The sequence below is a fragment of the Mustela nigripes genome, chromosome 4 (genome assembly GCF_022355385.1).
Source record: "Mustela nigripes isolate SB6536 chromosome 4, MUSNIG.SB6536, whole genome shotgun sequence".
Lineage (NCBI taxonomy): Eukaryota > Metazoa > Chordata > Mammalia > Carnivora > Mustelidae > Mustela > Mustela nigripes.
The window spans coordinates 153,541,068-153,605,193 of NC_081560.1; the positions used below are offsets into that span (position 1 = coordinate 153,541,068).

The window sequence follows — 64,126 nt, forward strand, 5'->3', positions numbered from 1 at the left end:
TAAAACAATTTTTTAAAATAACATCACGGAAAATACTTACCAAGGTCTAGAAACAGGAAGAAAAGAAAAGTAGGTCATTTTTAAAGTCCTTCCTTAAGACCAATAGCTACTGTTATAAGCAAAGAAAAGACAACACTAGAGAAGATTTTAGAATTCTGTTCAAGAAACTTTTAAACAATATTCTGGTGTGGACTCCCAGCTAATGTAAAAAGATCCCTGTCCTCTCTGTGTAAATGTGCTAAAACCTGAAATAAGGAACTTGGTCAGAAAATTGTATGAGAAATTATAAATCTGGGGAATCTCCAATATCTGGCTGAACATTTTCAGATGGACCTAGAAAAATTGATAAGTTTAGGGCCAATAACACACTTATGCCACTGAGATAAAAGCACTGGTTCCTGAAACAGAAACTGAATTGAAAGACCCTTTATCACCTAAGAATTAGAGCACTATTAAGGAGGACATGTGCTGCTATATAGCAAAAAAGTAATGGGAAGAGTCAATATCCCTCATTACCTAAAGGTAAAACTAATCATCCCTTTCACTGGCCATTGTAATACTTCTGTTTTATCTACAAGGACCAAATAGACAAAATTGTGGCTCTGTTCAATATTTTGTGCAGTTAATGCAATAGTATACTTTGTTTTTTGATATAGCCTAAACAGCGTAGTTTCTTTCTTTAGTTCTACCTGACAATAAATTTTCTGTAACAGACTTGAGATCAGCATCCTTTACTATCCCAGTAGATAAAGATAGTCAATATTCATTTGATTCACTGGAGGGAAAATCACCAAACACTTGGACAATGATGACTCCAGGATACGCTACTGAGGCACCATCTTATATCTCCTGATGTTTAGATCAGGTATCTAAAGAAGTGTCCATATTGATCTACCTGATACAACATGTCAAGAATCTCCTTCTGTGTTTCACTGACTGATTCTTCTAAAACTCATTCTAAGTATCTATTGACTAAATTGGTTTAAAAAGGATGTAAAGTTTTTAAGGAAAATCTTATATGCCCGCCAAAGGTAAAAGTTATTTGGGGGAAAGATTGTTGACTATTCAAAATTACCCAAAACCATTTTCTAAAAGACAATTGGGAGGACTTCTTGGATTTACTGTTTATTGCAGATTATGGGGTTCTAGTTTTTCTGAACTATTAAGGTCTTTACATAAGTTTCACTCCTGTGGAACTCAGAAGTTAAAGATGTTTTTCACAGGGGCACCTGGCTGGCTCAGTCGTTAAGCATCTGCCTTCAGCTCAGGTCATGATCCTGGGGTCCTGGGACTGAGCTCTGCATCGGGCTCCCTGCTCAGCGGGAGCCTGCTTCTCCCTCTCCCACTCCCCCTATTTGTGTTCCCTCTCTCGCTCTCTCTCTCTCTGTCAAAAAAATAAATAAAATCTTTTTTTTTTTTTTTTAAAGATGCTTTTATTATATCAGAACGTGCCTCCAACAGCCACCTTTCCTGGGTCTTCCAGATGATGATAAACTTTTCTTCTTATATATCCAGGTAAGTTCAGGCCGTGGTCTAGAGGCACAAATGTAAATATACCCATTAAGGACACACTGTATAGAGCCTGTCCCTTGACCCAGTAGCTAAGGTTTATTTTTCCTGCCACTAAACAATTGTAGCTGTAGGTAAATTTTTATGCTAGTGAAACTGGTCATTCTTTTCCCCTTACCCAATGATTGGGCATGTTGTGTTTTTAATGGGATTATCTATGCCCAAAGCTGGTCATCTGGATACCCTCTCCAAAATCTTGGTGTGATATTATTCGTTGATGGGTTCTATCTTAAAAGTGAAGAAGGTCAATACCACATGTGGTTTCTCCTTTGCCCATGCAAGAATTTTGAAGTAAAGTTGTTTAGATATGAGACAACTGTGATTTCCTTTAATAAACAGCTGCATAATATCCCATCATAAGACTGTGTCATACAGTTAATTATTAACTGAAGCCATAAAGTCAATTATTAGAAAAGAATGAAATTAAAAGCTTCATATTCAACTACATAAAAAATTATTAAGATTCTATATAGCAAAATATATTTCATATTATATATAAATATACATAAATCAGGTCAAAATGATAGATTGAAAGAAAATATTTATATCATAAAGTCAGGTACAAAATGATAGATTGAAAGAAAATATTTACATCATACCTGACAGATAAAGGTTAGTATGCTTTTTTTTTTTTTTAAAGGAGAGAGAGGGTGTGTGAGTGGAAGAGAGGGGCAGTGGGAAAAGGAGAGGGAGAGAGAATCCCAAGCAGGTTCCATGCCTGCTGTGGAGCCTGATGCTGGACTCAATCCCACGACCCTGAGAGTATGACCTGAGCCAAAATCAAGAGTCAGATGCTTAACTGACTGAGCCACTCAGGTGCCCCAGGTTAGTATTCTTATTATATTAATCACTCATAAGAGAAAGACAACTCAATAGACAAATTAACAAACATTCTAAAGGACAATTCTCAGAAGAGGAAATGTACGTCAAATATGCTAATAATCAAGAAAATGAAAAGTAAAATAAGAGTTAATAGTGAAATAACATTTTTTCTATCATACTCGCCAACACTTAAAAGAATTACAACAGTGAGTGCAAGCTAAGGGCACTGGGAAAAGGCCCCATTCCTCTGCTGTGGTTGTGCAAATTGTTACAACCTTCATGGAATAGAACTTGGCAGGACCTAGTGACATTTAGAACATGCATACCCTTTGATCCAGCAATCACACTTGGGAGATCCATCCTATAGAACTTCAAGTCCCAATACATAAGAATTTATGTGCAAAGAGCTGTGTCCCAGACTCAGCATCCATGCTAGGAAGTTGTTGATGATGTGTTCTTTTTGAGGCGATTGTGGGGATTAAAGATAATTTTTAAGAAGTGTATCTTACAAATTAGTTATTAGTATTAAAATATGTGACAATGTGGAAATAGCGTGGGACTTCACAAAGAGGACACCACCTGTCCATTCTAACTCCTCATACATCATCCTCTGTACTTGGTGTTTCCGATAGCACAGCACCCAACAAGAGCAGCAAGGAAAGAACAGAAGGACATAACAGCAAGGAATAGCAGAAATAAATTCAACAGTCAAGGACAGAAGCCTGTGCTCCCTCAGCCCAGGATGGTGACACCCTGGAGAGCTATCTCCTGGAACTCTGGCTCACTAGTCTTTTGATATTTCTCTTGAGTGTTAATTACTCCCAGAACGTTTGGGATAAGTGTGAAAAGAAGCCTCTGGATCTTGTAGGCAGAGGATGAACCCTGGTCATGTCTGCAGGGATCCTGGGGTCTGGCATTATCCGCTTGTCTCTGATGGCTTTGTTATCTCATGGAGGTAGGTATCCCAGTGGGTACTTCCAGGGAAATTGGAGACTCTGGGGTGAGTTCTCAGGGACCACTTTTAGCCATTGGAGACTCTGGGAGCCTTTGTTGAATCTCCCGTAGTAGAGACATCGCACTGGGGATTAGGCTTCAGCATATGAATTTTGGGGAGATACATTCAGTCATTCTATAGCAACTGTCCCAAGGGCCTGCCTTCCACTTTCTGAGATTTCCTCCAGTAAATACCCTTTAAACATGTTCTTGCTTAAGCTCTGTTTTTGGTGGTATCTGAAGCCAGAGTAAGTTTATTTTTCCTTTCTAATTCCAGAAGAGTATTTCCTTTCCATTATTCTGTATTACATGCCAACAACCTAAATGGCTTGGAAGCAGATTATTGTCCAGAGCCTCCAGGTAGTAACACAGACTGGATGACACTTTGATTTTGGTTTTGTGAGACCCTAAACAAAAAACTCAGTCAAGCCTAATAAGGCTGCTGACCAACAGAACTGTGTTGTTTTAAGCTACTAAATTTGTGGCACCTCATTTTTCTCACTGATCTTGAGTCAAGGAGCAGGTTGAGAGATAGAACCTGTGCTTTTTTAGTGTCTTTCCAAAACTCATGTTCTTCTTGAAACCTGAGAATGTGACCTTATTTGGAAATAGGGTTACTGTGGGTATATAATTAGTTACAATGGGGTCATGCTGAAGCAAAGTGGCCCCTTCACCCATTATGACTGGTATCCTTACAGAAAGAGAAGAGACACAGATGCAAATAGAAAAGGGAGAGGGCTATGTGAAGGTAGAGATAGAGTTTCGGGTGATAGTAAGGAGCACCAAAGATGGCTAGCAACACTGGAAGCTAAGAGGAAGGCATGGAGCAGATTGTCCCCTAGAGCCCTCTGAGCAAGAGCATGGCCCTGTCTACCTCTTAATTTCAGATGGCTAGCCTCCAGAAATGTGAATCTTTTTCCATGGTTGAAAGTCACCTAGTCTATGGTACTTTGTTATAGCAGCCCCGGGAAACTCATACAGGATCAGTGTCTTCCTGCCCTTTTAGGTAGTTTCTGTTCCATCAATCAAAGCCTGAACTTTCTATGAAAGGAAGCCTGTGCTGCAGTTTCCTTAATCTAGCCTTATTTGCTAGCCAAGAGCTTGTCTGTCATTGTCAGGTTCCAGTGAGACTGTGGGTTTTTATTCTTAGTGGTGTGTACATGAAAATGTCAGTGGGATGTTGCTGGAAGATACTAGAGCGTGCCATGTAGCACAACTGTCCCCTTGATGTTGTTGATGCTGCAGATTTTTGAAAACTACCATAAATCATTTCTGGAACCAGGTGAGATGTTAATTATCATGATAATATTGCTAGAAGGTAAGAAAGCACTTCAATACATAAACTTTGCTTTAGCTATGGGGCTTTGAGGGGTTAAAAGTCTAGCTCCAGAAAGGAAAGGCATAAACAGATCAATTTCCCTTCAATCTCAGAAAGGGAGTAAAAGAATTTAGGATTGTCAAGTGGTATCATTTGGAATAACACAGGTTCAGCATCAGAAAGTAGATAAGGAGAGGAAATTGAAAAGAACCTGAAACATACATCAGGCTACATCCTTGAGATATTCTTCTATGCGGCTGCCAGAAAAAGTCCATCAAAATGCAAAGTTAGTTCTGCCTTGCCCCTACTTACACCCCTCTGATGGTACTGCATTCTAGACATCAGGCCACACTTCTTAGCTAGGCATTCAAGCCTCTCCATGTGCCCTCCCTACCTCCCTATCCTCATCTCCTCTACTCCCCAGCATACACTCTCAGCAGCAGCCAAGCTGGGCTGTGCACAACCCCCTGAATATTCCGTGTTCCTTTACTCCTCTGCCTTCACAAATTCCATAGGGACATGCCTTCTCCTCCTCCATTCCTGGTAAATCCACTCTACTGGCAAGTCCTTCCTGGCTCCCCAAACCAGGCACCCCATCTCCCCCACAGTGCCTGCTGGAGCCAGCGCAGGTCTTTGCACACAACCCCATCCTATGCAGCACCTCATCTCATGGTTGCCTTTTCTACTGTGCAGAAAGCTTCTAAGCAGGTGCTATGGCCCAGTGAACTCTCCCCCTAGTGCCCATCAGTGCTGGCTGACTAACAGATAAAAAGCGGAGCACTGACTGCACTTTCAGAGTTACATTGGAGGCCAGTACCAGTTTGATGTCTATGTAGTGGAAAGACACAGAGGCAGATAAAACCTCCTAACATATGTTGAGCAGGCTGTGGCCACCTAATTTTTTTGGCCGAAGGGACACACAGTCTTAAAAGGTATGTCTTGGGTGCCTGGGCGGCTCAGTGGGTTAAGACTTGGCCTTCGGCTCAGGTCATGATCTCAGGGTCTTGGGATGGAGCCCCGCATCGGGTTCTCTGCTCGGCGGGGAGCCTGCTTCCTCCTCTCTCTGCCTGTCTCTCTGCCTATTTGTGATCTCTGCCAAATAAATAAATAAAATCTTAAAAAAAAAAAAAGGCATGTCTTCCATCTTTGTAATTCATGTGCACCACAGTAACCAGATTTTATCCCTGGTATTATTTCTCAGTAAGAGGAGCCAAGATCCTTCAGAGAAAACTGATTTCATGGTTCAGAAAAAAAAAAAAAAAAATCACAGTGGGTCTAGACTCACTGATAACATAAGGTCAGGACACTTCCACAATGTCAGGGGGAGGGGCTCCCAGCAGGGAGGATGAAAAAAATCAGAATAATAATTACAATGAATTAGAACAAGTTAAGCCAGTGAAAGGCTCTGAGTTAATAAAATATTTAAAACAGTTGATATGATGTGATAAAATAGTAATTGTTATGTCAAAACAGATGAGTGTAATAGGATGAAAACAAATGCTTTATTTCAGTAAGTATCAGAATATTAATATAAGGAATTTTTCCCCTAATTATATGTTAGTAAAAGGGTTTTGTGTGTATACACACACATACACACACACACATATAAGAATATACAAATATGTATTTTCTATCTAAGTAAACAGGAGAGAAATGAATTGCCTAAGCGCACTTGGATATTCCACAGCAGAGCTGGATCTGGAACTCACAACTAATCACTCTAACTCAGAGGTGTTTCTGTTATACACACTACCTCTCACATTCAACACCCTTCTTCCCCCCACCTCACCCTAGGGGCACCCAACCACGAACACAAAGATGTTCCCACATGGGCTCTATGATATCATCTGGACTTTGGGAAGTGGGAGAGAGAACAGCACCAGGAAAAGGATTAGAAGAGTCAGTACCAGATGAGATGATGAGTTTATGAGATACACTGCTACTTAGGACTTCTCGCCCACCAGGCGGAGGTGACAAAGCACCTAGGCATTGCTCTGGGACCTCCTCTCCTGTTTCCCCACTCTTCTAGTCGCTGTCCTGCTACAGGAATGTAATTGGCTTTACGTTTATATTTTAATTATAAGCATAATGCATGCACATGTGCAGAAGTTCAACCTCAGGAAAGCAAACTGCTCTCCCAGCTCTCAGGCTGTGGCGTCAGTCTCCACAACTGCATTCCATTCTCCCATGGGGTCTTGCCTTTGAACCTTCCTTTCAGTGGCCTGTGCTGCACAAGTTTTCATGGAGAATCCTTGAAAAGGGTGTTTCTGAGTAGAGGGGCAGATGAAAGCATGATGACTGAGGGGAGAATGGCAGGTAAGGAAAGGGTGAAAACAAGCACATGCAGATCTTTCCAGGAGAGCGGAGGCAGATGGGAGCAGAGAAAGCAGCTGTGATTTGCTCAGCCAACACTTCAGATGAACTCTTTTCCTCTTCTACCAGAATAAGAAAGGGATTTATTTACCCCTCTGTGCCTTAGAAGTTACTTAATATTTAAGTTACTATAGAAATGGAATGCCATTCAGGTAATTTGGAAGCAATGTACTTAATTTTTTAAATTATGCTTGCATTCCCAAAGACATTTTACTAAATCCCAGCTGGCTGTAGAGACTGGCCCCAAGTTTTCAACATTTTGAATATGGTATTTTAAAAGGAAAATACAAGTTGAATGTGGATCAACTACAGTCTGGTTTCCATTATATCTCCTTTGCTGCCATGCAGTGACAGTTCTATAAACTACAAGAATCCCAGTGTCCTAGAACAATGAAAACTTTGGTAACTGAGCACTTTCTATTTCCTTTCCCCATGTGGTGCCTTCATTGGGTGGAGATACTTCTGAACCTAGGGATTTAATCTGCTGATTTGCATCCGTGGTGACAATCTCCTCAAGAGCACTTACTAAACATGTTTCTGGGTCCTGTACAAAGCGAGACAAGCAGAACCCTGCAAATGACATCTGGTCCTTCTATAGCTCAAACAAAAAGCCATGAGGACATCATGAAAAATAAGCCCATCCCTGAACACTTGGGTTGTTTCCATATCTGAGAGCTTTTAAATAATACTTACCCTTGTCCCCTTTGTTCTGGAACACTTTACATGGCATACAGGCGTTAACCTGCATTATTAAACTATACAACTTTCAACATCAGAGAAAACAAGGGAGGAAAGAGGACTGGTATTTGTAATCCTACCCCTCTGCTGGCTGGTCTCCTGATCGTCTGTGAGGAGACCCAGCCAATAGAGGGCAGCAACAACATTTTGTTTTTGCTCATTTCCAGAGTGAATGCTTTGTCTACAGCCAAGAGATTGATTAGACCTTAGGTCCCACTGAAATACTTTGCTACAGATGATCTCACAATGCTCTAAGCAGATAAGAGGGCAGCCCTTTGCCTCTCCCCAGACCACCATTCATTTTTATCAAGTCTTCAGGAAAAACCATAGGTCAAGACTTGTAAAATTGTTCTTGGAACAGCAGTGTTGAACACTAAGGTCTACATGTAAAACAGAACCTAGGTTTAGATTCCTTTGGTTCTCAAGGGGCAAATAAATCCAAATTTATGGGTGTCTACACAACTAAGATAGACCCAGGCATAAAGCCAAAAGAGATAGAGGCTGCATGTAGTAGAATCAACACTCATTCTGTCATTCTATTCTGGCAAATTTCCTCTCTCTTTGAGGTCAAGGGGGTTAGGACTGTTACTTTTATTTTTGATAGCCATACAGATGCATTCATCTCACATGATCTAGGATGAGGTAACAAGATTTTTAAAAGAGACAACCAAAAGGCCATGGATCTTTTTGACCTGTTTGACCTTGAATAAGTTACTTGAACTCTCTCAGTCTGTTTCTTTATGGAGACAATGGGAATAATATCTGTTGTGAACTGAACTGTGTCCCCCCAAAATTCATTATGTTGAAGCCCTAACCCCCCAATGTGAATGTATTAGTAAACAGGGCTTTTTAGGAGGGAATTAAAGTTATGAAGTCATAAGGATGACACCCTAATACAATAAGACTACTATCTTTATAAGAGGAAGAGATATAGGGAGCATCCTTTTCTCTCTCTCTCTCTCTCTCTCTCTCTCTCTCTCTATGCATACATAAGGGAGAGGCCATGCAAAACACAGTGAGAAGACGGCTGCCTGGAAGCAAGGAAGAGAAAAACAGAAAACAACCCTGCCAGGATCTTGATCATGGAGTTCTAGCCTCCAAAATAGTGAGAAAATATCTACTGTTTAATATACCCAGTCTGGTATCTCATTATGGTAGCCCAAGTACGCTAATACAGTATCTGATGTTGGCACAGGATGGTGCAAATATTAATTTCCTTCTTAACTATCTTCCTGGCTTTGAAATAGATATTCAATTTCCTGTTATACTTGTTCACTCAGATACTACCACAAACATCCCAAGATCAGCATTTCTTAAAACAAATTCATCAACTTCTCCCTCAGGCCTCCTAGTTACCTAGGCTGGAAACCACTACTGTGTTTCTCTCTTGCTTGTACCTCAAATATGATGCATCTCCAGGCCTGTCCATTATGTCATCACAATATCTCTTACTTCTCTCCTCTTCAGCATTTGCCATTCCAGAACCCCACTTTAATTTCTTCCCACATGGACCATTCTGAGTCCTCTTAACTCTCAGTGACAGCAAGTGGTCTCTTTGCCCCACATCTCTGACTCAAATCATCTAAAAAACATTCTCTCCAAATTAGCAACTTAAAATCTCTTCCAAAACTTTCCAGACTTTCCAATTTTGGAGGGTGTGGTAATGCTGGGCCACAAAACCAATACTAAGAAAATGTGTGTGTGTGTGTGTGTGTGTGTGTGTGTGTTTTAAAGTCACAAAGTCCTTAAAATGCTCTAGATCTGGCTTTCAGGTGAAAAACACAATATTGGCTCATTTAGAAGTTGGAAATGACAGTTGTTTAAAATGATATAGACTCTGTGTATGTGTATTTTATAATTCAAAAAGCATAAGATAATTGGGTCATTAAAAAATAATCACCCAATTTAAGAGCAGGTGAGGCAAGTGGCCTTCCAGGTCCTGTCAGACCATGAGATTCTGATTCTTTAAAGGTCGATGCCATTTTACACATTTGTTCTTTCATTCATTCATTTATTCACTTGACAAGTCTACGTGTGTTCCCTGTGCATGGCTAAAGAATAAACTATGCAATGAGTAATGACCTCCAAGAGAACAGAAAGATTGAAGAAGAGGGATAAGATGTCAGATGGGGGAAGAAAAGTTCTAGGTGGGACTCTCCAGCTAGGTAGATACGGTTGTTGACAGCCAGGCTAGAAACTCCCCAGAGCTAACTCCTTACGTCTTTCGTTAACCTTCTTTCTGTACTTCCCTCTTGGCTATTCTTCATTAAAACTTTGACTTGAATGACTACTATAAGCCAGGAGCTCACAGTCTAGTAGGATAGAGGAAGAATAAGAGATTGAAACATGGATCATTACAATTCAGTTTAAAGGAAGAGCATCTAGGGAAGATTCAAGGCTGACTTCTTAGAGGCCTCTCAGAGTAGGTAATGGTCGAAACAGGATAAACAGTTACAAAGCACTTTGGAGATGCTGTCACTCCGTGTGGAGCACGGAACGCAAGATGAGACTTCAGGCCCAAGGCAGGAAGTGAAGCTCTGTAGGTCCAATAAGCCAAGTGGTCTCTTCTGGGGGAGTTTTTCTTCTAGCAACATGGTTGTTGTTTCATGGGATGATTGTCTTCCAACCCATGCCCTAAAAACCTTTATGCAACTTATCTTAATAAACTGTTTGACTCCTAAGCTAAGTCTCTCCCAGAGGCCCATTCCAGCCCACATCTCTTGGATGAAACGGGATTGTCAATAAAGCAGCCACTTGCTGTTCCCTGAGCATTCTTCTGTGCTTTGAAGCTTCCACTCCATCATGTAGCTCTGCCTCTCCCCTCCCTGCTCACTCACCCTGTCACACACAGAGGTTTTACATCCTTAAAACTCTAGTCCACATGTGACAAGCTGGAAAGGTTGTGACTTAAAATCTGGAATTTTAGTGTCTCTTGTAAAATTAGGAGCTGGTATGCCTGGGCCTGAATCTTTGCATGGCAACGAGTGGCTGAAATGGAGTCGGGCTGTCTTTCAAAGGAGCACATGCCCTGCAGTTCACAGCACGCATCTCTCTGGCTTAGCTGCCTGGCCTCCACAGACTTTGGGTTTCCATTCCTTAACCTAATAAATGTCATCCCTTTTGTGATCTAAGAATTAGAGAACTAATAAGGAGGACATGTGCAGCTATATAAGCAAAAAAGTAATGGGAAGAGTCAATGTCCCTCATTATTTAAAAGCAAAGCTAATCATCCCTTTCACTGGTCATTTGTAATACTTGAAATACATTGTAATACTTGTATCTACAAGGACCAAGATGGAAGTAATACTTTTGTCACTGACAATTTTTGATTCCATGTAATAGCTTCTCTGTCTCTGGCAACCTAATAAGCTAATCAGAATTCTAAACAATGCCCCAGGCTCCACACTAAGCTCTCTACCTGCATTAGTTCATTTAATTTCCTCTACAACTCAACTACCCGTATCTTCTCCAATTTACCCAAGAGCAATTATTCAAATTGCCCATTCGTGAGGTAATTAAGATGTAAACCTAAGTAGGCTGACCCCAGGGCTTCTTCCTCATTAAATCCTGCCCACCCTTACCAAGGAACAAGTACCCTATATCTGACGGAGACACAATTTTATGCAAGCACATTATACCCCCAGTGATGGGTTATAGCAGCAGTTCTCAAGTGGACCAGCCTATCAGCATCACCTAGGAATCTGTTAGAAAGGTAAATTATCTGGCTATAGACCAAACATGATGAATCAGCAATTCTGGGAACGGGCCCAGAAATGTGTTCAGAAGCCCTCAGGGTGATGCTGAGGCACCCTGAAATTGAGAACCAATGGGCAGAGGTCCAAAGTGCTTGCTCTCGTTTCTCTACTTGACTACTCATTTAACCAAGTTCCTTAAACTAAGGCTGCCTTGATGAGTTTTCTCTCTACATACTTATGAAATGGCTGAGTGAATGTGGCAGGCAAAGATATTTAACAAAGCCCCTCACTCATTAGTGTAGGATGAATGAGATTTCAGCAATACATTAAAACAAAAACAAAAACAAAAACAAACCAAACATACAAACCAGAAACCTTGGAGCTCTTTTTCCTTCCCAAGTAAATCATCCAGAGATTGCCTAAGAAGCCTGTCAGTGGAATGAAAGGATTCAGTTTAGTAAAACCTGAGCGATGCTGGAAATTTAGCGGAATACTGAGGGGCAGCATATTTTCAAAGGAGACTGTACTCAGAGGCAGTGCCTCTCAGATTCACATTCTCCTGTAACTCAATTTCCAGTAGCAGAACACATCTTTTAATTCTTTGACTTAAAACAGTTGTGGTATTTCCCTTGTTAATGTGCTCATTAAAGGGGATGAAGGCTGCTGCAGTGCATTAGTTACCGCAGAAGGCTACCATGTTACCTACTGGCTTCTAGTTTTAGGCCTCTGAAAAAGAAATGCATACCACAAACTGGGAATACATAAAAATCTGGAGTATTTGCTTTACTTTATAGAATACGGAAGTCATTCTGGGTTAAAAGTATACAATTATGAAATCTAACAATATACAGAGGTCTTTCTGTTGCAGGATGCTGTCAAAATTGGCAAATTCTTCAAGTGGTGTTGATCCCAATCAGAAGTTACTCCAGACACAAAACTTCTATAAAACTGATGATAGATCCTCCAAATGGCCCTACAGCCAAGCCCCTGCTACAAAGTGACTCGCTTGTGATTAATAGGACACTTGGTAAGTGGTCAAAGATCAAGTCTTTCATAAAAGATAAATGCAATCACCTCATACTCACAAAACACTTTGTGGATATTCTTTTGGATGGAGCTGTTGTCAGCGAGACTATCTTCTATGACTTGCACTCAAATGCAAGGCCAGAAGGGAGGCAAAGTTCAAGCTTGAGGAAATAAAAAAAATAGGCAAATCAAATGGTTCTTCCAAAAGCTATGATTTTAGGGGTTGTTTAAATCATTAAAACCATTTCCCAGAAGCAGAATAAACAGAGGATAGTAGTATGCAAAATATTCCATTTTGTTTTATTTTTATGGATAACTGTCATTAATACAGCAGGAACTGGTATGATTATAAAAGATACAAAAAAAAATCAGAAGAATGTTAGCATTCAATAGAAATTAAAACCTGAGCTGAAGGCTGATAAGAAAGTCTGACACTTGGCACTGTTCTGATGAAAGTAAAGAAACATGTATGCTAGACTCCATAAATAATTCATATTAACTCAGAGAAAGTTAGCTTACATTTCAAAATCTACACATGGAGCTACAAATGCACCAACACCTGAATTAAATGACTTTCGCTACCGGCTTAAACATTTGTTTAAGATAACCAGTGTTACCTAAAACTCTTAAAGGGGGAAAGCAGGGAAGTGTGTAAATTGTAGATTTCTAATTAACAAGTTGAGGTATGTTGGTATATGGTTTAATTATTCATTCATGTAGACCTAAAAGGCTAGCTCATAGCTCAGTTTGTCAGAGCATAAGAGAATGTCAAAAGGCAAAGGCATGGGGATGGATCAACATAAGTCCACCCCAACTTCTGGAAAACAAGAGACAGTCTAATATCACTTCAAAGAACCGTGCTTCTAAGAGTAGACTTACAGTCTAATTCAATTCTCACTTTGGCTTCTAGAATATCTCTAAGAATTTAGTGGAAAAGAGGGAAATTCAATTCCTTAATTAAGAACTATCCATTAGCAGAAGGGGAAACAAAATGAAACAAAAACAAAAAGCCAACAGAGGGATGGGCTTTGTTGATTAAAAATCTGTGAACATGAATACATGTTAATATATTGAGTCTTGAGTCATACTTACAAACCAGTGGTTAATATACTACAAAACTTTACAAACATAAAATCTCCTCATCGGTTGCAGAACTTCCGATCTAATGGGATTAACTTCTTCTCCCTTTTAACTACTCCTTCCACAGAAAGTCCTAAAGCTGAGGAGTCATCAGAATACCTATACTTTTACATGTGTCATCAAAACATGGTTGTTTTGTCAAAATGATGCAGGAAGCAATATCACATGAGGTCAAGGATCTTATATTCTCTTAAAACATAGTTTCAGTTTTTTGTACTCCAAGTTACATTAAAAAAAAAAAAAAAAAAGATGAGAACAGTTGGACTCATAGTTTCTTTCAGCCCAATGTCATTACAATGTCTCCATGCTAGGAAAGGATATAGTATTTAAGAGCTCTATTACAAAATATCTCCAGTTCTAAAAGAGAGAGCTTTTACTTATTTATTTTAAAAGGCTGAAGCAGCACCCTTTCCTTAGCGGAGACCAGCCACTGACTTCCTACCTGTACCAGCTTTCCAGGATGACACTAAGTGAGTTTTTGATCTAATGTTTTTGCCCCGGGTTTTACGAGGTTTCTCTTCTTTATGCACCTTCATGTGCTGCCTAAGATGAGAACTCTGGCTGAAGCATTTGCCACATTCACTGCACTGGTAGGGCTTCTCCCCTGTGTGGGTTCTCTGATGCTGAATAAGGTGGGAACTCTGGCTGAAACATCGGCCACACTCATCACACTGATAGGGTTTTTCTCCAGTATGAATTCTCTGGTGCTGAATGAGATTTGAGCTCTGTTTAAACCTTTCTCCACACTCATCACATTTATAGGGCTTTTCCCCGGTATGGATCCGCCGATGCTGAATGAGGTTAGAGCTCTGAAAGAAACTTTTCCCACAATCGGCACATTTATGGGATTTCTTTCCAGTGTGAATCTTTTGATGTTGAAAAAGAGTTGAGCTCTGACTGAAACTCTTTTCACATTCAGTACATTTATAAGGTTTCTCATCCAGGCTTCTTCTCAGTCTACTCAAACTTGAGTCAAATCGAACAGTCATTCCCCATCTTTGCCGCTGCCGGCCTGTTTTGCGTGAGTTTTCATAGGCTTTTCCTTGGCTCGAGCTCCGAGAAATACTTCCCTTTGGTTTTCCTAACCGCATGGTGATGAGCCAAATATATTCTTAAGAGTCTGCTCTCTTCTTCTGAGCTGAAGTTTCACTTCCTAGAGCTACGTAGCTCAATTTTCTGTGTGAAAGAAAAAAATAAAAGCCAAAGCAGATCACTCTTTATTGTTGTTCTTCAACCTGAACACAATTATTCAATCTTCAACCTGCGGAAACTGCATCCCTGTGTAAATTAAAAATGTATCTGATGCATAGGAAAAAAAAAACAATTCTGGGGGAGGAATACTTGCAAAATAATTCTAATAATTCCCAGGGTTTCAATTTAATAAATATCCGCAAATTTTGACCAAATTTACCTATGGAGTTTTTGTCTGTTGGGGCAGGATAGAAGTGATAAATGGGAAATAATAAATTTTTATTAGGCATTATTAAATGAGTATATAACTGAAGAATTAAAAGGTGGAGACACCATAATATTCTAAGAAGAATTAACTCTGAAAGACAATCAAAATTTGGGGATTAGAATATTATTAAATTTTAGTATTTACTTCCATGTTAAAATTCTACTTACTTACTGGGGACTACTTAAGGCATCCAAATTAGAAAGAGATGAAATATTATACTACTTTATTAAATTAATTTTGTTTATCCTTTCTTGTTTCACCATTCTACTGTCACAGCATGAATACGACTTGGCTCTAACTTTGTAGCATTGTTCTGAAAGTAGGAACTACCCTATAAGGAATGGCAAGTTTCCATGAGTCAATTCAGTAATACTGGATGAGAAAAATGTAAATGAAAAGATGTCTCATTGGTTTTTTCCCCCCCCTTAGATTCTAATGGCCCAAGAAAGAGGACAATTCTTTGAAAATTTGAAATAAGTAAATTGTTTCTGGAGAAGAAAAAAATTCATAAGAATTTTTGCTGGAAAATAGAATGAAACTGAGTAGAAACAAAGGGTGGTGAGTAGAACACAAGAAAATGAGGGGAAGAAAATAAGTTTACATGCAAAAATAGAAGTTTTAAAATATTCAAATGCTGCGAAAATTCAAATAAAATAATTTCATTCATTTATTTATAAGGTTATTTAAAATAATGGCTATAAACATAAACAGGTGACAAAGTGGGATAAGATAGGTTGAAAAAGTAATAAAATGACTGAAACTGTTTTTCACATCTTGTGTCAGGAAAGACTTTAAAATGGGAATAATTACCCAGAGTCTTTGCATAAAAGTTTATAAAGCAAATAACTGAAAATACAAATGACACCATTGTTCTTGCCTTTCCTTCATCTTTTTATGTAATTCAGACTCCAGGCCTGGTAGTACTAAGGACTTTACTTGGATATTTAATAATTATCTCTGTTGTAATTACAGTTAAGTATCAGAAAGAGCAAACTGCATACAATACCTATCACCGAAGGAGCACCACTCATTAACTTTGGTCAATATTTGCAGAGTATCTATTACAGAGTCTTTCCCTATTTACAGAATATCTGTTTCAAGGAGACATTTGTTAGGTACCTAAGTGTTGAAGTTCAAAACACAGCTACCATGGGAAGCACACATGGAAAAAATTTAATTTTTTCATGCTATAGAAGTCAGATCTGATAGGAAACTCTGAGACTATGCAATCCACCTAGAACACTACAGTGAGGAAATCATACTGAGAGGTAGCCTTAGTGGTACGCAGACACTGTTCTATAACTTTTAACTCTCATAAGCAGCTTTATGCGATGCTTTCCATTTCACAGCTAAGTAAAGGCAGGCCGATTTCGGCCAGGTCCCCAACCCCTAGCAGCCTGATCCTAGAGCCAGTCCTCTTGGTGGCCGAACCGACGTCCAGCGCAGAGACCGGTGCTCGGCATAATTCCTCCGCAGGTGCGGATGTTACGGCAAACCTGAGCGATGGAGCTGCAGTCGTGCGAACGCGCATACCCGGAATGGACCTGCTTTCTCCTACATAAAACCGGGAGGACAACAAAGCTGCGACATCGTCGGGGTGTCAGAGGTGTCAAGGAGTCCGTGCCTGCGGCTCGCTCCTAACAGCCCTGTGCTACCTCAGCATCCGATCCAAGGATTTAGTCCTGAAAAGCGCCGGGCGACGGCCGTCGTGGGGACTGCGGCCCGCCCCACGGGCGCTCCGGTGCAGGCCTCCGCCCTCCCCAGGCCTCCGCCGGCCGCTCCTCGCAGGCCGGGCCCACCCAGCTCCCTCCGCCCTCGCCCCCGCCCGGCGCCAAGCCTTCCTAGCGGACCCGGGTCTGCGCCGCCCGGCGGCTGCCAAGCGGCGCCCGAGCCGCCTCCGAGCACCGGGCCGCGCGCCCCCGGCCCACTCACCGCGCAGCGGGCCGCCCGCCGCCACCCTGGCTCGCTCGCTCGCTGGGCGCCCCTCGCGCCGCCGGAAGTGCGGGCCTTGCCGTCAGTGGGCGCAGCGCGGCCGCTCTAGGAACGTGGCGGGGGCGACCCTCTATGGTGCTGGGCCCACCGGAAAGAAGAAACCCTTTGCTTCCTCCTGTTTGTTTCCTTTTGCCGCGCCGAGGTCCTCCCCGAGGACCTGAGGAGCGCGAGACCTGTGGCCGGGTCCCTTTGTGTGCGCGCCGTGGCCTCCGGAGCCGGCTGACTGCAGCCCGGTCAGTGGGGGCTTTGGAAAGGCGGCACCGGCCGGACCAACCCCTAGACGTCCATTCTGCCCATAAGTTTTGAGCATTTACTAATTATTAAGTGTTACTCTTGGAGAGCCAAAACTGTTACTGATACGGTCCCCCGTGCTTTAAAAAGGTGGTTTGTTGTTGTTGTTTTTGTGGTTGTTGTTTTTTAACCAAGTAAATGTCAAGATTTTTTTTGTTTGTTTGCTTAATTCCAGTATAGTTAACTTACAGTGTTATGTTAGTTTCAGGTAAATTTTAAGATCTCAGTTGGCTTTCCTAAGCAACTCGTGAATGGGTAGCATCCCATCTAGGAAGTAGGGATGTTCCAAGTTGTTGTACAAAGTGAAAAGTTTTTATAGGAAGGAGGGTGGAACAAAGAGTTATTAGCGAAAGGAAAAAAAAAATTGTTATATTTTGGTGGGGAGGGAAGGAAAGGCAGTTTTTGTCATGAGGATGAACTCAATAGTGCCCCTAAGGAAATTTCAAATGTTACAAGACCACATTCCTGGGATAGGTCGAAACTGTAACTAAGTCTTGGTTTCCCGTGGGCAGGGGCGGTGAGGGGCTGGGGCAAATGACTCCATTTTGTGCTTAACACCTTTAATTAACAACAAAAAAAGCCTCTGGAGGATGGGAATGATCATACTCTATAGATAAAGAAACTGGAGTCTTAGAGAAGTTTGCTCAAGTTCCCACAGCGTGTTAAGTGGAAGAGCAAGGATTGGGAGGGCTCTTGGCACCAGAGTCTCCTGATTTTCGGCATAACCCCTCATTTCTCTTTAATAATGATCTCTCCTGGTTCTCCTCTCTTAAAAGCTCCTCCTCCTCCACCAGCCTGGCAGGGGCTAGGTCATCTAACCTCCTTTCTCTTTGCCCTCATTCCCCTGTAGAGCTGCTCCAGTCTGATGGCTTCCAATACCATCTGTTTACCTGAAGACTCCTGACTTGGTAACTCTAGTCTGACCCTGGGATGCAAACAGTGTTAAACTCCAGACCTATATATATCCAATTGTTTACTCAGCTGCCATTTGCATGTGTGCCGGACATCCTGAAGCTAACCTGCACCACAGAGGAATTGCTGACATTCACCCAACCTGTTCCTTCAACAGTCTTCTTCCCAACAATTGATAGCAACTCCTTTCTAGTTGCTCAGGCCAAAAGTCTGTCTTTGTGTCTTTTTTCACCCCAAATCCAAACCCACTCCAACTCTGAATTCTGGTGTCTCTGTCTTCAAATATATCCTGAACTGAACTGCTTTCAGCAGCTTCACTGCTATAACCTCCACCAAGCTGAGGCTTCTCTGAGAAACCACCCTACAGGGACCAGTGTGCCCTTGAGCCTAGTTGTATTTGAAGAGCTCGTTCTAAGAAGAAGGGTGTACACACATGACGTGGAAAAGCTCCGTTTTAGCAGGGAGCACTGCTGCATTTGGCAAGACCACAAGAGAGGCTGGTCACAAGTGCAGTAACAGCCCTGGTCCATCTCCCACAAAGGGACCCTGACAATGGCTCTGTCCACCAAGCCCGAGACTTTGCTTTCTGTTTCCTTTGGTTTCCCTGGGAAAGGAAACTTTGGGGATTCCCAATCCTGGGTTTGCAGAAAACACCTCTATTAAAAGCATGGCCAGGAGGGAGCAGAGCCCCACCCTGCATGCTGTGAGTCCAGGGGCAGGTCAACAGCTGGCTTTCTTCCAGGCAATCTCAGCTTGTGGGGCCAAAGTACAGCACGTGTACATGTGCTGTTTTTATACTTAGAACGGCTTGGCTCTGACTGCACTTCCTGCTTGATCATAGTTGAGGGACTGAGGCAGGGGGGCTGCTGCCCACCCAGGCACCTGGAAAGGATATCCCACTCCTTCTCCACAGCTGCAGGGTGCCTGCCTCCTGCCCATGGTGGCACACATTGTGCTTTGCTGGCTTCTCGGCAAATCACCTGGTCAGAAGGTTGATAAGCCTTGTGCTTTGTTTCCCTGGGACTAAAGGACCAGATGTATCCTGGGTGAACACATGGCTTTATAGTGACAGTGGGAAGGCCTTTAATCCATTTTCCGGTAAACATTCCTGCAGGTGGCATATAGTTATCACATGAGAAAAACAAGCTGTTTTTTTGGTTCCTTCTGATGATTTGTTCTGGGCAAACCACCCTGTTTTCCGTGAGTCCAGTCCTTCTTTTGCAATCCTGTTGATTTCATCCTGTGTTTATTATTTTCTCTGGTTCCTGAGACCTGACCTGGGAAGACAGTCCTGTTCTAGGAGAGGACATTCACTCATAGGAATCTGTACTTTGGTTTTGGATACTTTTGTTGTCTGAGATACTAGTTAGTGAGGGAGCACATGAGAAATACCATAAGCTCTATGGAGAGAAGAAAAGAAAGTTCCCACATAAACCAGCAGGAAGCCACAGAGCTAGCAGAGAAAGTCTGAAGTGGTGGTGGCACAGTGAGCTGAGTTAGCAGATTTACAAATTGCCTTGAAAAACAAACACACTGTTGTTAAAAAGATTGGCTAACCCACCCCTCAGATGACTATAGAAGTGTGTATTTTTCCCTTTCCTGTGCAACTTGCTAGTGATTTTTCTTAGCTATGTTTTGATAATGTCTAGTTTAAAAGTGGTGCTTATCTAGGCAGGCCTTAAATAATATTGTAAAGATTGCAAAAAAAAAAAAATCCTAAAATGAGAAAAACTATAAAACAAAACCAGCAAGTGCTTTTGGAGGGCCTCTGATGTCTTCCCATGTGCAGGGCTCTGTCCTGCTCCTAAGCCGGTGGTGTTTCTCAGGCTGGAAAGCCACCTATCCCAACCTGGGCTCAGCCTCCAGGCATTCTTCCGGGGACCTACACCAGCTCCATCATCTGTTGGTCCCCTGACCCTCCTGGATATCCAGCCTGCTTCTCCAGTTGAGGATAACATCAAACACCTCGTACTGAGATGAACTGTGGCTCCGTCTTTGTCCCTCCTGAACTGAGCACGAGCCTGGCACAATTACTCCTGAATAGTGGATTGGCAGTAGAACTAGACCTGAGCTTGTAACTATGGGTTGGGGAGTAGAACAGCCTGGAGAAGCCTGTTTGATTTGTTTTCTACCCTCCCTGAGGTACTGCTGCCGTCCCATCGGAGCCCCTGCCTGGAAGATTTCTATGGTCCTCCTGATGCTGAGATTCTGTGAATCAGGGTGATTCGATTGCTCACCCTCCAGGCTGCCTACAGACCCCCACCAGTGATTCTTCCTCTGTGCCCTTTGGCTGCCTTTGTCCTCAGGCCCCACACTAGTCCTCGGGCTATGCACTGAAATGAATGAGTCACGTTGGGGTCCAGAGCACCAGGCTGTGGCTCAGTTTTGGCTCTTTTGCCAAATTTGGCCACACATACTATAGGATCAAAGTTTCAGAGGTTAGATCTGGGAGTCAAGGTAGACACATAACTCAGAAAGAAGGCTTGGTCCGAATTCCTTCAGTTCAATAGAGCGCACCTTTATTGAGCACCTAGGAAACTAGGAAAGGAAGGGAGAGCAGAGATGACAGATACGGCAGGCCGTCTCCCTAGGGCACTTCCGCGTGTCTCCATGATGATGGAGCTAGGCCGGGGATGTCCTGGCAGGAAGCTCACCTGGAACTGTGAGTTTACACAGCGCAGCTGCTCCCAGGCTCGGCTCTTTCCGGGTGCCAGGAAGGAGCCAGTACATGGAGCAGAGCTGGACTGTCTCTTTTATTTGGAAGACTTTATAGTTTTTTCCTTTAAATCCACTATCCACAGGCCCCAGTGGGAAAAGAATATGGTCTTTAACTTGCTCTGTTTGGACAAACACTTCACATGACCAATGTAAACTGTTGCATAGTTAGTTTTGCAAAGGCCTTCCAGTTCATTCCAGAAATTCTCCCTCAAATGACAAATCCAAATTGTTCTGGCCCCAGGGAATTCAAAGCCCTTTCTCCTCAAATAGACATTGCTTCTCATTGTGCCCCTTTGATGGGAAGTGTAGAGATTGAAGGAATAAGCCCAGAAAGGACAGGAGGCACACAGGCATCCACGGAACAGCAGTGATGGGGACTGAGCATTGCCTTCCTGAGCCACTGCCTGAGCCCTGGACCCTGCTGCGCAAGGGCTGGCATCCTTCCAGTGCCATGGGGGCCACCTCCTTTATGGGATCAAAGCACCTTGTTTCCTGAAGCAAGTTCCTTATAAGAATTCTTCTGGTCCCAACAAGAAGTTAGAAGCCAGTACTTCAGAGAAAGGATGGGATGCTCATGGTCTTGTCCAGGGTCTGAGCTCTGCTGCCAGTGTGCTAGGCTGTGCAATGCTCAGAGGGTGGCATCAAAGTCTTGGAGGCCAGGATTGCCACAGGGAAGTGAAGGTCAGAAGCAGGGCATATCCCCTATCTTCTGGCAGCCCCTGATTTTCTCCGTAGAGCCTTGAGCAGCAGCATGAGGTGAAAGCAGACAGGATCTCATGGTTCACGTGGATGAAGAGGTCAGGGGCTTGTGGCCAGGCAGAAACTCTGGGCCTAGGCACTGGGAAAACAGAGAGAGCACACACCCCACAGGCTTGATCACATACCACTCTCCTGAGCAAGAGAGGGGTGGCAGGAACAGGACTGGCCATGCCATCCAGCCACATCATGTGACCAGTTACCCAGCTTCAGGGCTGCATACTGCCCAGGCAAGCCTCAGACATAGACTTCACGGAGCAAAGTCGTGGCTCCTCGGGCCTGGCTCTGGGCCCCGTGAGTGCTCAGCTTGGAGCCAAGAGCCAGGGACATGGGATGCATGGCACTCAGGCAGAAAGACGCGTAGAAGTGCGGGGGCTGAAATTCCTCAGTCAGGGCCTGGCCACCCGCATGCAGGGGCACTGGCTGTGGGGGGCTTCAGATGAGGCCGTTGCTAGCTGGCTACTTGGCCTCCACCAGCTGCTCCAGGCGCTGCAGCATCGTCAGACGCAGGGCTTGGAACCTGGAGGGAGACACAGCCAAGAGGACTCACCAACACAGGAGGACACAAGGAGAGGGGGACAGAGCAAGGGGGCGCACAGATAGCTGGGCCAGTAGACCTAAGGCTGCTCAGCGGCCACCATCTCTCCTCCGCTGAGGCCAGGGAAGAAGAGCCAGGCCACACCCTGCCAAACCAGCGGCTTAGAGGAGCAGGCACATGGGGCTGCAGACGCTGGCAAGCTTCAAATGCAGAATGTGCTGTTTCTATTCCAGAGATTCTCCACTATAGGACAGAACGTGCTGGAGGGGACAGGGTGGCAGAGTGGGGATCAGGAAACCTGCATTCAGGCCCAGTCTCGTCAGTGACCTGTGCTCCAACCTTCTGCACCTCAGGCCTCGGTTTCTTCTCTGTCCTCTGACTACACTAGCCAGGTGACCCCCATGTCCCCTTCTAGCTCCCAGACTTACAGCAGACTGCATGGTGGACTGTCCCCTCTGACCGGGTGTCTCTGCTGTCCTCCTGAAAGGGGCCTCACTACACAGATGGAAAGCTGGGGTAGGGGGTTGGGGGAAGGGCTGAGGCATTCCAAAACTCATTCAGCCAGACACCGGAATCCAAACCAGTCCCCCAACTGCAGGTCCTCTCACCATGAGCAGACTGCCTCCTTCCCTTCCTAAGGAGGACCCCACACCTGGCCCCGGCTGAGTGGCCCACATGTTCCCCCACCCCCACCCCATCTTTCACTCTACAGAGGAACAGACCAATCATTGGCAGATGCAACTTGGCTAGCCTCAAGCAGCCAGGCCTTGATGTAGCTTCCCCAGGAGCCCGCAGGTGACACCTGCTCACCTTTCCATTGAACAGGTCCCCTGCACCTGAAAACACCAGCTGGTACAGAGGGTTCCAGCGGTCACCACTCTTTGGCAGGCTCAGAATTCTCACTAGCGGGAAAGGCCCAGACCTGGCGAAATGTGCCCCGAGCAGACCTTCTCCTCGGTCACTCCTCCAGGGCTGTGTCTCCTGTAGAGTTCATGACCCTGGTCCAGCGCCCACCCCTGCTCCTGCCTGATTCTCCCGAGCTATTTCAACAGCGGCGCCCCTCTGGAGCTGGCGAGGTGCTGAAGCCAGAGGGGCGGTTTGGCTTGCCTCCTGTCCTTTCCGCAGGCTATCACCCCAGCTTGCCCTCACTACAGAGCAGGGGGCCAGCGGGCGGTGCCGGGCAGCCAGGGTGGGCAGGCTTCCCTGATTTGGGCCAGCGCCATGCCCTGGAGGAGAGAGCTCGCCCGGCCCCAGCCTGGGGGCTCTTCCCTGCACACTTGACCCACGACTGGCTCATTATGTGCTGCTTACTTCATGGTCAGTTTGATTATTTCTCTTTCCTCCTCTTCTTTTAATTTTTCAACAAAACTGTCCAGCACCGGCATTTCAAATTTAATGTACTGAGCGACCTAGAAAATCCAAGAACATTTTAATGTGCTTTAAATTAGAAGCCAAAAATGTGTTTTCTTTTCCTCAGGGTCTCCACAGCTGCTGATTTAGCCCTGTCTTCTAGCCCGGGAAGGGGCTACCCGTCTCCCCACTCACCCCCAGCACTCAGTCTGTACTAGGACGGAGAACAGAGAGGCCCATGCTCACTGCACAGCCTATTATCCCTGGGAGGAAAGATGAAGCTGGATATTGGGAAAAGTATTCAACAGAGAGTATAACCACACTGGGGGTTCTCCAGAGCCGGGGAGCGGAGCACTGGGAACGCCTCCATTTCTAACCGTGGAACAAAGCTGTGCTAGTCTGTGAGTGGTCCAAGGGATACAGGATCACTAACCTTCACCTTGGCCCAAACCCTGTAGGCCTTTTCTGTGCAAGGGAGCTCAGCAGCATGCTCTTTCCTAGACCAGGATGCAGGCTGCAGTGGGCCTTAGGCACCTGTCTCCCTTCCACAGGCCCCGGGTACTTATAGGCCCCTAATAAGGAGTCCCTGTGAGAGTCTTTAGTGTAAGGACAACTAAATACACTCTAACAAAGGAAAAGTTTCTGCCTGCCTGAGAGGGAAGGCTCAGGCATTGGTTTTTGAGGACTCAACTTCCTTTTTCCCCTAAGCCAGCGGATGGAGTTGGTGGGCACTGACAGGAGGAGGGAAGGCTGGAGCCATCACTGTGCTGGGCTCGGGGTCCTTTGGGACAGCTGGGTGAGATGTCACTGCAGAGGGCTCTGGCCAAGCACATCTTCAGAGCCTTTGGGAGACCCCCATGCTGTCATGCGGCCCCTCCCTGAGGAACAGGTCTCCCTGAACCTCAGCCCCGACTCACATCGTGGGGAACTTCCTCGCCCAGGTCGGCTTCCATCAGGAATATCCTGGCGATCTTCTCACAGGGCCCATGCAGGATTCTGGAAATCAGTGGATACTCACAGTCTTTTAATTTTGTTCTCTCTGAAAAAGAAGGTCATTTATAAAATTCCTGGGGCATTAGGATTGCCCCCTCTTTGTTCTGGGGTGGGAATGTGGTAGAAAAATGGTGGTCCAAGGGGCTGGGAACTTTTTCCAGACCTTGAAGAGAAGGTTGCCCTGAATGTTGTGTGATTGTGGCATTCAGCAAAGACAGGTCAGAACAGGAGCCCAGGGAGTAGAAGAGAGGAGAGCGTGGACACAGGGAGGCCAGGCTGCTCAGTTACCATGGAGCAGAACCCTGCACAGAGGGACATGTGCATCCTGCAACCGTTCTCAGGGGGCGAGGGATTTCAGTTCCAGCTCACAGTCCCTGATGTGTCCCCCAACACCTACCAACTGAATGAGATCAAAGACAATGGCTTCCCTTGTGTTTTTGGCAGGATTCTGTAAGGGGCAGAAAGTGTGCCTGGTTTGGGGGCTGGCGGAGCATTCATAGTGGCCGTGAGAGAAGGAGCATGGTCAGTGAGCTTGCCACATGGACAGAGACTTTGGTGTTTATGATATGGAAGCACAGGCAGACACTTACCCCCAGACTCATGAACAATGTAGAGTGCAAACTCACTGGGACCATTTTCCACCTGTGTAGGCAAGAACAGGAAGTCAGGGCTTTAGGAGACAAGACAGGAAGGGATCCCTGGCAGGAACCAGACCCCCAGTGCCACATGCACAAGTCCCCAAGGATCCTCCCCTCTTTCTCTGCATAAGATCCCAGAGATGCCGTGTCAGCAGAGGAAATGTTGCTAGACCTTCTACCCCAGGAAGCTTCCCCAGCCTTTGCTAGCTCCCCCAACAAGACAGCAAGTCACCAGCCTCCCAGGGCAAGGCCTCCTGCTCATAGCCAGACTTACTCGGAACTTGTTCAGCAGCAAGGTGAGCACATGCACGGTTGTCATGGTGCTGTTGACCCTCACATTGGTCACGGACCCATAAGCAGGAGTAAACACTGAGGTCTGCAGAGGGAGGAGGGCCATTCAGGGCAGGGCCAGAGGGACACAGAGCTGACATCACAGAGGATCTGGGCACACTGTCCAGTGTGGTCTGAGGCCACAGGTGAGCCCAGGCTCTGGAAGCACCTGTGCCTGTCCAGGACAAATCCACACACAGCTGTGCCCATATCTGATGCACTTGGGGAAGCCGTAGCAACTCTTGTCTTACAGAGGCCTGTAAGAGGGATGCCTCCAAAGCTATGAGGGCCAACTCTTTGACCTTAGCAGCCATTCCCATGGAAGTACTTCCCAGTCTCCTTCTCACTCTTTCTTTGGCTCATATTGCCAAGTGTCTGTTGATTCTAAGACCGAAAGTTCTGGAATCTATCCACTCCTCCCCATTCTCCCAGCAGTAGAGGTTCTCGGTTCACACTGCATCAACATCCCACCTCTCCCCTTTCAATCTCAGCACTTTCCACCCATTCTCCATGCTGCTACCCCAAGGAACAACATTTTAAAAACCTTGCAACTCCAAATATGTTCTGGACCAGCTGCATTAGCACAGTCTTGGCTCCCAGCCCCAGACTCCTGAACCAGAATCTGCATTTTGAGAAAACCCAGTGATACTCTCCGTACAGTGCGATTTGAGAAGCACTATCTTGTGGCATAGTTCTAGTTAGAAGTATCTGAAGGCGTCCCATAGCCTAAACAATACCCTTGCTTCCTCCTCTCACTGTTCACACACATGATACGATGATTCTCTCCCTCGTGCTTTGTGGTCCAGCCACACAAACTCTTCAAGGTTTGGGGGTCCCATTATAGTCCTGCAGGTACTTTGCCTTTCCATGTGAGACGCCATATATACAGGCAACCAGAGCACCGTCTGAGGCTTAATAAGTCCTCAGGGAGCACGAGTCAAGTTATAGACCTGCCAAGCATTTCACCTAAAACCTTTGATTTAATCCTTACAACAGTTTTTTGAAGTACCTGTCATTACTCCTTTTAAGAAAGGACACAGAATCTTGGAGAGGTCAAGTCGCTTAGTCATGGTCCTCCATCTAGAAAGGGCAGAGCCATTGGAAGCCCCATGCTTTACCCCTGTGGCACTGGGGCCTCCCTGTGAATCTCACTTCCCCGAGGTGAGCTCTTCCTCACTTTCCAAAACCAAATTCAAATCTATACATTCCTCCTCTATGGTCCTAGCTCTGCTTTCCCGGGGATGTAACTAGGGCTCAGGGATAAGAATGACTTGTTCAGTGTCCCCAAGTACCAGAGTCAGACTCAAACCCAGACCTGCTTCCTCCATAGCTGACATGCAGGGTGACTCTGTGTTACATAGAAAGCCAGACTAGGCTTTCAGTTTCCAAGAAATATGGAATAGAGGAGTCAAGCTATTTCAAGAAGAAAGGTCTTGTCAACTAGACATTATTAGGAATAGAGGAGTCAAGCTATTTCAAGAAGAAAGGTCTTGTCAACTAGACATGATTAGTGTTTCTTCTGCCTGGAGCCTTTTCTCAAGATGATACTGACCAGCTCCAAGTAGAAACAAAGGTCCCCGCTACTTTGCCATCTCTAAGCACAATGGTTTCTCTCCGATAGAACACATTAGAATCTAACAGCCCAGGACAAAGCAATGGGACAGGTACCAAGTTTTACTGAGTCTGGAAAGCATGCCAACACTACTGTGAATCAGAATACTTTTGGAAAATGATTGAGTGAGGTAACTGTGCAATTCTAAGAAATAAAATCCAGAATAACAACCTCAGGAAGTTAATTCTAGGTAATTATTTTTTACTTGTTGCCTGTGATTCAAGTACACACTGTTACCTGATTTCCCAGGACACTGATTCCGAATGGATTGAAAGGAAGAGAGAGAAGGAGCCCCTTACCCAGCCCAGAGATGGGAACCAGCTGTCCAACACACCTAAGATACTAGTTTGCCTGGAAAAATGAACCTACCTTCTGTCAGTAAATCTGTTACTGGGAGAAAGAGCCACACAGACTGGAGTACAGGCTAGCGTGTTGAGTGTCGAGCTGGCTGAGGAGCCCTTCTTGCTATCATGGCTCCCACGGACATGAAAGAATGTGACAAAAGCCCTCATTGTTCATTTCTGTTCATTTCAAAGGCTACAGAATCCTCAGACATCACCATGTCTCTGGGACTTTTGCAATGACAACAAAAGGTGGAATGATCTTAGAGAGGAATGATTCCCTTAGAAGAGGGGATGAATGTGCTGGAGATAAACCCCACTATTTGTTACCTTGAGCTGTGGATCAAAAGCTTTCTTTTTTAGGATCCTAGAACTATGAAGAGGCTAACCTCATGCAAATATTCTTTTAAATTTTTTTAATAATTCCTCAAAACTGCCTATACAGAGCTAGTATACTTACTGGACACTTCACAGACTAAACCCGTTCGGAACAAGATTTAAGGAATATATAGGTCAGATTGTGGGTCCTTTGGCTAATCTAAATCATTCTTAATCTCTGCTTCATTTCAACCCTGCACCCTTTAGGGAAACTACTCTCAAATGGTCCTGGGTTTCCCTGCACTTAGCAAAGATGATGTAGTGTCACCCATGAACACACATTGCAAACCCAGACCAGAGTGGGGGTAGGGGTGGTCCTCTTAGTAAGGCAGAATCCCTTCTGCTTGCCTTGTTGGATCCTTCACCCCAAAGTCCAGGGTGCCCCCAGAGCACTTGAATGGCTCCTGGCAGACCTAACCTGGGTAACTGTTCTTCAGGTCTGACCCTGGGAGCTGCGTTTGCCAGCACCCTCCCCCTCCCGTGAGTCATCGCCTATCAAGACAGGCAGCTGCTTCAACTGGAAACCTCTGCTTCCATTTCCTAGCGCTGCAGGATGTGGCCCAGTTACAGGACGCTCCCTCCAGGGCCTCACCCAGACTGCCACTCATGCCATTTATAGAAACAATCAACTTCTCCTTTTACAGTTGGATTTGTTTAGGGACTGATGTCATCTGGGGAAGGAGATCTTTTCCTCAGGTCAGTACAATGCATGCTTGGACAAAAGGCTAAGTGCTGGGAACCAGGAGCAGTGTGGGTTCTCTGGGGCCCAGAAACACGTGCCCCTGGGCACACCTCAATCTAGAACTTACTTGACCCAGGGAGAAGGTCAGCAGCACATCACGTTCCCGTGAGACTCTCAATCGAGCTTGGGTGGAAATCTCAGAGAAAACTGTCTAGTTAGACATAAACTTGGCATTACTTTCCAAAAATCCACACACCTTGGGAAAATGGATTGACAGTAAGTATGTGGTAAAAGCAAAAACAAAAACAAAAACAAAAGTAAAAGTAAAAGCAAAATACAAAAGCCCCCAAAACAGGCTTTGGGGTGACCAGTTGGAATGTGTTCATTCGTTCTTTCTTCCTAGCTTCCTTCTCTCTCTCTCTCTCTTTCTTTCTTTTGACTGTTATTTTGATGTCATTTTGGGCAAGCTATTTCTCCTCCCAAGCCCATTTATTGGTGAGGACGCAGCTGTGACCACACCAGCACACAGAGTCTGACAAGACTCTGGTGGGGCCTGGCCTTCCAAAGGCCCAGCAGTGCCTGGGGCTGCCTCCCTGGGGCCTCAGCTTCACAGCCCAGGGGAGAGGTTGGGCAGAAACATCACCTTGTGGTTATAAAAGTGCCCATTGATGGAGAAGCGATGTCGCCGGATCCTCTGGGCCTCACCAGGTGCACGGGCCCGGGGCCGCCTCTGGATCACGCAGGCTGCGTCACTCTTGGTCCGCATCAGCTGGGGGGTCTCCTCGTCCTCCTCCAGGGGCTCTGTAGTGAGGAACCGGTGAGAAGGTCAGTCCGGGGTGGAGCACAGGGGCCCGAGAACTGCAGAGCTGTAGCGGTCCCGCGGCAGGTGGGGCTTGGTTCCCTGGAGCTCTGTGGTGACGCCATGCTACAGTGGAGGGTAACATCACTGCTATTTTCATGACAGTGCTTGGGGAATGCCCACCTTGTAAATAGGATCACCCCCAGATAGGATCACCTGTGTCGCCATGGCCTTGGCCTCCATCTCTGGGCGCCCAGGGCAGGTCTTGGGCAACACCACACCGTCCTCTGAGCCCTCACTGAGTGTGAGGGGAGGACACAAAGAGGACGGATGAGCAGCCTGGATTCCAGAGTGTGAGGGAGACATGTCCCAGAGGCCCTGCCTGCTGCTGCTGTTCTCTCCTTTCCAAAACGCAGGGGACTCGGGCAAATTACATCACAATCACCTCTGCCAGCCTCTTTTCTGTAAGTGGGGAGGTGAGGAGAAGGCCTTGGACTGAGACAGTTATTTAGCAAGTGAGGAGGTATTAGCAACGATTTGGCAAGATAAATAAAGCCTTTCTGTGCTCCTGGCAGCTGGTCTTCCTTTTTACTTTTTACTTTTTTTTTTTTTTTTTTTTTTTAAGAGTTGCGGGAGAGAAGGGAGAAGGGGCAGAGGGAGAGGGAGAGACAAAGAATCCCTAACTGGCAACATGGCCAGAGAGGAGCCCAACTCGGGGCTCAGGCTCACAGCCCTGAGATGACGACCCAAGCCAACATCAAGCATTGGACACTTTAACCCACTGAGCGGGCCAGGTGCCCCAACACAAAGCTGTTCTTCAGAGATGATGGCCATGAGCCAAGACCCTCCTCTTCTATCCTAGTGAGCAAGAGGGGCTCCCAGGTAGCCCGAGGCCCCGCTTACCTGAGCTATCTCTGGAACTCTCGGCCCCGTGTGCAGTCTGAGCACTTGGCTCCTGGGCAGGGACCCTGCCGTCCTGAAGAAGTGGATCCTTTCTGAAAAGACAGTCAAGGTGCTCAGAGAGCTTCTGAGAGAGAAAAGAAGCCCAAGTCACAGAGAAGAGGCCTCCTGCCTCTGTGGACGGGACACAGGCAGAGGCAAGGCCAGCCGAGGTAAGGCTCTACTTCACACCAAGTTAATGTAAGATAGTAAAAGAAAAGCAAAGACTTGCCATGGTATCTGCTGGAAGGAGAGGGAGTATGTCCTGCAGACCTGAGTGGCCTTGTCCCTGCTACACAGACACAGGGACTAGCTGTGTGCGCCCATGGACTCCTGGGCACCCCACTGAGGGAGATGGTGTCTGTGGCCAAGTGTTGAGTGGGCTCTCTGGGCTTCCCTCAGGCCTGAAGGAGAGTCAGGTGGGGGAAGCTTGAGGGGCCAATCTCTGAGCCTCTGGGCCGGGCAGAGTCCAAGCCAAGGGAGCTGGTGCCTGGCTGGAGAAGGGGATGTGTGTGATGAGAAGTAGCCTCACAGCTACTTCCTCACAGCATGAGGGAGCCATGGAGGATCAGGCAAAGAGCAGAACCCAGGCCAAGAGGCCTCTGAGGGGGGTCCTGTCTGTTCCCATGGCTGCTTTTGCCCTGGGGGGTGGGACTCACGAGTCATACTTGTCGCCTTTCTACGAAGCCCATCCAAACATTATACTCTAAGTCTGTATGGGGTGTCAAGGTGCTAAGTGCCCTCAGAACAGCAACTTCGCTTGAATTTCTGAAAGGGAAATGGTTTTGAATTTTTGCCTCTTGGAAGGATTCATTACATGCAGAAGCGAGCAAAACTCAGCAACTAACTGCCCTTTATTGGGTTGCGGGGGGGAGGCAGAGAGAGGGGGCAGATGTTCATTAAGTGGTAAGGTAGGAAACAGTTTCATCATGACTGAAACATATTTCTGATGTTAAAATAAACCTGATGTTAATCTCTAATAAATTTATAAAAACAAATTCTGATACTAAAATGAAAGTAGAGCCATAAGAGGTTAAATTTGTGTGAATTTTTAAGGTAGAACTGGAGATGCTAAGAAGTGTTTGTTTTGCCCAGGATGTTGGAAGCCCCTGCCCACGCATAGCTCCTCTCCTTGCAGATAAGGCAGCTCCTGTGAATGTATGAGGAAACACAGCTGGAGGCGATGGGAGTCTGGAAAATTCTCCAAGAGCAAGATGGCTTGGTCATTATCTAGAAAGACCACTATCGGCAGGTGAGGCCGCAGGCTCAGGCAATCACAGGGTGACAAGGATAAGGCTGGCTTGTGTTCTCCGGTGCTCCATTTGGGAGCAGGGCTTTGCCCTGAGACAGAGGACACCACCCCGCAGACAGCCCAAACGGTACGCTTGGGTTGAACCGGTGTCAAGGAGGACACCCAGCCCTGCCTCCACCATCTGAACACTCACAGGGGGCAGCTGGGCTGTCCGGGTGTCCAAGAGGCTGAGGAGAGGTGCACGCGCTCCCTGTCGTCCTGTATCTGGAGCCGGATAGGCCGCCTCAGGCCCCAGGCAATGTTGAGAAGCCCCTCGATGATCAGAGCACCTTCTTCCTGTGGGAAGCCCACACAGGTTAGTCTCTTTTCCCAGAGCAGCCCTCCACAGGGGTCACTGCTCACCCTCCCTGAGCCCCCTGAAGGCCCGCCCCCGCCCCCCCCGCCCCCCCGTGGGCTTCCCTGAACCTTCTTGCCACAAACACAGCTCTCCTCCTTGGGATCCCATCCTCCCCTGGGGGAAGGCACACAAGCCTCTATGTGCTCCAGGGTGTGAGGCTATGGGCTGACCAGAGGAAGCCTGAGGCGTGTCCTTCCACCGCTCTGTTCACATCTGATCAGGGGCATGGCCTGGGACGGAGCAGCTGAGTCAGGCGTCCCACAGGAACCCAGCTGCTATCCAGCAAGCACGTCCACACGGGTGAGGAAACACGTACCAGAGAAGCATGACCACGTTGACCCTGGTGCCGTGTAGGGGTGCCTTCCCATCCCCCTCCCCCAGTGCACCTGGGGAAGCGGCCCCGATGGTCACCAAGTCCTACCGAGAATGTGCTGCAGGCCCTGGATTCCATGCCCACCAGAGCAGGGGTGACTGCTCCTCGGAGCTGTGTCTCAGTCTCGCGCTTCTGCCCACGCTGCTCTCAACTGCCCCAGGGACCACTCGAGTGGGCTGGGCCCACCCTGATTTCTGAGCTGCCTCCTTTCCTGATGGCCAATCTTGCTTTTCTCACAACCTGCCCATTGCCAGCCTCCACGTTCCACTACTGGCATGAGCACTCAGAATAGCTACAACAGCTCCCATTCTCTGTCCCCAGCTAGCCTTGATTTCCCAAGGTCTGCGGATGGCACAGCTACTGCCCTCCTGCTGAGCCCCAAGGTCCTAATTGACAGAACCCTCCAGAGGCATCCTCAGCCAGTTTCCCCTCCCAACCCTCAGGTCTCTGCTTCTGTTTCTGACTTCTTTCAGGCTCCTATCCACGAGTGACCACCTCTAGGCTCTCTGCGCCCAGCCGAACTCCCCCACATGTGTGCCTGGCCAGGCTGCCTTCAGGGCATCTTCCTAATATCTTCTCAGCCCCCCCTTCCCCCAGAGCTATGATCCCCCCAGCTACCTGCTCCTGAGCTGCTTTGAAACTAGCCATTTCACAATGAATGTTATCTCCCTTTTTTTTTTTTTTTTTTTTTTTATTGCTGGTTGTTATACTCCCACTGCTATCTTAAACACCACTTTAGAGTCACAAATTTTCTTTCTCCATATTGGCATTGAAAGCCTTGTGAGAATAAAAAACCTTGTAGAAATGCCTTCTTTTCCCCGGAAGGGCTTACAGAGGTGTCCTGCAGGGTCAATTTCATGGTAAGTTAGTTAACCACTTAAAGCACCCTGTTATCCACAGAGAAAATAGTTCCACTCTGTTCAAGGTTATCAAAAATACACATTGCTTTCTTGAATGACCTTGCACTGTTTGCTAAAATAGAAAACAACAATAAAAGCAGAGGACTTTTTGATAACCACTGATGTTAACACAGTCTCAGACAGGTAACTAACGCTCCCTAAGAAGAAAAGACTGGGTTGATTTGCTGGAGTTAAAGGGGGCAGTAAGCAACCCCAAAGTGGGTTTCCGTTCCTTGTTTTCTGTCTTGGCCTCAGATGCCTCTTTCAGAGGTCAACACACCCCCTCCCCCAACACAGCTCAGCAAGTTCATTCACAGAGCCCCACTGCCTGCTGGTCCCATGTCCGACCCCATGTGTGAAGGAGATCCAGCAGTCTTGGTCCTGGGTCTGAGAGTCAGGAGATCATTTAGAGCTCCAAGGGGCAGGAGAAGACAGCACCACTGGGCCATTGGCAGTGGGGCTGGATACGCTGGGCTGGGCCTTCAAACATGCCACAGGACGGCTCTGGAGAGTGCAATGAAGGAGGCAGGAGGAGTTGTTCTGGAGCTGGGAGCCAGGAGCGGAAGCAGAGCTGCTGTCTTCAAGGTCAGGGATCAGCTATGTTGCGGTCTGCTGGCCTGATGTGACTCGGGCCCTGTGTCCCTGCACGGACAGAGTGTGTGTCCCCAAGCTGCCCCCCGACCACTGTTCCACTGTCCTTCTGCCTGGCCCCATTGGAATGGAGGGGAGGCCCCGTCAGGCTGTAGCTGTCTTGTTCAAATCAGGGGAAACTGGGGGCAGAGCAGGAGCTCCAGGCTCCTGGGCAGCCCTCGCCAAACAGGCCCAAGGAGGACTTGAATGTGGGTCCCACAGCCTACAATTTTCATAAGTCGGGAAGTCATTCTGGGCCCTCCAATTCTGGGTCCCCCCCTCACTGTAGCCCCCTACCTCTCCCACAGCCTGAGGTGGCTGGAGCGGTGCCACCCCTCCCTGCCCTGCGGAGTAAACATCCACGGAGCCTCCCACTGCTCCAGGCTGGTAGCTGGGCCAAACCCCGCCCGCCAAGCTGTTTTCCCTCTGAGAGCCTTCCTGTGTGCTGCTATTTTTGGCCCTCGTGACAGTAACTGGTGGCTGGTGAGGAAGTATAAAAGCAGCCGCCAGGCCTCCAGGTTCACCAGATAGCTCGGGAACGCTTGCACGCCGGACAGTGGCCAGTCGTTCCCACCACCCATCCTGCTGGCCATTCCACGCTGGACACGGGGCTCTGACAGCCGGGCCCCCAGCCCTCCACTCGAGCTTCCTGGGTCTTTCCAAGGACTGTCCTAGCTTATCCAGCAGCCCTGTGAGCCCCAAGTTCCCTCGACTCCAGGTAAGAGAGAAGCTTCCCTCTGGTTAGAGACACAACAAGAAGGTTTTGTTTCTCTTTGAGGGCGGGGCGAACAGGGCCTGACCGTGGGACAGAGACCAGGGCATGCAGTCGAGGCAGTGATAATAGCCACAGAGGGCTTCACATCGGCAGAGGGATTTCCCGGGAACTGTCATCCCATGTGTTTCTTACAACACCCTTTCCAGCGGGTGGGTCCGGGACACTTGGAGAGGTGACTTTGAAGAGGTCCCCACCCAGATGAGGAAGCGGCAGAGGCCGGTTTTACCCAGGTTCCCTCTGACTCCAGTCCATTAGACTGCGTTCTGATTTGTATGGGTTCAACAACAGTAAAGATGGATTCCTGAGCACGGAGCTTTCAGTGTTAATGGGAAGGAAGAGTTCAGGAGTCTGAGCCCGGGTTTGGGTATGCAGACATCACTCCACTCTCGGCCTGTGAATCACCCAGGCAGCCTCTGCTGAGAGAGGGGACCAGCAGAGGTGACAGAATGGCAGACCCCTCACCCTGGTCTTCTGTCGATAAACAGGTCGCTGCTCCGCATCGCTGACGGCCATGAGGTCCCGGCTCCTGCTTCCTGTGGCCCACCTGCCCACCATCCAGGAGACGCTGGAGGAGATGCTGCCTGGGGGGCCCGGGCAGGAGCCCCCGGCCTCCCCCAGTCTGGATGACTACGTGAAGTCTATCTGTCAGCTGGCTCAGCCCACTTCAGTGCTGGATGTGGCCACAGTCAGGGCCCAACCCGGTAGAACCCCCCGGCCAGCCCACGCCTTCAGGAAGAGCCCTCCTACTGAGTCTCTACAGGACATTACTACCCGCTTCAGTGGTCAGCAGCCGGCACTGCCTGGGGACGGCACTGCTGACCCCCTGGACTGGCTCTTCGGGGAGTCCCAGGAAAAAAGGTCAAGTAGGAGGGACCAGCCAAGGAGGACTGGCTCCTCTGCTGACTCCTGGGGTCCACACAAACAGATGGATTGTGGCAAGGCACGAGGGACCCCCAGAGGGAGACCCTGGGATGCCAGGGTGCAGGGGCACCCTCTGGCAAGACCCTCAAGGGACTGGCACCAGGGCTCCTGGGCTTCCAGGCAACTCTGTACGGACGTGGCCTCCCCCCCTGCCCCCCGCCCCAGAAGCACCCTCAGAACTCTCTATTTGCACCTCCCAGTGATCCATGAACTCTAACCCCTTCCCAATAAAGGCTTCTGTACAGAGCACGCTGGTCTTTGTCACCTCCCTGCCCCCTCCCCTGAGGTGGGTACCGTCTCTGGCAGGTCCGCAAGAGGGAAACATCTTTCTGCAAGGGCTGCCTGCCTGGGCATTTTATAGAGAAACCCCCTCCTCTGAAAAGCGAGAACAGCCTCATCTGGGCTCATGTGGTGTTACTGGTCCTGCTCGCACTGTTCCTTACTGGCTGAGCACCTTGGGCAAGTTACTTAACATTTCTGTTCGCTGATTTTTCTCATGGGTAAAATGGGGATAATTAAAGGGACCTGCTTTCTAGATTGCTCTGGTGAGTAGATGGGGTAAGAGCCACATGCATTATGGGTGCATAAAGCCTGCACACAGGCTTCTACACACATCTGTGTGGTTGCCTCGCAGGCAGGGACGGAGGTCAGTGGCAGGTGAGAAGCAAAGCTCTCGGCCACACAGGGATTTCCGAGCGAGGACTGCACCCTCCCAGGTCAGCCTCCTGGCCCCCACCCTCAGAGCCTGTGCTCCATGCAGCCCAAGAGGAAACATAATGGTTTCCCCAAAGGTACCTGCTGAGTTTGGGGGAACCTGTCACCAGGGCACCTGGGGTTTCTCCGTGGCTCCGGCTTACAAGTCCTGTTGTGTCATTGGGAGAGTTTTGCCCATGCTGAATTTCGCCCACATTCTTGATGCCCAAGAGAGCCAGTACCAGCACAGCTGGCAGAAATGTCCAACCACTGTGGAAGAAGAGGTGTCCCCAAACTGGAACAGTGAGGCCACCGTCTTTCAGGGGGAGGCCTAGTGACAGCAGGGAGCGGGGTCTTCTCTGGAGGACGGGGCCAGGCGGTCCTGTCCTCACCATCCCCATCCCTCCCTCCGCCCGGGGGGCTTCTCAACCACCGGACAAAGTGCAGGCCATTGGCCAGCCGACCTGTCCTTAGGCAAGCCCAGTGGCCAAGGCCTCACTCCACAGGTCCCAAGGTCTGGGCCAGGTCTAGGTCTTCCAACCCCAGTGCCTGGAGGCACCTGGCAAGGAAGGAGATGAAGGTGAGGAATAAGGGAAAGGGAGGGGGGTCTTCCTCAGACAGGCAGGTCAGGAGGCATCAGAGAACTGAAAAGCATCAGGCCTGAGGACCCATTATCCTGTTCCCTTGGGCAGAGCTGGCTGACCCTGATCTGGGCAGAAGGGGCAGAGGGGAGAGGAGGAGAACAGAATTGTGGCCGCAGCCCAGCTCACAGCCTGCTTCAGTTTGCTCTATCTCCTTGCTCTGAGGAGTATCAAACTATTTTCTTCTTCCTTTCCTTCTTTTATTTTTAAAATTGCTTTGCACTTTTATGCGTGTTTTGTGGGAAGGCAGAATGTAAACCAGACATTTAAAAGTTTCACAAGACAGTCTGCTTATCTGTAAAATGGGGACACCGCCCCTGCCTTCATAGGCTGCAAGTGTTGTGGAATGGGGCGTGTGTCCTCGGAGATAGCATGGAAACCCCACAGGAGATAGCATGCCTGCGTCCACCACAAGCCACTGTGTGTCTAGTCTGCTCAGACCTGCCTGTCCCTGACCTTTGCTGGCAAATAAGTGCAGGGGCAGCCTTTAGCCAGAACACCCTTAGAAGGCGTTGGGGTGAGGGGGCTGACCTGGGAGAGGGTGCTGGCCTGTGACCATGTAGGCTGGGCTCGCCTCACTGAGGCCCCTTCTGCAAAGCTGTGTGAAACCAGGTCAGAAGGAAGCAACTAAGATGAGGCTGGCCAGTTGACCCCAAGCTCAAAACCCACATGGCTGCATTTGGGAGGTCAGACAGGGCTCTGGGCTCCTCTGCTCATATCCCCTGATGTGAAAGACGCTAATGGCACCTTCATGAAGGGCCAAAACTAAAATAATTGAATAAAGGGCGGTGGGAGGGGGACTTTTGGCATTATTCCAAGCTTTGCACGGGACAGAACAGCCTAGCAGAAAGTCCCTGTGATGGGAGCCCTATAAAGCAGTCTCCTGCTCACTGGCCCCTGGAGTTGGGAAGGGACACAGTGTCCCGACCAGGGGGCAGTCTGGGAAGCACTTGGGAGCTCTAAAGGGAGCACGTCCATTGCCTGCGGAGTACTCACCTGCCAACTGGTCTGCCAACTGTCCATCATCCCTGCCTTCAGGCATTAAAAGAAGGCAAATCGTTATAAGAGGGAAGGGGCTCCTGACTTTCTCCACCCTGGGAGCGGCAGAGACCCTGAGTGAGTAAAAGGATGCTCCTTCCTTTTCTCACTCAGCTCAGGAGCCTGGGAGAGAGGAGGACTGGGTGTGATGTATGCTCTCGGCCACCAGGGGGAGCACGAGAGGCCGGCTCCCCTAGTCCACTGCGTGCAGGTGCCCAACAGGAGGGTCCTATTTTTCATCGCAGTGATATATTTAGGCACTGGTATTTCTGGGTGGTCCATTTTTCTCTCGAGCAATCAAACAGCCTGGTTAAAATGCTTTGCTATCTTCAAAAGGCACAAATTGCTCCAAGTTGCTCCTGCTCTCCTTTGTAATATAAGCAAAAGTATCCCAAAGGCAAAATTTATGATAGAGGAGGCTAGTGCCTGGGCCTCCACGGACAGAGGAAGCTAGGACCGGGAATCCCTTGCCCTTTGGAAGCTGGGGGAGAATTCTCAGGGATACGCTGACCCCAGGGCGTGGCCCCTGCTCCCTGACACACTTCTATGGATCCCTGACACACTTCTTTGGATCCTGGAAGAGACTGTGGAAGAAGAGGTGTCCCCAAACTGGAACAGCGAGGCCACCGTCTTTCAGGGGGAGGCCTAGTGACAGCAGGGAGCGGGGTCTTCTCTGGAACCCCACATGGCTCTGTGAGGGCCCAGCTGGTGCCCAGCCCCTCCGCAGCTGGGAGGCACTTTCACTTGGTGACTGAAGGTAACAAACCCCTCCCTGCATCTCTGAGGCCTGCCAAAGCTTAATGCTGGCAGTGGGGTCGCTGTCTTACAAACTTCAGTGCTCAGGCCTTGGAGCTCTGCGGGCATCTTATGGCAGGGTTACCATGTGGGGTAGACTTCCAACTCTGAAAGCCTCAGTCTCTTTGTCAGGGAAATGGCCATTCCCAGGTCACACGGCTCTTGTATTACAATAAATAACAGAGGGACAAAGTGCCTGGTCCCTGTCTGCCCTCAGGGCCTGCAGTGCCTGAGGAGAGGCCGGCCCAGGTGCCTGAGCTGTGAGTCCCTGAGGCCTAAGAGGTCCTGGGTCTGCATCTGAGAAATCGCAGAGGCCTGAACACAGGGTGGTGGGTGGGTCAAGGAGGCACTTGGTGTCCAGGAATCAGTCACGCATTTCGGCATCAGAACTCTGGACTGCCAGGCCTAGGCTGCCTTTGTGCTGGTGGTGACCCCCCACCCCCACCAAGATGCATACTCCCTCAGGCTGCTGCCCCTTGGCTGTTAAGGCTACGGAAGGTTCCTGAAAGGTACTTTCTGGCTCTAGGGTGATTAAGTCAGATCCTCATACCTTCTTTAGGTTAGGAGTGGGAAAATCCCCATCTGTAGGGTATTAACTTCTTACCACATGGGGCTGTCAAGAACACCCCTTCCTCTTTTTGGGGTCTCTCACTTTTCCACATGGACTCCCCCATCACACACAAACACAGGCATAGCTTTGGGGCTTCCCACTCCTCCTCCCCACATGACTGTTCCTACAGAAGGGATTGTCTCGGGGAATCCCAAGGGCCAGGGTCAAGCTCTTAGAGTAGCTGTTCTCAAACTTGGCCTTCATCCCAATCCTCTGGAGGACTTGCTAAAACACAGATGGGAACAGGAAGAGTTTTTGATTCAGCAGGCCTGGGGGCAGGAGGGCGTTCCCAGGTGACTTTGAGGCTGCTGGTGCACTGACCACAGGTTAAGAGCTGCCAAGTCTTAGATTAATCACTGGACTAAGGCCCAGGGCTGAGGAACAGGGCACAGCTAGAAGACCCCATTGCATGCACGTCCCCAGCACCACTGCTGGGTTAGGTCTAGTTCTCACATAGCCTAGATCAAAACTGCCCAGAGCACTAGAGCTCAGGACCCATCTCAGCTTGCCTGGGCCTGTGCGTTTATCACCCAACACCTATGCTGGGGTGGTGCACTGTGCCCGGCCCGGTGACGCAAAACCAGCAAGGCACTTAGGTAAATGAAGAAACAGCAAAACCAGAGATGGCAGGACGGTGGCATCAGAGCCTAGCCAGCAACAGTGAAGAGCAGGGCTGCGAGACAGGTGTCAGAGAGCAGCTCTGCCCAAAGAAGGGGGGTTGGGCGGGGAACAAGGCCCTGTGCAGGCTGAGCAGCCTTGGGGAGGTGGAGGGTGAGGTGTGTGCTGCTCCAGATCATCCCCGCAGCCCCGTGCTGCCTGGACCACAAACCAGCAGCTTCCCTCCCACGCAGGCTCTCGAGCCGCGCACGTGACAATAGCCTGGCCCAGGCTGTACTGTGCCTGCCGAATGTTTTGTTTAACCCACATGGTGTTTCGAGGTTTAGGAAATTCCACATGAAATTCCGGATATCTAACTTCTTTGGAAAAAAATTAGAAAGAGCCTGGCTGTCTGGAGCCCACGTCCCTGCAAAGCAGCGTCTGCAGCTGGGACGTGCTCTCCTGCACCCTCCACTCCCCCAGCCTGTGCTGCCTCTCCCATTCCCACCTGCCTGGCCCTGTGAGCATCCTCTGGGGAGCTCTCCTCCATTTCAGGCCTTTCCTCTGATGGTTATTCTGATTGGCAAACACAGAGAATGCTTTCACTTCTCCATTGCCCTGTGGCCTTGGGCAAACAAGAGCCCCACATTGAGTTCCTTATTTGTGCCCGTGGGATGGGCTGAGAAGGGACTGGGCTGTGCAGTCTCAAAGATTTCAAACTCCAATGTCCCGGCAGTTCACTCAGGCAAAAGTCCTGGGTGGAAGAGGAAGACCCCCAGGCAATTATTCCCACCTGCTCTGAACACTTGCTAGGTGTGTGTGGGGTTGGGGGGGGGCGGGGTGCTCTGACCCTCAGCACCCCTTACAGGACTTCCAAGGAGACACCCTGGCTGCTGGTAACCTGGTCTCCAACTCAGCAGATGGGTGACCTCATAGTTCATTATCCAAACTGGGGTACCTCTGAGAGTGAAGCGAATGGTCTTAATGATGGCCTTGGAGTAACAGGTATAAACCAGGACAGTCTTCAGCAAACCGGGACAGATGTTCTAGAACGTTAGCATCTGCTTCTAGATGGTGGCCTATGAATAAAGAAGAGAAACAGGCCTTACCTCTCGGTGTCTCAGCTGAAAGCTTCTGCCCTCATGGTAGCAGTTGTAAGTTTTTAGCAAGCTTAAGAGCTCCGACCTGAAAAGGTAAAGACACACTTAATAACCTTGGGGTGTGGCAGGGCTTTGGACAGTAATAACAGACGTCTTGCCAGCCACACACAATCAGTTTAGAGAATAGACTCCACCATCAGACACATGCCTTTCAGTCTTCCAGAGCTTTCACTTGTCAACCCCTGTGGAAGTTGTAGGGGTGGGAGGAGGGCGAAGAGAAATTCACAGATGGCCCACATAATTGTGCAAATTGTGTGTACACACTTTCACCATCACAGATCAGAGTTCCTGACAATCTCCCTATACTTTGAGTCACTTCCTCAATAAATTCTCTTAGATTGGGTTATTAGCATTTTAAAGCCTCTTGCTCTTTCTCCCCATATTACTTCCTGTAAGGGCCTTGTGCAGCCTGCGCCAGCACCATAAGGGGTGTCTGCCTCTTCCTTGTCCTGCCTTTCTGGAGGTACGATCAAGAGATGAGGCTGACAGCTGTGAGAAAAGATGCTGAAGGTCTGAGGGAGGCCACTCTGCCCAAAACGCCTTCTCCCCAGAATAAAGGGAGGCTGTGGCAGAGAAAACACCATTCCTGCACCCCAGCGGCACTCTGCAGGGGCGTGAGGTCCTATACCTAAGAAATGCGAGCCACACATGCAATTTTAAATCTTCTAGTCGTCACATTGCAAAGGCAGACAAAACAGGGGAGATTAGTTTTCATAATGAGTCTTCTTTAATGGCACAAAATATCTAAAATATATCTAAAAGATATCTAAAATATTGCCCACGTAGAATCAATATAAAAATTATTACTGAGATCTGGCTCATTATTTTATTCTGTAATGAGTGTTTGCTAGCTTTCTTTTATATTCACTATTCCTCTCCTGCTGTAAGTCAAGTGCTTGGTGACCACCACGGCTCGTGGTGGGTAAGTCCCGCTCTAGAAGGTCTTCAGGCAGTGCCTTGGCTGACATGGGGGTCCCCAGGGTGTGGATGAGCAGCACCTGCCATTGGTGCTCTGGGGTGCTGCCCAATGTGGGGGTGATGGCAACTGACAAGGGAAGTGAGGCACTTGTGATTCAATGAATGAATCACAGCAAGATTAATATTGCAGGTACGCTGTGCCTGTAACTGTGTAAATGCCGGACATAAACTTGTTAGGACACATATCCATGAAATTCATCATGTTGTGGTTATGATTATGACTTTTCCCAAAGTTATATTTAATATTATTCTCACGATAAAATTTAAACAAGGAAAATGTTGGTGTGGGCAGCACAGTGCAGGGCAGGCCGTCTGTTTTCTCAGGTCTCTAATAGGAGGACCCAGGAAGGAGGTCAGTGAAAGCTAGGAGCCTGGCTTGTCTTCAACATGGCAGACAGGAGCTGCCCAAATTTAGACAAGATTTGGACCTCAGTACTCAAAAAGCAAGATAACATAAAAATATATACTTTTCTTTAGCTCAGAAATAAATCTGAAAAACTATCCTAAATCTTATTTTTTTATGTTAAGACAGATGGTAAATAGAATTAAAAATAAGCAGAGCTAAAAATCAATAACAGTACACTTTTTTTCAGTAAAAACTCTAAACCTATTTAGAGTTTTTTTTTTCTCTTTTCCCCCTGAACTGTTTAACACAATAAGAATGTTAGCATTGCTCTAGCTTTTGAATCAATTAAATGCCATCTGTGCAGAATCATGGCAGACATTGCCACACTTTCCTGCCTTTGTGGGCCTGAGCGGGCAGGGGTCAAACCCATACCCCAAAGAGATCCTTGATCTCCAAGGATACAGGCTTTGAAAAGAAGTGCCCCCATCACTGTCCCTGGGGCAGGCACATTGTCATATCTGTGAAATTGCCCAGAATCCCTCCACCCAAAGTCTGTCTATGGCAGGAAGTGGCCACAAGAAGATCCCCTGTATGCAAAGGCTTACTTCAGGATGGACTTGCTGTCACTGATGGGGACGTGAGAACTGGGTGGGCAGTCTTCCTTCATCTTCCCCTCTTGTCTGCAGTCTCGGGAGTTACCTGCTGGGAAGAGGAAGAAGGACAGACAGGTGAGCATGGAGAAGCGCTGGCCAGTGCAGTGTCCAGAACCCTGGTGTGTCGGCCTGTGGCTTCAGCCTCACCTCCCAACCAACCTGCCTGCTCCCTTCCTCCCTCCACTCCTTGGCACCGCACGGCCACAGCTGAAGGATCAGGCTCAGAGGACTTAATGGGGCCCCACACCCACCTGGGGCAGCCAAGCTCCCCTGGTGGGTAGGGGGCAAGGTCAGAGCTGCTGAGCTAGCTGGCACCCAGTACCAGCCCCCCTCCCAGAATCTCTCCACAGTCCCTAGGGATCTGGATCAGTCTCGTCATTGTTTCAGACCACAAGCTCTCGTCCCTCAGCCGGGACACCCTGAAGGGTGGTTTCTGCCTCCATTGCTCCTCCAAACCCCCAAAGCACCCTGGGCCTTTCTTCTCCATTCCCACCGCCACCAAGCTGCCCCTCCCTGCCTTTAGAGTCAGCACACCTGGGTTAGTTCTCCTAGTGATGGGTTAGCCGGTACTGTGGTCATCACATCCAGGAGGCTGTGTTGAGCCTTTTCTATGAATTATCTTATTTACTCCTTCCAACAACAGTACAAGGTAAGTACTATCCCATTCCCATTCTAAGGATGAGAAGACAGAGACAGAAGTTGAGTACTTTGCTCGAGATTCCTAGCGAATCAGTGGCAAAGTCACTATTTGAACACAAGCATTTAGATCCTAGATTTTGGTCTTTTAAGCCCTTCTCTGTGTTAATCTCACACAGTGACTTAAACCCTCCAGCCTTCTTTTCCTCATCTATGCAATGGGGTGATCTCTGCCTATAGGATTGCTAGTTGATTCACATATGAAACCGTGTCTTCACAGCCTAGGAAGCTTTGTGGAGCATCTCAAACCCTCCTGGCAAAACCCACTAGTACTTTCTCTAGCTTGTTGCCATCTTCTTCTGCACAGATTTCAATTTTTCTCCCTCTCCAACTTATTCTGGCCAAGAACTCTCTTCTCAAGGCATGCTGTGTGTTGGGCAGTGAGCCACAGCTTCTCTCTCTCTGTCTCCCCCCAACCTTAGCCCTGTCTCTCACTTTCTCTCAAGTTTCTACTAGGACTCTGAGGGGTTAAGTCACATGAGGAAATGACCCAGACAAGCTACACAGCTTTTCCTTCGCATCACAGAGTGGCTCCTTCACAAAACCCCAAGTCGGTTCACACAAACCTCAGTCAGGTCATTCCTACCTCTGTGTGTGTGCAAATGTTCCTGGGGGATCAAGGTCAGGTTCGACTGCTGTTGTATTCGTGTCCTCACAGCGCTCCCTCCCCTTGGTCCCTGACTGACCAGCTGAACACCTTTGATACCACCCACAAACAAGCCTGCCTTCGATGATGGCATCGGGCCTGAATGACCATTTGATTCAGGAAACAAGGAAACATGGAGAAGAGGGATGAGCTGAGGGAGATGGGCTTCTCAGTGACCTCAGAATCATCCTATAAATACTTTCGCTCTGCCTGGGTGTAGAGTGAGGCAAACTATGGCCTAGAGAGAGGTGAGGCCTCTGGCTATAGCTGCGGGCGAGGCCCTTCCTCCATGGTGCACAGAGTTAGGCACCTCGGGGGCCTGGCTTGGGGCCTCACTGTCAGGCAACAGGATTTCAAAATCTGATTTCAGTTCCTCAGTTCCTGAGTCTGCAGTGGAAAAAGTGATCTGCCAGGCTCCCTCTCTGGGTAGTTCCTCAAACACTTCCATGCAGAGCTGGGTTCAGCCCAAGAAAAGTATCTGGGCTTCTCACTCAATGCTGCTTCTGCGGGCCCATGGCATGACTGTCTCGCTCCTCATGGGAAGGGCCCAGAAGTAACCACGGTGGTATTTTCTCTTGCCTCGTCTGCAGCTAGCCTCTCTCCCACTCCTCCTCACTTCTTGCTCGGAGCTCTAGCCTCCCTGAGCTGCTCTCGTTTTCCTCATGGGCTTTCCGCTTTCTCCTCCTTCTGGGTCTCCATGGTGCTGTTCTCTGTCCAGAAAACAGCCTCCTCCCTGTCCTATACTCTGCCGTGAGCTCTGCCAGGAAACCCTTGCCCGAGCAGCCACCTCCTCCAGTATCAGGAGAGGCTCCTTTCCAGTCCAATGCCTGCTCTGGGCTCCTAGCTGTGCTGGGCCTTCAGGGCCTGACCTGTGTGTGAGGGAGCTGAGAGGAGGCGGGGGGGAGTGCGGTAAGGGGAGGTTAAAGCTGCAGGCCTCCACACCAGGGATAGTACTTTTCTGGCACACCTCCTGTTTCTAGACCCAAACCAGAGCCTGACACACAGCAGGAGGTCCATGGATGGCTGTTAAATTATTGGATGAAATTGAGAAGCCTCACGGGGTCCTCCAAAGTCAACTTTCCCAGAGTTGGGCATATCCAGCTGGAATAAAACATGCAAATGTCTCCAGGGGTCAGGGCAGTGATTCAGCTGAGACACTGGTCAGTGGGGTCCCTGGGGAATTGAGGGACACATTCTTTGGAGGGTCAGCTCTTCTGGTGTGTCATGATAAGGCAGAGATCTGGATTTGCATGTGCTATATTTCACTGCTTAAAGGTGGACACTGTGGCCAAGACACTGACCTCCCCTGGAATGACCCATGCTAGCTCACACTCCTCTGCCACCTGTGGAGCCTGTGACTAACACCTCACATGTCACACATAAGAATAGTTGTGTGTCGCCCTCAGGCTAAGGCATTTGAGCCATGTGTGACTCTGTTCTCTGTCATGGTGACCCAGAAAGTCACATGTCCCAGTTGGTGTAGCTTCCAGATGGTCAGCCTGGGTCCCAGAGTACCTCTGTGGCTCAGAGTCCTCTGGTGACCCACTGTGGCTGTGGACTGGGAAGGAGAAATAATGCTCTGCTGAGAAAAGCTGCTGGGGTCTCAATGATTTGTCAGTGCGGCATAATCCAGACTATCCTGACGGATGCAGGGAATTATTCCATTCCACTAAAAGATACATAGTTAAAAATAAAATGTAGCCAGACAAAACATACTTGCAAGACAGATAGATGCCCTCGGTGGGGCTCCAGTGTGTCACTTCGGATTCATCACAAGACCTAGTTTACAAAACTTTGTTCTCCATCAGCATGTGGGGAATATGCCAATTTTGCTCTATTTAGTAGGAATGCTTACATGTGGAACCTCTATAAGTCACTCAGTGATTAGTTATTAATATGCTTCCTAAAGAGCTCTGGGCCAGAAGCTGCTAAAGACCCTCATGGTTTCAGTTGCCTGCCTTTTCCTCTCTGTGCTGTCACCTTCCTATCTGCACAATGGGAATACTGATCTTCAAATTTCTCGACTGTAGAAGTCTTTGTTCAAATGGAATATTTATGCAAATCAGATTAAAAGGGGCTGCTTGGGTCTACAGTGAGGTGGGTGGTAGGGAGCACCGTCTAGGGCTTTGCTTAGGAGTCTGGATAATATTGTTTGCAAAGCACAGTACTAAGTAACCCACGAGACCTTCCCTGGGCTGACCCTCCAGACAGCTTCACTGTCCAGATCCTGCCCTTTAGAAGGACATGAGCAATATGCTGAGCGGCTCCAGCTGGAGCTGGGTGGCATAAGCTGGGGGAAGGAGTCAGGAGACAAGCGAAGGGCGGTCTGGGATTACATACGGATGATCAAGTGAAAGGAGAGAGGGGAAGGTGACCCATAGGGTCACTGTGCATTTGTGCTTCCTTTACTAGACTGAACAGCTGACAATTCTCATTCATTCTGATAATCTCTGTGTGTCGTAGACTTCTAAAGTGAGGTGTACGTGTAACTCCGAGGTACCCTAGGGACAACTGCTGAGTGAGAGAGCTGCAAGGCAGGGAGAGAGAGGGGGAGGGAGAGCGAGCAAGTGCGTACCCCCCAGGAAGAAAGCAACAGAGATCCCTCTGTGTTCAGAAAGGTGCTCCTGAAGCTGCCCCTTAAACATTCACTCTCCTCGTGCCCTGGACGGGACCTTGGAGAATCTCTAATGGATGCTTTTCAAACTTTAATAAAACACACAATCTTATGTGTAAAGGCAGAAGCCCAATGCACAGACAGATTAAAGCAAGGCTACTCTGCTTGAAGCTGGAGTGGGGGAGAGGACGGGCTGGAGACAGCCTGCCACCACCCAGGGGCAGTCCAAAAACCAGAGTGACAGATGCAGCTGGGCAGGCCAAGCCCTGAGGCTCTGGGAGTCCAGCCCTCTTTGTCCAGGCCTGCTCCCCTCCCCCCAGGCCTGGGGCACTCAGCTCAGGCCTCCATGTTTCTCTTCAGGCTGGAGGAGGCTCTGTTAGCAACCAGAGGACTCAGACTGCAACGAGGGCTCCTCGTCCCTGGAGAAAGGGCCCCAGGGTGTGCCAGCCCCGGTTACCTGTCACCAGTGAACAGGCAGGGAACTGTTTCTGCTTTCCACTTCAGCGGCTGCTCTGCCAGCCGTGCAGGGGGGCTGCTGGGGACAGCCGGCACCACAGCCTGCCCTGGCTATTGTCCCTGGCCTCTGACTGGGGACAAAGGACACTGAAGCCTTTACAACTGAGAGGCTTGGCCCGTCTTGCCCTAGTTTGCGGTCACGGAGCCGGTTATCGCAGAAGAAGGCGGCTTTGTGGCTCTTCGGGTCACCTCGGCAGCCCAATCCTGCAAAGGAGAAAAAGGCTAAGGGAGTGGGGTTTTCATGAAGCCAAACTGAGTGCATCTGAATGCCTTTTCTTTTGGGATTCTGGGCTGCCTACTTTTTTCTCTTACAATGCCCTCTCTTTTCATAAAAGGATGGCAAAAATAGATGGTCATTGTCCTCACTTGGCAAAATGACAAGTGCATCAATATCCAAATTTCAATGTTCTGGGGATTTCTGTGAGATCTGGTAACCTCCAATACTTGACAAAATTATGATGCTTATTTTATTTAGGCATGATTAAAATTGAATGTGTAAATAGAGTGACGTGGGAAGTGAAAGAAAGGACAGAGCTGTTGGGCCCAGCTGGGAGCCTGGGGCCCAGGCTGCCTTGACTGGAAGGAGGCAGGAGGCTGAGAGAGAGAAGGCAGGTGCAGGACACTGCCTCGAATTCCTGAGACGCCTAAATTCCCTGCTCTGTAGCCCAGGACTATAACCTCCAAAGGCCAGCCTGGGGCGGGGGGAGGAGGGGGCAGCAGGAGGTACTGAAAATAAGGAGCCTTAAAGGCACCCCCCACCCCCTCCTCCAGCACCTGTCAGCCAGCACATGGCAAGAGCCTTAGCCAGGGAGAAAGCTGCAGGGCCTGCTGTCGGTACCAGCTGCCTCTGAGAGGGGGCCTGGCTGGACACAGGCTGCCCCCAGCAGCACATGTTTGCCAAAAAAGCCAGTTGTTGGGATGCAGGTGGCAGGCAGCGACTCAGCAGCTGCTGGCCCTGCCCCTCCACAGGGCTATCCTTAACCCCCTCTCCAGTTCCACAGGCCAGACCCTCCCTCTGCCACCATCTGCCCTGGGGTCTGTCACGCCCCTCCCCTCCCACAGCACTGCACCTGGGGGGGGGGGGGCAGGACACACACTACAATGACACTGGGCACAGTCCAGATGGAGGTGACGGTGGCTGAGGGAGAGCAGCCTCCTCCACCACTGCTTTCTCCTGGGCTGACTCAGGGACCCCCAACTCACCTTTTCTCCCTCCTCCCCACCTCCAGGGTCCTAGGCCCCCACCCGCAGGTCTCCTGGAGCCCATCCTGACACCCAGGCCTCCCGGACACTGGTGCCCCTCCCTCGGAGGAGCTTGAGCCTCCGCACCCTCACTGGCTGGTCTCCCTCGCATCTTCAGCATCTTCCACACAGTTCCAGCTCCTCTGCAGAGCCTCACCCAGGCCCTCTGGCAGGTTTTCTGGTTTCTGCTCTGGCTTTCAAGGCGTGGCAACCTGAGGCAGCAAACACATCTCCCATCCTCCTGCTCCCTCTCTCCTACAGACTCCGGGCCAGAGGGGCCCTTCCTGCCAAAATCAGGCTCACCTCTAGCCTGTGGAAGACGGGATCTACGGGATCTATGAAAACAGGAATCCTCTCAGCCACGCTTTTTGGGACAGACAGGTGCTCTGTAGGACCAAGATCCTGAGGGCCTGGGGCCAGAGGTGGGGTCAGCCTGGGGGGAGAGCCCTCCAGGCCCTCAGTGCCCACAGCTGCAGGGCTGCACTGGGTCGCCTCCAGGTCTGTGGGCCAAGTGCAGTTGCTGGAGGTGCTTTCCTGTGAGACACTGTGTGGCTCAGAATCTTCTGGAATCAGAATCTCAGAATCTTCTTTTGGAATCTCTTAAAAGCGGAACGCACACTCCGCAGGGAAATGTACACATGTGCCTGAGTGTGTAAGTATGCACCCACCAAATTTGCCTACCACTGCAGGGCCTCAGGCTCCTCTTCATGTGCCTTTGGGTCCTTAGATGCCAGGTTAAGAACTTTTGCTGAAATGTGTCACAGTGAGAGAGAGGAGACCAAGGCTCCTCCCAGAGAGAAGTCTGGGTGTGGGTTTTGCGGCAGCATCTCCCTGGCGTGTGACTCCAACACGTTGTGCTGTCCCTTGGGCCTCAGTTTAGTCAGGATTATATGAGGAGCTGGTCCAGAATGTCTTCAGAGCCCTTCCCTGTTCTGCAGCTACGGGGCTACCTGAGCACCCGGCTTCCACCCCCTAGAGTCAGGCAGGGCAAGCGGAAGGGTTTCTGAGTCTCTCCCTCAACAGTGCATCCTGGGAAAGGAGGTCAGGCAGCCAGAAAAGAAAACTGAGCAAATTGTAAGTTCCCCTTTAATAAGAGAAGAAGCTCTGGGAAGTGCAGCCACTTCCTATTTGACCTTAATTTACTTTAAAACAATTCCAAAATATTTCCTTCAATGTACTCTGTGACCAGATAACCACCCCGCCTTTACAGGGATCTGGGTTTAAAGCTCGGCTCTGTGATTCGTCAGCTGTGTGACCTTAGGCAAAGTCTCACACTCTCTCTCTCTGGACCTCAGATTCCTCAGTTAAATCACAGGCTGCTGCAAGATGCGTCTCACATGGAACTCACCCTCTATAAACCGACAGTCCGTGACAGGTCGCAGTGGGAGTCAGAAGAGATAGCAGGTTTTGGAAAGGGGGATGTGGGACTCAAAGAGGAGGGCAGTCCTCCCAGCTCTAGTGGCTGGGAGCAAGGACATCTGGCTGAGTCTGCTTTCAGAACCAAGCCCCAGGTCCCCAAGGGCCCAGTCCAGAGTGCCTTCTGGTAGACCTCCGAGTCAGGGTCTCCCTGTGAGGCTTTGCGTTGGCAGGATCTGAAATGCGACATGCTGAGTTCTGCTCATGTTCTTGGTTTTCTAGCATTGTCCAACTGACCTTGACCCAGGGGACCCTGGACCTTCACTCTGTTCTCCACTCTAAAAGTCAATTGCTAATAGATTGCTATTCCCTAAAAGTCTTGAACCACCAGTGCCACACACAGAGAGAATTATGACGAGAGCTACTGAAAATACACTTCAACACTGACAAAGTGCTGAAACATACCCCATAACAACTTCCAGCCAGAAATTTTTTGACCTAAGTATAATGTGTTCCACCCGCTACCCCTTCCCCTTTTCTCCTCCCTCTTCCTCTCCTCTTGTCCCCCACCCCCACCCCAAACTTCCTCCCTCTAGCACCTCCCACCCTGGTGGCAGCGGCTCAGGAATTACACTGGGGAACAGGAGGAACAGGAGGCCAGCAGACCTGCATTCACCTGTTAGTTCTACCAATTTATTGCAATTTTTTTTTTTCCTAATCATGGCTACTGACAAGAAAGCTTGATTGCCTCTTGAGCAGTTTAAAACTACGGAGAAGCTAGCAAGGGTTTCTTCTGCCAGTCGAAGTATGTGGTTTTGGAGTCTAACGTGCTTGGGTTCAAATTCCAGAATCCCAGCCCCATTTGCTGCAACTTTATTTAATTTGTTTATGAAGTGAGGTTACCAAAGATCTCCTTCCAGTGTTTTAAGAAAGCACTGGCCAGCACTGGCCTTGCACTGATGGTGGAGTGAGACACAGCCCTCCCTCCCTCAGGGCTGTGTCACATTATAAAAACTCAGAACCATCTCTCCAGAATCGAAGACTCAGGAGCATGGGGGGAGATGAGGGTGGTGGGCAGGGTGCTCTCTGAAATCAGTGGGTGAAATGAATGAGACCCGGCACAACAAAGTCTGAGTTCAAATCCTCAATCCGCCACTGACTCATCTGGGTGAAGCTGGAAAATTCTATAACTCTGTAAGCCTCAGTTTTCTCGTCTGAAAATGGGGATAATGAAAATAATCAGGGCTATGAGAAGTTAGGTGCCATACTGTGCTAACGCCCTTTGCACAGGTCTGGGAATCAAGCAAATCCTTTATAAATAGCGTGATCAGGCAAGCCCCTCCTTCTGCTATTATCTCGGCGCCGGTTTTCCATCTGTGAAATCTGAGAGTTGTGCCAGAGCCTCTGAGCCTTTCCCCCAACTAAGATCAATGCCTAAGATGAGAGACAAGGTGAGCAAAGGTGTAGCCTGCGGGCCGCTCTCACCTATCATGCCCAGGTTTGAGACCCTGAAGTGCCTTCTCCCTGGAGAAGGTGACTGGCACAGTGCCCACTCTCAGCAATGGGCCTGAGGCCCGGGCTGCGCCAGGCTGGCAGGGGGAGGGAACTCTGCACGCGGCAGCCAAGGGTCACCGGTGCCCAAGCTCCAGAGTCCAAGGCTGGGGGCGAGTGCGGGCTCGGGGAGAGGGAAGACGGTGCTCCCTGGATGCCCCCAAACTCCTGCCTGTGCATCACTCACCCTCCGCTCATCGCGCAGTCCAGAAGCCGCTGCCCGCGCTGTGCCCTCTCTGGCAACCGAGCTCTGTAGGCAGCGCCTAAAGCCCGAGGTCCCCGGGGCTAGGCGCGTAGAGCCGGCCCCTCCCCGCCCCTCCCCGCCCCTCGCCCGACTCTGGCCAATGGCCCGCCCCATCTGCCCCCTCTCTGTCCCGCCCCTCCCCGCCTCCTCCCCGCCCCTCATCTCTCGCAGGCCAATGACATTGCCCCGTCCGTCTCGCCCCGCCCCCCGCACACAGGGAAGGGTGGGCTCCGGGCGGTGCCCGAGGGGCGGCGGGGAAGGTTTAGGGAGTTAGACGGGAGAGACCACGAGGGCACCCGGAGACGCTTGGAGGAGGCAGCCCAGACGCTGCCGGGAGGGTTCGGGTGTGGGTGGAGTCCGGGACTCTTGGGTTTCCAACAAAGGCCGCTGCGTGGGCGCCGAAATTACTAGTGTACCCTGGGGAGGACGTTATCTGTTAAAGCCAGAGCATTGTTATCTCTTTTGCTCAGGGGGCACCTGAGTAGGGTCCTGCTGTTTGACTGGCGTGGTCTCTCTCAGCTACACCGCCTTTAAGAAACCGAATCCGATGGTCACCTCCAGTCACCGCCAGCTGAATGAGGATTTGCAGGTACCGAAGCAGAGGGGACGGAAGCCCACAGGCCTTTGGGGAGGCTCGGACAGTTCAGTGTTTCTGGGGTATAGGGGTGGCGGCGGTGGGGAACGGGCTGATGGAAACATTTGCAGTTTCTGTTTATTATCACCGTCCCTAGTCCTGACATCTGGACCTCTTTGCCTCTACTCTCAACACAAATCATTTTAGTGTCATTCGATCTGTGTGGTTCTTAATCTTTGTAGAAACAGATGGCCATTTTAGAACCTGATATATACCTTCTAGCAAACCGCAGGTAAAATCAGTCTGGGATTTGAGTTTATGGGCCCCTGGATCCCTCTTGAGAGGGGCTGTGCTAATCATTATTGTCAGGGCTGTGGGATTTGCGACCAAGAAATTGGGCTCTGCTGTCTATTTCCTGTATGACCTTGCCATGTTGCAATTGTTCTGGGCCTCAATTTCTCCACCTGCAAAAGTGAGGGGACTAAAGATGACCAGAGATTCTTCAACTTTGCCTTTCATGAATCTGTGGAGAATGACCCATCCTTGGCCAGCTCAGGGCTTCCCTGTGGTCAGGGACCCTCCCAAGTCCTGCACAGCCCAAAGGTCTGGTCATCAAAGCTGAGACCAATAACTGGTGTTTCTGAAAGTTTCTAGAAAACAGTAAACAAAATTCAACAGAGCCCTTAACCTCTGAGTATTCATTTTCTGCCCAATAGGTAAATAAACATAGCGCCAGGGTAACATATAATTTCCCTGGGGCTTTCCAGCACTCAAGAATGAATCATTCTCTCTTATCTAGTTGATACTACGTCTGGGGCCCAAATAGGCTGAGGGATGATTGTATTTGAGGAAGCAACCTGATGTGTCTTGCACTCCCACTGTGTGTCATGAACCCACACAATCCCCTCAACATCCCTGGGGAATGGGTATTTCCTGGATTTTATAGGGAACACAAGTGTCCATCACCAGGTCCTTAGTTCCTCCTGAAGGGATCACTTTTCCTTCAGTTTTCAATGTAACTATATTCGGTCTCCAGCTCATTTATGGTGGGTGTTATGGATATTGTTAGTTGCCAATCCATTATCCATTTTCTTCTTTGGAAAAAAGAGAGGAAGGAAGGAAAGGAACAGAAAAGGAAAAAAAAATTGGGGATGGCTGGGCAGCTCAGACTGTTAAGTGTCTGCCTTTGGCTCAGCTCCTGATTCCAGGATCCTGGGATCCAGCCATGCCTCAGGCTCCCTGCTCAGTGCGGGGTCTGCTTCTCTCCCTTGTACGTTCTCTGTTTCACTTTCTCTTTAAGAAATCTTTAAGATTTCCTAAATGAAATCTTTAAAAAAATAAAAGGAAAGAAGTTGAGGGGCAGGGGCAGCTGGTGACTTTGGGTCATGACCACTTGCATTTTTTACATGGCACTTGCAACAACCCAACTGTGGGTCATGAAATTAAGTTAGTAGATGATGTGACTTGTATTTTTTAAAAAATGGAAGAGAAAATATCAGTTTACAGCACACAAAGTAAATATAAGTTGTGTCTTATGAAACTTCTGTTTGTATTATTTATGTTTCAGTTACATGGATTAGGCTGATAATGAAATATGTTTCTCACTGTGGGCTATGGTAAAAAACGTTTGAAATCCACTGTCTAAGTCAATCTTGACAATCCTTTCCATGGCTTTCCCAGCTTCCTTTAAAGCTTGTGGGGCCATATGACCCACTTCTGGGTGAAGAAACAGGGGAAAATGTGCTGGGGGTGGCAGTGTAGTCAACTTCCCTGGTAGAAGGAACAGATATCCCTTTCACATGCTTTCTGTCTCAAATGTGGATACCATGTGTAATTTCTGGAGCACTGGCAGCTGTTTTGAGATCATGATAAAACATGTCCATATGCTAAGGCTAGTGGACCAAAAAGATAAAAAGAGTCTGGGTCTTATTAACATCATGGGACTATTACACCATGCCTGAACTGCCTACTCTAGACTTGTCATGGAAAAACAATAAACCCCTATTTGTTTAAGCCAGAGACTTATGTTTTCAATAAAGGTCCAGATAGTAAATCTTTTGGCCTAGTGGGCTAAATGGTCTGTGTTGCAACTACTTAGCTCTGCTATTGTAGTTTGAAAGCATCCGTAGACCACATGTAAATGAAGGGACGTGGCTATGGCTCTAATAAAGCTATTTACAAAAACAGGTGGTGGGTCACACATGACCTAAGCTATAGTTTGTTAACTCTTTTCCTAGATGACCTTGTCTATATTCTCTGACCTCATCTCCTCTTATTTGCCCTCCTCTCTGCTCTGGTAATGATCTTTTTCCTACATAAGACTACTCCCACCACATGGCCTTTGTATTTCCTGTTGCCTTCCTGGTAGGCTCTTCCCCGATATGTCCATAAAACATATTCCTTTGCCTTCTTCTGATCTTTATTCACAAATCACCTTTTCTTCAAGGTCTTTCCTGGTCCCCTAACTAAAATGCTCCTCACTGGCTTGTGCATACTACTGTCTGGCAAGCTGTATGTTTTTCTAAGAAATTAAAAATTAGAAATTAGAAAGAATTAGAAAGCTCCTTTAAGAAGGAGACTCATTAAGACTCTTTCTGTTCCCTTCAATATTGACTCTGTCTGGAATGGGTAGTGTTTAATCAATATCTGGTATATGATTTCTCCCTTCCCCTTTCTGCCAGATTCAGGTAAGCAAACAGACTCAGGGAAGCTCAATCCTCCATCCAAGGGGACACAGTGAATAAAGTAGAATCTGGTTTTGTACCCTGAGGGCCCCAGGGGGTCATGTGTGTGCTGCCAAGGAATGACAGTAGAACAACACCTACCTCTGTTGGAAGATCTGGCCTCAGGGGAGCTGAGGCCACAGAGAAGTTTCTGCAAGACTTTCTGCCTTAGCACATGACCCTCATAGAGGGGACTTGTGGGAGTCCATTAAGGAATGGACTCCTGTTCATCTTGAGTGATTTCACTTTTTATAACATTCTTGCACTAGAAAGTCTTTAGAAAAGTCATTATTTTTTAAAAATTTTTAGTAGATTTTATTTATTTATTTGACAGAGAGAGATCACAAGTAGGCAGAGAAGCAGGCAGAGGGAGAGGGGGAAACAGCCTCCCCGTTGAGCAGAGAGCCCTATGTGGGCCTCGATCCTAGGACCCTGAGATTATGACCTGAGTTGAAGGCAGAGGTTTAACTTACTGAGCCACCCAGGCACCCAGGAAAGTCATTATTTTTAAAACAGTATAGACTTGGGGAAGCTGGGTGGCTCAGTGGGTTAAAGTCTCTGCCTTAGGCTCAGGTCATGATGCCAGGGTCCTGGGATCAAGCCTGGCATTGGGCTCTCTGCTCAGTGGGGAACCTGCTTCCTCCTCCTCTCTCTCTGCCTGCCTCTCCGCCTTCTTGTGATCTCTCTCTCAGTCAAATAAATAAATAAAATCTTAAAAAAAAAAAAATAAAGTACAGACTTGTAAGATTCATAAAAGGCCAAATGGAAAAACTCATGATCCAACATTTTTGGTAAAGAAGAAACCACAAGAATGAATTTGTGTTTGATTTGCAGGGGGCTACGCTTAAAGGAGCCCACACGTGATAGAACACATGAGAAGTCTTGCACCAGATAAGGCTGCTCCCAGGACCAGGTGTGGGCTCAGCTCTTGCTCACTGCTTCTTAGCACCACTGCAGTGTTCCAAGAAGGCTGAGAAAGCACCTTCTTTCCTCTGGTTCTTCGACAGGCAAGTCGTGAAAACGCCTAGGTATAATCACATGTTTTTGAGATGCAACTTAGATTTCTCTGAGTCTTGAAATACAGGTTTTCGTGATTTAACATAAATGCTATTAATAATGAGGATCATTTTCCAGACCATTCTCTAAAACTGAATTTTTTCATTTTCGTGAATTAAAATTTCTGGTTAACTGCCTGGATTGCTTGTATGATTTTTTTTTTCTCTTTACTGTCTCTGACATAAGATTCAGAACAAGTGATTTTTAAAGCATTTGTCAAAGTCTTCATGATTTCAAATGTATATGCTTTAGAAAACAATCGGATGATTGCACTTGACTGAGGTCTGTAAGATTCAGTTTAAACCAAGCATCTTTTCTTTGCCTTTAATGGGCTCTGTTTTATTAAACCCACCAGCAGGAAGAGGCCACTTACAGAATGCTTCTTGCACCACTGGCTTTGATGGAATCCTTGGGTAGTGAGGTCATCCCACTGCATGATCTTAACATAGAGAAGGATTTCCCATCGGTTTCCAGATGATTTCTCAAATAATCTGCATACCATCTATCTTTCTTCCCTATGTGAAATGGTTTTCATGAACTTTGTTAGCACAGAAATAATAACTTCAGGTTAATATATGGAACTCTACAACCCATGCTAAAAGCATGCTGAAATGAGAGTTTACTTGCCAAATGAACATAAATTTGCATAATGTATGCCACATAACTGACTTCTTGTTAAACAGACACATACACACACACGTATGCACACGCACACATGCACTTCCCATATGACATATTATTTGTCCTTTATGGTTATATTTTGGAAAAACTTTTATCTCATGTCGCAGAACTCTTCTTAAGTGCCTAGGCACAGGGTTTCCTAGGAGGGGGAGAGCTTGCCTTTAAAAGGTGAGATAACTAAAAATCGCTCCTGAAACTTACTTTTGAGGAAAAATATTTGCTTAGCTCAAGCCTTTTCTCCTTGCTCTTGAGAAAAGGATGTCGCTGTCCCCAAGCTTGCTCTAAAGACATGTGAGGACAAGGACGGCATGAACATCTCTAGGCACAGAGCATAAAGAGGTCTGGTTTGTAATGAGTCAAAGGTCTTTCCCTTAACCTTCTCTTCCCTGGTTTCCTGACATTGGAGACACACACACACACACATACACATATGATTTTGGTTCACCCAACAATACAATACAAACCAGGCTAAAGAAAGGACATCCTTTCCTTTCCTTAGTCTTCTCCTGCCGTCCCAAGCCTCCCACAGGTCTATGTCACCTCCCCATCCACCCACACATTACGCACCCTGCCACCTTCTACTTGGGCTCTGCTCCTGAAGGACACTGACAATGTGGGGCTGCCAGAAGCTCAGTGATGATGAGTGGATATCGTAATGGCCATGAGCTGCGAGCATCTCAGAAAGAAGATGAAGATACCTATGGCCATGCAAGACATCTGGGTAAATTACATTTTCAATGTAACTATAATTTCAATAATAGAAAATGACTTTATGCTCTTCAATACTTTTTAAATTTTTAAAAAAATTTTTTTAGATTTTATTTATTTATTTTACAGAGATCATAAGTAGTCAGAGAGGCAGGCAGAGAGAGAGAGAGAGAGGAGGAAGCAGGCTCCCTGCTGAGCAGAGAGCGTGATGCGGGGCTCGATCCCAGAACCCTGAGATCGTGACCTGAGCCAAAGGCAGAGGCTTAACCACTGAGCCACCCAGGTGCCCCATGCTCTTCAATATTTTGATTCATTTAACAAATGGCAAGACTCTTGGCTGGGCATGACCTGAATCAGTACAAGGGCAGGAGGGTTTACGGAAGGACAGTTTCTCACAGTATAATGTCTTAAGTAAGGATTTCCCTCCACAAAGAGTCTGGTGTTGCTGGGAGGCCCAGAATGCCTGTGAATAGCCAGATACTGACTAAGATCCAAGGCAGCAAAATAGTAAACGATTAGGACCTTCCCTCAAGCCAGGATATTAAACAGCCAAAGGAAGTGGAGACTTTCTACATGGAAAAGAAAGGAACCTTGAGAGAGAGAGAGCACAGAGCGTTGGCACAAACAAGGGCCATTTGTCCAGTTCCTAAGCTTTGTATTTCAAAGCAGATAATCCTCAGGGCACTCTGGGGAGACTTGCCAGCCAGAGACTGTGGCTTTTGCTGTGTTCTGGAAGGAAGGACAGCCGCTCTACCTCTTCTTCTGAGCATGTAGTTTCTAAGGAATGTGAAACATTCTCAACGGGGAAGTGGCGCCTGGCCAGACTTGACCCGTTAACCTTGTGTTTAAAAAGATGTTTCTTCTGGGTTGACCTCATCTCTGAACCCGCCCTCAGAGCCACCTCTGTTTAGTTCTTGGTGTGCCAGGGGCCAGTTTTCCCAAGTTTCCTCCCCAGCCTTTGTAACTGTGAACTTGAGACTTGTGTGTCTAAGGCAGGGCTGTACCATTTAATAATAAACTTCTTAAAGTTTGTGTGCATTTGGGAGTCATCTCTGGCATCTCACACTGGAAAAGCCCTCTCAGCATAATAAATAAGATGTTCCTTACCGCTGAGACAGAATTAGAATGATCAGTGTGTGGGTCACAGTTCTCCAGAGAAATAGACAGGTAGGTAGATAGATAGATAAAGGTGAGAGATAGAGATATTTAGAAAGAGAGAGAGAAATAGAGAGAGAGATATTGAGATTTATTTTAGGAAAGTGGCTCATGGGATTGTGGGGGCTGACAGGTCCAACATCTTTTGGGCAGGCCAGCTAGGGGGAGACTCAGATAAGAGTTGATATTGCAGTCTTGAGTCAAGAATGTGCAAGTCTGCACACTGGAACCACACGCAGGGATTCTCTCTTATAGTGTTAGGCAGAATGGCTTCTTCCTTGAGAAACCTCTATAGTTTCTGTAAAGTCTCCAACTGATGCGGTGGGGCCCATCCCATTATAGAGGAAGTCAATCTGTTTTCCTGGAAGTCTACTGATTTAAATGTTAGTCACATCTCAACAAACATTTAGCAACATTAAGACTGGTATTTTACCATGTAATGGGTAAAATTAACTGTCACAGTCAGTGAGTTTGGCCAATAGCTTATACCCCATCTTGTCCTTCTCAGGACAGTCTCTGTGGCTTCATCTCTGTGGCAGATACTCCATATTCTAAGTCTCTTCAGTGCCTTCCTTCCCAGTGATTTCATGTTCTAATGTACCTATATGATCTGTGGCAATTTTTGAGGAACTTTTGCTTTTCTTCTGGCCTGATGGGTCTAAATTAGAACATTTTCAGTAAAGGGCCAGGTAGTAACTATTTTCATATTTGCCGACAATGCCATTTCTCTTGCCACAACTCAAGCCATGGTAATTTGAAATGAATGGTGTGGTGTGTTCCAATAAAACTTTATTTACAAGAACAGGCAAAGGGCCACCTGATTTTTTCCATGAGTAAAGATAGAGTTTGGGGTGATATCAGACATTTTCTCCCTGCCAAACCTGGTGAAAGCGCTGGAGAAACTACGCTCTGGGTTGGGATGTTTTGAGCTGTGAGGGGAAAAAACTCAAAGTGGGATTTAACATCTCATATAACAAAAAAGCCCAGGAATGGGTAGTTCCAGGGTTAAGTCAAGGTCTCAAAGGCATCTTCAAGGACCAAAGTTCTTTCTACCTCTGTACTCTCTCTCTGTACTCTGTACTCTGTCATCTTCAGCATATTGGTCTAGTTTCCCCCAGTATTTGCAGATGGTTTTTATATTTCCTTGCAGACATGACCACATTTGATGGAAGAAGAAAAAGTGTGCTTCTGTGTAGCTCATTTTAGTAGCAAGAATGGCCTTCCCAGAGGGCCCTGGGCCATCTCCCTCAGTTCTCGTTGGCTAGAACGAGGCTGTGAGCACACTGCCGAGGCTGGGCCCTCTGTGACGGGCTGAGCAAAACACATGGTGGCCAGGGGATGAAGGCAGATTAACTGTGAAAACTCAGGCTCTAGAAGCAACCAAGTGATCAACCGTGCCCTTGGGAAGAAGCCAACAATGTCTGCTGTAAATCCTGTCTCTACCACAAAAGGCGGGCCAGGATGAGCAGAGTTTGAAGGGAGAGAAGGAGGGAAACAGTCCAGAGAGCAGTTGGAGAGAGCGGTTTCCTCTGTGAAGTGCCATGTAACGGGGCAGGGCAGGCGCTGGGGAGGCTCTGGTTAGCTCTGAGGGAGCCCTGGCTAGAAAAAGGGACCCCCCCCCCAGGCCAGAAAAATGGAAACTGAAAATGTCCCTGGAGAAATGAAGAGTGCCCAGGGCACCTGCGGCCAGAAGACTCCCCTCTCTGTCACCCATTTGTTAGGAAAGCCTCTGGCCAGCCAACTCTAGGCTCATGAGGGCAAGAAGCCTTGGGAGGCTGTGCTGGCTGGTGTCTATCTGCTAACCCCCTTTAGAGCCCCCAGGGCCTGGAGTGTAGCAAGCAGGAGCAGCAGGAGACCTGGGCCCCAAGAAAGAAACTGGAGGGGTAACCTGGGGGTTTAAGCTGTGTTTGTAAATGTTCAAGTGACATAGACTTAGCTATTCAGTCTTTCATGGGATGGGGGTAGCCCTGCTGAGGCTGGGGTTTTTGTCCTGGATTTGGAGGCAGGCCATGAAGGAGGGCTGGACACAGCTCCCAGGCTCTTCTGGGCCTAGCTCTGCTCTGGCCCATCAGCCACCCAGGGAAATCCCCAAAATGTCAGCACTTCCCTCTCCTGTGTGAGCAGCCCAGTGCCGATCTGCTTGGGCTGGGGATGGGGTGGCGTGCAGAAGAGCCCATCTAGCCCTGCCCTACCCTGCCCTTCCCTTCCCTTTCCTTGTTCTTTAATGATACACCATAATGGATAAAACACAAGCTTCATTCTTATCCATAGTTCTGTCTAGTACCATAATTCAACTTAGATGCATTGCACAGGATGTGCCGACAATCATATTAATAACCCAATACATTCCACTACTTGGGTGACATTTTTAACAGTTGAACTCCAGGTCACAACACAGTAACCGTCACCAAGGTTCTGGACGATAATGACTTCTCCGGCCAAGCAGGCTGTAAATATATTTTGAACCAAACCTGGCATCACCTGAGGGGATTCTGACTGTTGGGATCATTTGTCAAGACCGCTTCAGAGCAGACGGACTCTGTGGAGGTGAGGTGCTTAGTGCTCAGGAAAGAAACCCCGTCCAGGCACGTGAGTGCAAGAGTGAAAAGTGAGGCAAAGCCAGTCACAACTGAAGTGGGGAACTGGTTTTCTGCCTTATTCCACCTGAGGCAGTCCTCCCCCACTCTCTGGCTTTCTTGACCCTTCCCTGTCCCTTGCCTCCTTCCCTTCTAGCCGCCCCCCCCAAAAAATGAGTTTCAGATGACCTGGTTGGAAAGGAACTTAGGGTCACCTGGTCAAAACTGTTCTCATTCACATGATGACGCGGGGCACGGGGGACAGGCCCAGAGGAAGGAGCATGATTGAGGCCATGGGCTGTGAGTTCTGTGGCTAGTCTCAGACTTCAGTCACAGAGAATTCAGGCTCCAGACCCTGGAAAGGATCGATGCTGTCTCTACTGAGCCTTAGCTGTATGTCAGCGTGCAAGGCACTAAATTCTTCATGCGGAGGTTTCTCACCTAGAATATGTGATCCTGACAGACCGTGTCTCAGATGCTGTGAAGATCAGAGGGCGTGGAACCTAGGAAGCACTGAATGCCAGGCCCACGCTCAGGTCTCAGTTCTGTCAGTCGGTCGGTTGTGTTGCTGTTGATACCACTCTTTGCCTTATACTCTTCCTGCTGCACAGAAATCTTCTTTATTACGTTTGGAAAATGCATCGGCAGGCTTCAGACTCTGATGGACTTGGCCACACTTCCCTTGTCCCAGGAGGAACAATTACATGCCTCATGACATTCTAGTCCTATTTTTGAAGCTCAACACAGATCTACCTTCACAGATTTCCTTCTGAACTCATCTCTCACAGCACAGTGTGTGCAATTTCACTGTACCGCTTCTGCCTGCCTCATGTCAGCCCCACTTACGGTCCGTCTATGGGATCAGACAGCACTCCCGACTCCCTCCTTCAGCCCAGCACTTTGCATGGTGCTTGACGCACCAGTAGGTGCTTAATGAATATTTGTGGAGTTAAACTGACTTTTATCTCTGGCAACCTATTTTTTAAGTTTCTATTGGTGCTGCCGGTTTCAAAGACAGGAACTGTGTTCCTCTCTGGAAAGAGTTCAGGGCTGTGAATATCTCAGCAAGTTTCCTGGGAGTCAGAAACTGAAGTGATAGTGAGCTGTCGCACCCTTACCCCACTCAGAGCCATGTGCAGCCTCACACAGAAGCAGCTCTTTAGGGACAAATGACTCATCGCCGGCATTGCCCATCCACTTTCCTTATTATCTTCCCTTTAAAGGGAAACTTGATTTGAGACCCGCAGAGGCTTTCAGTATCTATTAGGGGGTAAACATTCCATCGGAGGGGCTCTTGCTCCTGCCCCAGTGTATTCCCAGGGTACTTCTCCAGTTTGAATGTTCCCCTCTTTCCCAGATGATTATCCTAAGACATTATGCAAATTTCCAGAAACCCACACTGTACAAAGCATTGCACAGCCTATCTTTAGACTCAGAATTGGATTCCCCTTGGGCCCGCTCTGCATGAAGTCTGGGCAATGTTCCCTCCTAATGGGCACAGCTGGGCGTCTCTCCCTGATGGAACTGGCAGGACTTTTGGAGATGACCTAATTCCCTCAGGCCCCAAATCACAGCAGAGCCCCCATGGGAATATATGCTTGGCCTCCTGAAAGCTTCTTTCTATTCTTTTCATCTTTGTCATAAGGTGAAATTCACTTAAATGAAACTTGGCTTCTCCAAATTTCCCTTCTCTCCTGTGCAAAGGTCTTGACATATCAGTCCTTCCTTCTTCAGAGAAAAATGATAAGATAAGCAGCCAGGGGGATCCCACGGGAGCAGCCCCTGTTCAGCCAATGGGGACAGTCCCTTGGTGTCTCCCAAGAGCATTATATTTCCTTCCCTCTCCAGGTGGTCGAACAACTGATCTCCACCAGGCCAGCCGCTGTAGAGACTCTGGCTGAGCCCAGAGCCTCCAGGGGAAGATGCAGGCTGGATGACTGGTCAGTTTACAGAGAAAGCTTGAAATGTTGTGCAGGCAGGGAATGGGGCAAGAGGTTTTCCCGTTTGGACTTATTAATGAGTACGATTCCTCTGAGAGATTAGTGAGGAGTGGAATTGCCCAGGACCCCAAGAAGAGGCTCCAGTTCATTTCTAGGATAAACATATTGGCATGGGAGGACTCCGGGCTGGGCGGAAAGGAGCAGGGGGGCCCTGCAGTTCAGAGAGAGCCGCCTCCCCACGGAGCTGACCGAGGAGGGAGCAGAGGATACCAGAGCCCCTGCAGTCACCCATGTTCCTGAAAAGGAGCATTCAAGGGGAACCATCGAGCTGGTGTTTACTGAGTCCTTGCCAGCTGCTGGTCAGTTCTTGGAAGGAGGTACTATTACCATCTCCTCTTTACGAATGGGGAAGTAGAAGCTCAGGGGGGTTATATGACCTCCTGGCCACATAGCTGGTGAAAAGCAGATCTAGGGTTCAAGCCTAGGTCCTGTGCACTTGTTCTCATCAATGCACTCCATTTCTTCAAGATCATGACGAAAAAAAATTAGGAGCTAGGCTTCTGGACTGGCAAATTGTGGAGCTCAAGGAACCCTCCCCCCATGAAACAGCTTTTTAACTGGAGAAAATTATAAATATCAGTTATTTATAATCTTTGGAAATTGTCTTAAAGACATACAGCAAATGGAG

General features: G+C 48.2%; 2 protein-coding genes and 2 long non-coding RNA genes across 9 annotated transcripts; 2 read left to right on the forward strand and 2 right to left on the reverse strand.

Annotated features, from left to right (window-relative positions):
- Positions 1–1,452: 1,452 nt before the first annotated feature.
- On the reverse strand, positions 1,453–14,075 carry LOC132016595 (uncharacterized). Its single transcript, XR_009403951.1, has 3 exons — positions 12,594–14,075; positions 11,877–11,936; positions 1,453–1,533 (listed from the first exon to the last, which is right to left on the reverse strand). It is a non-coding gene; the product is annotated as an uncharacterized LOC132016595 (long non-coding RNA).
- A 6,750-nt stretch (positions 14,076–20,825) lies between these two features.
- RASSF4 (Ras association domain family member 4) lies at positions 20,826–52,079 on the reverse strand. 6 transcript variants are annotated; one of them, XM_059398027.1, is made up of 13 exons: positions 51,969–52,075; positions 47,574–47,836; positions 43,695–43,832; positions 43,113–43,209; positions 41,133–41,208; positions 31,848–31,990; positions 30,367–30,458; positions 29,308–29,465; positions 25,596–25,697; positions 25,274–25,325; positions 24,608–24,729; positions 23,652–23,749; positions 20,826–22,322 (listed from the first exon to the last, which is right to left on the reverse strand). In XM_059398027.1, the coding sequence occupies exons 4-13, from the start codon at positions 43,172–43,174 to the stop codon at positions 22,262–22,264; spliced, it is 966 nt and encodes a 321-aa protein (XP_059254010.1). In that variant the 5' UTR covers positions 43,175–43,209; positions 43,695–43,832; positions 47,574–47,836; positions 51,969–52,075; the 3' UTR covers positions 20,826–22,261. The 6 variants fall into 6 exon arrangements, with proteins under 6 accessions (XP_059254010.1, XP_059254011.1, XP_059254008.1 ...); XM_059398028.1 differs by lacking the exon at positions 43,695–43,832 and having other exon boundaries at positions 43,113–43,206; XM_059398025.1 differs by lacking the exon at positions 43,695–43,832.
- DEPP1 (DEPP autophagy regulator 1) lies at positions 34,428–35,896 on the forward strand. The gene is made up of 2 exons (XM_059398030.1): positions 34,428–34,671; positions 35,214–35,896. Exon 2 carries the CDS (start codon positions 35,240–35,242, stop codon positions 35,864–35,866), a length of 627 nt encoding a protein of 208 aa, XP_059254013.1. The 5' UTR covers positions 34,428–34,671; positions 35,214–35,239; the 3' UTR covers positions 35,867–35,896.
- A 171-nt stretch (positions 52,080–52,250) lies between the features above and the next one.
- Positions 52,251–56,519, forward strand: LOC132015311 (uncharacterized). The gene is made up of 2 exons (XR_009403613.1): positions 52,251–52,614; positions 56,157–56,519. It is a non-coding gene; the product is annotated as an uncharacterized LOC132015311 (long non-coding RNA).
- Positions 56,520–64,126: the final 7,607 nt, after the last annotated feature.

What these genes read in the sequence shown, in the direction of transcription:
- DEPP1 (XM_059398030.1), top strand. Translation starts at nt 35,240, where the DNA reads ATGAGGTCCCGGCTCCTGCTTCCTGTGGCCCACCTGCCCACCATCCAG.
- RASSF4 (XM_059398024.1), bottom strand. Translation starts at nt 43,174, where the DNA reads ATGAAGGAAGACTGCCCACCCAGTTCTCACGTCCCCATCAGTGACAGC. An exon ending in GGACAGCCCAGCTGCCCCCT is followed by an intron (nt 30,459 to 31,847) that starts GTGAGTGTTCAG and finishes CTGTCTTTTCAG; the next exon opens with AAAGGATCCACTTCTTCAGG. An exon ending in GCGAGGAAGTTCCCCACGAT is followed by an intron (nt 23,750 to 24,607) that starts GTGAGTCGGGGC and finishes TGGATTTTCTAG; the next exon opens with GTCGCTCAGTACATTAAATT.